At 31.1% G+C, this 72,089-nt stretch overlaps 4 protein-coding genes and 1 long non-coding RNA gene across 13 annotated transcripts in view; 3 read left to right on the forward strand and 2 right to left on the reverse strand.

Moving 5' to 3' along the window:
• LOC148234022 (uncharacterized) overlaps positions 1 to 3,387 on the forward strand; it is an 8,519-nt gene extending 5,132 nt beyond the window's left edge. For all 7 annotated transcript variants that reach the window (XM_088188215.1, XM_088188216.1, XM_088188211.1 and 4 more), the window contains one exon: positions 1 to 3,387. This exon is cut by the window's left edge and continues 483 nt beyond it. In XM_088188215.1, coding sequence (XP_088044341.1) covers positions 275 to 1,159 — 885 coding nt within the window. In that variant the 5' untranslated portion in view covers positions 1 to 274 and the 3' untranslated portion in view covers positions 1,160 to 3,387.
• A 7,426-nt stretch (positions 3,388 to 10,813) lies between these two features.
• On the reverse strand, positions 10,814 to 13,194 carry LOC148234023 (uncharacterized). 2 transcript variants are annotated; one of them, XR_015809968.1, is made up of 4 exons: positions 13,097 to 13,194; positions 12,594 to 12,756; positions 12,395 to 12,518; positions 10,814 to 11,927 (listed from the first exon to the last, which is right to left on the reverse strand). It is a non-coding gene; the product is annotated as an uncharacterized LOC148234023 (long non-coding RNA). The 2 variants fall into 2 exon arrangements; XR_015809967.1 differs by lacking the exon at positions 13,097 to 13,194 and adding an exon at positions 12,915 to 13,025.
• Positions 13,195 to 14,710: 1,516 nt separating this feature from the next.
• Positions 14,711 to 19,457, reverse strand: scu (hydroxysteroid 17-beta dehydrogenase 10). 2 transcript variants are annotated; one of them, XM_088188505.1, is made up of 6 exons: positions 19,330 to 19,457; positions 18,833 to 18,886; positions 18,600 to 18,764; positions 16,644 to 16,808; positions 16,345 to 16,582; positions 14,711 to 14,997 (listed from the first exon to the last, which is right to left on the reverse strand). In XM_088188505.1, the coding sequence occupies exons 2-6, from the start codon at positions 18,839 to 18,841 to the stop codon at positions 14,807 to 14,809; spliced, it is 768 nt and encodes a 255-aa protein (XP_088044631.1). In that variant the 5' UTR covers positions 18,842 to 18,886; positions 19,330 to 19,457; the 3' UTR covers positions 14,711 to 14,806. The 2 variants fall into 2 exon arrangements, with proteins under 2 accessions (XP_088044631.1, XP_088044630.1); XM_088188504.1 differs by having other exon boundaries at positions 19,321 to 19,457.
• Positions 19,458 to 32,465: 13,008 nt separating this feature from the next.
• LOC148234025 (U-scoloptoxin(19)-Sm1a) lies at positions 32,466 to 39,505 on the forward strand. Its single transcript, XM_088187650.1, has 3 exons — positions 32,466 to 32,597; positions 33,976 to 34,128; positions 39,287 to 39,505. The coding sequence occupies exons 1-3, from the start codon at positions 32,516 to 32,518 to the stop codon at positions 39,415 to 39,417; spliced, it is 366 nt and encodes a 121-aa protein (XP_088043776.1). The 5' UTR covers positions 32,466 to 32,515; the 3' UTR covers positions 39,418 to 39,505.
• A 30,397-nt stretch (positions 39,506 to 69,902) lies between these two features.
• Positions 69,903 to 72,089, forward strand: part of LOC148234026 (forkhead box protein D5-A-like) — a 24,383-nt gene continuing 22,196 nt past the window's right edge. The window contains exon 1 of the mRNA XM_088187890.1: positions 69,903 to 70,249. Coding sequence (XP_088044016.1) covers positions 69,940 to 70,249 — 310 coding nt within the window. The 5' untranslated portion in view covers positions 69,903 to 69,939. The remainder of the gene's footprint in view (positions 70,250 to 72,089) is intronic.

Genomic DNA, 72,089 nt, shown 5'->3' on the forward strand with positions numbered 1-72,089 from the left:
ACATAAGAAGCATTCGGTACCTTTGCTTCACTAAGGTAAAGTATATGCTTAACACCGACAAATATATGCGTAGCACCGACATCGCTTCGCGGTGCAAGGCGTCCGACCGCTCAGGACTGCAGAAGCTGCTGGAAGACCAGGAACGCAAGAGCGGACCGAGATGCATTGTCTGCATCAGCGAGACCGGCAACTTAACCACAGCCGGGCACCGCTACGGAAGCAGCGACTGCCCAGCTTTTAGAGCGGAGCTAGCGCGCAGCAGAAAAGCATCCAAATGCCAGTCTGCGCAGGACCTGCTGCAGCAAACGATCGTAGACGAACGCGCAGACGTCGCAATCGTTTCAGAGCAGCACTGCAATCCACCGCGCCGCTGGCACTCGAGCTGGACGCGAGCTCCAAGGGTGCGCTACACTTGCCCTCTAGTAGCCGCCTGCTCCTGACCAACGCTGCCACTACCTCCAGCACTGCCGGCTGGACTTGGGTAGAGCTGGGCGATTTTTGCGTTTACAACTGCTACTTCTCACCCAACTCCACAATCGACGACTTCAACCGCGACATCGCCGGCCTGGAGGAGAGCGTCCGAACATCGACGCTCTCGGTCATCGTAGCCGGCGACTTCAACGCGAAAGCCGTCGAATGGGGCTCCGTTTCGACAGACGCAAGAGGAGCTCTTCTCTGCTACATGGCATCAAACCTACACCTACACGCTGCCAACACTGGAGGAGAGTTCACCTTCGTCCGGGGCAGCACCGGGTCGGTGATCGACGTGACCCTTGTCGACAAAGCCCTAGCAGGCAGAATCCGAGGCTGGCGCGTGCTAGATGTCCACTCGCAAAGCGACCATCGCTACGTCAGCTTTGAGCTCGACCACCGCGACCTCATGTCACCGCCGTACGCAGCGCGAGGCTGGTGCGTCCGAAAGCTCGACTGCGAAGCCCTCAACAAAAGCGCTGTGCGATCGGACGCCGCGGCTGAAAACATAGTACGCTCTCTAAACGAGCTCCTGCGCGACGCCTGCGACTCCTCAATGCCCAAGCGCAGCGCAAACCGACATCGGAAACCGGCCTACTGGTGGACGGACGAAATCGACGATCTACGACGCGCTTGCACAGTGTCTCGCAGACGCGCCCACAGGCACCACTTAGTCGTGGCAGAGTAACGACAGGACCACAAGGACGCGAAAAACGCGCTGCGCATAGCTATTAAGCAAAGCAAAGCGCGCTGTTGAGATGAACTCTGCAAGTCGGTCGACGAAGATCCTTGGGGGCTGCCGTACAGGATAGTGTGCAACAAACTGAGCGTCCGAAACGAAGACCACAACCATGAAAACATGGAGGCGGTGGTCGACGGACTGTTCCCGCGGCACCCCAAGACCTACCGACCCGCAATCAGCGAACCAGCCGCAGAGCCTGAAAATGAAGTCCTCCCGTTCTCTAAAGAAGAGCTTCAAGGAGCGGCTAGACGTATCAACTCCGCAAGGGCGCCTGGACCCGACGACGTCCCCAATGCCATTCTCAAGCGCATCGCAGATAAGGACCCAGAGCTGCTTCTTGCAGCCCTCAACGCTTGTCTCTCTGAGGGAGCCTTCGACTCGACTTGGAAACGCCAAAGACTCGTCTTAATCCTGAAGGGCACCAAGGCGACCCCTGGTCCCTCAGCATACCGCCCACTCTGCATGCTGGACGGCCTGGGAATGATTCTGAAGAGGCTGATTCTCGAACGGCTACAGACTGTCTTGGAGGAGGCCGACAAAGGGCTGTCATCCCAGCAGCACGGTGACCGCCGAGGGCGCTTGACGATAGGCGCCATCGAGCAGGTGATCGGAATCCTCCGCGAAGCCTGGCGGGGAACTGCCGGGGCCTGGCTAATATCGCCTTGATCGACATCCGAAACACATTCAACTCGGCGCGCTGGAGCTCCACCCTCGCCACTCTGGCAAAAATCGGCACTCCAGCATACCTGATCCGAATGATCGATAGTTACTTCTTGGACAGGGTGTTGCAGTACCAATGCATGGGCAAGAGCTCTCAACGAGCGGTCATGGCAACCGTTCCCCAGGGTTCGGTCTTAGGACACGCTCTCTGGAACGTCGAGTGCTGAGAGCGCCCACGCCTGACGAAGCCAGAATGGTCGCCTTCGCAGACGACGTCGCCATCCTCATCACCGGAAAGTCAACGACGTCAATCATAATTCTCGGCGAAGAGGCCCTGCGGAGCGTCAAGAGCTGGCTCGACGGCGCCAGTCTGGAGCTTGCGGTCCAGAAGACAGAAGCGGTGTTTTTCACCAGGCGGGGAAAACTAGAGCCGCCCAAGCTCGTTTTCGACGGCTTCAAGGTGCCTTTCAGCAGATCGATAAGGTACCTTGGAGTTCACCTCGACGACAAGCTTCGCTTCTCCGTTCACGCGGACAAGGCGGCGCGCGTCGCCGGAGAACTCGCCAGACTGATGTCGAACATCGGAGGACCAAAGTCGAAACGTCGACGCTTATATAATGAAGTGGTCCACTCCATCCTCCTCTACGGGGCCCCAGTGTGGGCCGACTCCAAGAGGGTGGAGAGAACTCGGCTGAAGCTGGCTCGAGTTCAGAAAACCAGCGCGCTAAGGGTCGCTTCGGCCTACCGCACGGTCTGAGGCAGTCACTCTCATTGTGTCCGGCATACCGCCGATCGACCTCCTCGCGTTCGAAAGGAAATGCATCTACAACGGGCAGTCGAAAGACGACGCCTTAAAAGCCACCTTCGAGCGCTGGAGGGAACGATGGAACACGTCACCGAAGGGTCGCTGGACTCACCGACCCATCCCGGACCCTAAGGTCTGGAGCGAGAGGGGCCGAGGTGAACTGAGCTTCCACCTGACCAGGTGCTAACTGGACACGGCTGCTTTGGCGCCTACCTGAAAAGGATAGGCAAAGAGGCCGCCGAGGAGTGCCACCACTGCGGAGACGCAAAGGACGACACCGACCACATGCTATTCAAGTGTACAGCATGGATGGAAGAAAGGACCCGGCTGAAGGAAGCCCTCGGGTATAATTTTTACAACCTGCCAACAACCTTTACCCTCACTTCTCAAAAGTGAGGAGGGCACTTCTATGGTGTGGAGAAAGAGCGTTAAATACCTTGGCATTAACCTGGACTCCAAGCTTAAATTTAGCAAACACGTAAAAGAACTTAGATCTAAAGGGCTAACCACTAGCGCTGCCAACCGCACACTAACAACTAAAAATAAAATTCTTTATACAGTTAACTAGATCGGTTTAACATATGCTTGCCTGGTATGGAGCAAAACGATTAAAACTAACTTTGATTAATTACAAGTAATTCAAAATAAAGCAATAAAAATAATATATGACATCTCATTTTATACGAATTTAAAAAAGCTACATAACAAATATAGAATTCCAACAATAAAAAAACAACGTTATTATCACACAGATAAATATTATAAAAATATTTCCCGAGGACATACTAACCCAATAATATCTAGTATTGGTAACTACGGCAAAAGAGTACTTAAATTTTAATATATACACAAAATGCCAAAGCACATCTTGGACATTCAAACAGTAATAACTTCAGTACGCTGATTAATTTGACCCTAGTATATTTGGTTATATATAGCTTTACCAACTAAAATTGTAATAATTAATATTTAATTTTGTATGTGCTATATTTTATTTATGTATATTTTAATATTATTTTCTCTTCTTTTTCTTTTTTAAATTTGTAAAAGATTTTATATATTTTTCCTTGAATTTTGCTATACAGATAACTTATTACTATTTTTTATTTTTTTGTTAACAATAGAAATGGTTATATACCAGTATAGTGCATTTAATATGTCTGTATGCTAATTATTGTACCTATGTATATTTTTGAAATAAACTTTTATAAAAAAAACATTGGGTTTTGAGCTACCGAGCCCGTGGTTGAACGAATACACGCGTAAAGCCAAATCAATTCACCTACGTTATCAGCTGTTATTTTTTCTATTTTAATTAATTTGTTGCTCTTTTTTCATATACCTTTTTGCGTATACATGTCGTTAAATAATGAATATCATAGATTGATCCATATCTGTTGAGGTAGTTCTCACGTTTGCCCACTAGACGGGACTGCAATATTTCTTTGAGGACGTCTGGTCACCTTACCTCCTAACGCAATATCCACCTCCTAACGCAATTGACGACATTGTGCGGATGCTATGGTAATGCGTTGGTCATTTTGTCTATTTATTTATTATCTACAGAGAATATATAATGGAACGGGCATTGGATATTGATTGAAGGAAAAAGACTGTCGAGCTTGAGATACGCCGAAGACACCACATTGATAACGAGAACTACCCATCGAAAAAAATTAGCACATATTCCTGAATGCACATATACATACGTTGATTAAAAAAGTCGAATTTATCTAAAATATTTGCTGTCCTTCTATGAGTATCTGAATGCATCGCGGCTTTCAATTTCTTGTTTGTGATGTTTACGATCTTGTAATTATCTAGAGTGTAGAAGCATAAATTACTTACCGGAAAAACTGAATTATCTCACTTCTCAAATTATATTAAAAACGTTGGATTACATCCAGTTATCTAATTTTTTGGAATATTTTATTTAGGTTTTAAATATTGTATAAAATAAAAGACAAATATTTTTTTTTTATTGAGTACTATATTCAATCAAACAAAATACAAAAGAAATAATATGAAATGAAAAGCAAAATTTCATATTAATAAAATAAAAAACTAGTATACATTCGGTCAATTTTCAAGGAGCATGACTATGTTCGTTTTTCATCATCAAGGTTTTCCCATTCTGTACATGGATATAAGCTCTGCATTTATACTTCTTCGCTTCGTTGCATTTCCACCTTTGACGATTTTTCACCAAATTTTTGTCCATCACATAAACATAATCTTGAAGTACAATATACTTGCTAGGTCCTATCTCCGGAATCGTTGTCTTTGGAATTTGATCGCCAGACACTCCAGCGTCTCTCAGTTCGTAATCAGATTGAGGTGATTTCAGCTCCCTCTTACAGACGTTTCCACGGTCGTTGTTAGTTACATTGTCATGTAAATCATCACAATTACGATTTGAGATTTCTATCTTTATAGTTTCGGGCGCCAAGTTGGATGGTCCAGGTTCCGTTGGGTTAAAGCTTGAAGCAACATTGTTAGACGGTTCTTGCCTTAGAGTTATAGTCGAATGATAAATCTCGGGTTGGAAGTTGGATAGTCCTTTAATCTGTAGTATTTTGGCAGAATAAATTAATGAGTTATACTCATCTTTTCTGACATCAACTACCCCCAGGTACATAAAATGTATTATTTTTTGTAGGTCGTCATATGTAACGTTATTTACAAATACTACAGGATATGGTGCATATCTGAACAATTCCATGAAATACTGCGAATGAATAGACAGTACCAATTTATGAGCGTACAGCATTCTCCCTTCTGCAACCAGAGTAACGTCGAATAGCTCTCCGCGACATAGAAGCCCGGAGATACCAGCAGACATGCAAGAAGGTAGGTTTTCACATCGTAAACGATCTGATGCGTTCGACGCCATCGTGACAAGCTGCGGCCACGCTGTTAAGTAAAGGCGTTGGTGATGGGGAGGAAATCTTGCTGTCATCCCCTGCAATTAACTGGCAAGACTCGTTGAAATTAAAATTGAAAAAAACATCGTAAATTGACATTTTCCCTTTACTTTGAAGCACGGAATTATGTGTTAAAATTATAAAATAATAAAAAGGGAAGTAAAATTACATTAAAAAAATGTAGTTTTAATGTGGGGCATACCCCACGGGCCGGCGGTGACTGCCTTCTCCTCATCGAAGTCCAGGCTCAAGTATCCAGGGCTGCAAAGCTTGCTGACCAATCACAATTATGCAGCGATCATCTAGTTAATCGATGCACTTACTTCTTAGAATCAACGAAATAAGTATACGCCTTTAGAAAGTGACATTTGCTTGATGGATATCTCCGAGGTGAATTGCGTATGTGTAACGGGAATTCTTGTGGCCTACGAGAGCCATTGTGTAATCGCACTATTGTCTTGTTTCCTTGTTGATGGATGATCATTTTGGTCACAGTAATAACGCAAGTTTCAAGATCAAATAAGAGAAGTTCGTTTAGCTTTTTCATGAAAATCTTCAGTCAACATATGACAAATACGTTCTTTTGAGATGTCCACGGCCTCTGCTATCTCTCTAACCTTGATTCGACGGTCATCTAGTACCATTTGGTGAACTTTTTCGACGTTATCGGTAGTGGTTGCAGATTTTGGCCGTCCTGAACGTTCATCTTCAATCCAGCTGGTACGACTACGTTTAAATACAACTGTCCAAAATTTCTTTGTGGCAAGTGATGGTGCAGAGTCCCCGTAAACAACGTCCATCTCGGCTTTAAATTGCGTAGGCGTATTGCCTTTCAAATTCAAGAATTTAATGACGGCTCGATATTCGATTTTTACAGGGACACTAACATCAACTGACAAAAACTACTGTTAAATAATAACTGAGCGTTTAACGCTGCTGAAATTTTCAAAAGTTTCTTTCAACACGTGCACAATTATATTACCATAATATTTATGGCGAGTGACGCCATTTTCATGTTGAGACTTGAAACTTTTCAGACTACTCTCGTACAGTTCGAGTTGAATGGATTTTGTGATTTCGCAGAGAACAATTAAAATAAAGTAGCTATCAATAGCTAGTTTATTTAACTAACTAATAATTAAAAGCTAGCTAACGAGTGTGCGAATACCGGACCCTCAACTTTTTTGGTATAAAATATTATTATCTTCGTTTTGATTTTTTTGAATTTATTTTTAAATTTAATGGTTGAAATTAGACATTAATATTTAGGATTTTCAATGCTAGTCAAAATGGTTCAATCTATAAAAAAACTACTTAAAATTTTCAATTTATTTAAAAATAGATTTACAACTTAGCTAAATATTTCCAGAAGAAAACATTTTATATTATTTAAAGTAAGAATTGAAACTTGATAAAAGTAAATATTGTGTATAATTTAAGATTAGGTTTAAAACGTAGCTAGATAATAATAATAAAAGTAAACATTGTACAGTGAAATCTCAGTATAGTTAATTTCAAATTATCTTAAAGTTGGATTCATCGGACCAAATGAATTTCGCTTAATCTTCAATTGTCCAATCTCTGTGTTTTCGTGCTCACTCAAACCTTCGAGTTTTATTTATTTCTGAAAGCCACGGTTTGTTAATAATTTAAAATTAAAAATTAATTTAACGTTGAAAATTTAAAGTAAATTTAAAAATAATTAAAATTAAATTAATATTTATTAAAATTAATTAAATTAAAAATTAATTAAAATTAATTTTATTATTTAAAATTAAACCTTTCTCATTTCAATTAAGACCAATTAAAAATTAAAATGAACAATTAGACATTTAAAAAAAAAAATATTGTACTCACGTGTACATAATCACAATTTCTAGTTTCTTTTCCAAGCAGCTGCAAGTTGTTTCATATACGTATTCATATAATATTTATTACAATTTGCAGAAGTAACAGTGGCAACAGACTCGTTTACATATACATAACGTTCACCAAATTTAATCGATTTGATGGATCTGCCAGCAAATTCTTAGCAGAAAATATAATTTTTGAAAAGACTTCTTCGATTGGTTTCATCATTGGCGAATACGATGATAGACAATTTTAAAGTGTTTGCGTGTTCAACGAGCTCATGCACTTCCTGGGTATGGTGAATACTTGCGTTGTAAAAACTAATCATAATTTTCCGAGATTTTTTTTCTGCTAATTTCTATTAAAATATTTCAAGAAAGTTGCAAAAAATATTTGAATTTACCGCGGAGTGCACAATTGTTTCGTGCCATACCATTCCTTCAATGTGAATAGCCGCAATCAGGGAAACATTTCGTTCTCTAGCTCAGTGAACGTCAGAGCTTCCACTTTTCATCCAAAACACACGCACATTAGACTAACACGATTACACAAGCGTAGCCATCCATTCATCATTCAACAAAGGCTCTATCTACTAGGTCAGATTTCCCCTCTCGTTTAGAAACTGTTTGACTTCTTCCCTCAGTTTGAACAGGCGTGTAAGAACTTTTCATCTTGATAACCATCTAGCTACCGCATGGAGTGAATAGCCTCAAGTTCATAGCTCAAATACGAATTTAGTTAATGATCTTCACCACATCATTCATCCCATCATTTAGTTCAGGAGAAAGCTTATTTGCAGCTAGATGCTCCCGGTGGATCATACAGTGATGAATAAAAGTTCTGGATGCGTGACTTTCTTTATTTTCGCAAATACTCCCGAATGACGACCACTCATGCTCGCAGCACTGTCCGTACACACACCAACGCATTTCTTCCAGAGTAAGCCCTGGGCTTGATAATACTTGTCAAGAGAATTAAATATCTCTGAACTAGTGGTTCGTCCAGGTAAATCAAAACAAACAAGCTCTTCCCTTAAGTCGTCATCTTCACTATACTTCACTAAGTAAAATATAATAGGATGGTTTCTTACGTCAGTTGATTTACCAAGTTGAATCGCGAAACAATTAGATTTTCAATATCGATGGCCATGTCAACAATTCTCCTCTGAATAGTGGTATCCGAAAGTGGTACAGTCTCTAGATTTTAGAGGCTTGTGCGCCCATAATTTCTTGTATGACATCTAATATACACGGACGTACTAACTCTTCACCAAGAGTAAACGTTTTTTTCGTTTTAGCTATTCGAAAAGCAACTAAATAAGACGTTTTCGCCATCGTTTTCCTCCGACTTTTCTGAAGTTTCATCTGGTCATGTAATCTGTTAAAAAAGTCCAATCACTTATCAGAGAAATCATTATTTTCATAGTGCCATTTGAAAGAATTTCAGAACATATTACACACAAAAGCCAGTTTACTGCCAGGGACTATAATGAAACCAAATTTTTAAATATTCATTATCGTAACGCCTAACAAAGTTTCCATTTCTCTTTTTGTTTTGTATTGCGCATTCCAAAGTATCAGGAGTTCTCTTTTTCTTAGCTTCTTCTAAACATGAAACACTAGTGCTGGGCATAGTTTCGGCATGATCATTAGTTTTCTTCTGAATATTGTCCTTGCCACTACTAAAAAATTTTAATAGGTTTTGCTGATTGTCTTTTTTTATCCATATTGTGGGGATTATAATTTTAATAAAAAAATCACTCACTCTTTAAAATTAGACAACACAATATTTAAAATAAAGCTTGTAAAAACACGAGCGCGATAAAATAAACGTCGTCGACAAGAAATTTTTCGCAATTCTAACATTCGGTTTTTGGTAGGGCTGTGTCGCACCAGTAGGAGATTTCCCGAATTTCGTATCCCCAAATCGGGCAATAATTTCTTGCGAACCGGTGGCGGTCCATGGACCACCAGGCTGAAGAACACCGATTTAAGCCACTACATCCCATAAAAAAGACAAGATTAAACTACAGCATTTTCATTATAAGGGCACCTAGAGGGTAAATTATTTTTTTTATAAATAATTTTACTTCCCAAATAATTGCTTTGGGAAATTTTATAATTCTAACATATAATTCCGTGCTTCAGAGTTAAGGAAAAATGTCAATATACGATGTTTTTTTCAATTTTAATTTCAACAAGTCTTGCCAGTTAATTGCTGGGGATAACAGCGATACTACCTCCTCATCACCACCGCCTCTACAACACGTGGAAACCACAGCCTGTCAGGATGGCGTCGAACGTATCATACCGTTTACGATGTGATAATTTCTCCCCATGCGTGTCTGCTGGTATCTCCGAGCTGCTATTTCGCGAGGAGTTATTCGACGTTACTTTGGTAGCAGAAGGAAGAATGCTGTTCGCTCACGTATTGGTACTGTCCATTCATTCGCAGTATTTCATGGATATGTTCAGATATCAAGCACCATATCCTGTAGTGTATTTGAATGGCGTTACTTACGACGTATTAAAAAAGTTAATACAATATATGTACCTGGGAGTAGTTGATGTCAAGGAAGACGAGTATGATTTATTTATGTATACCGCCAAAGAACTTTGGATTAAAGGTCTATTCAACCTCCAATTCAAGATTTATAATCTGACTACAACGCCAAGGCAAGAACCATCTCACGAGAACGTCCATTACAACATGAGGCTAGAAGCATATGAATATAATCACAAACTAATCAACGCTATTGTGCCTAAAGAGATCCTTCCAATAATTACAATTACGAATATCGAACATAGTCATGCTCCTTGAAAATTGACGAATTGTATTTTTATATACTAGTTTTGTATTTTATTAATGTTCATTTTTGCTTTTTCTTTCATATTATTTATACTGTATTTTGTTTGATTAAATATAGTATTCAGTAAAAAAAATAAAATATTTGTCTTTTATTTCATACGATATTTTAAACTTGAGTAAAGTATTCTTAAAATTTAGATAACTGGATATAACCTAACCTTTTTAATATATTTTGAGATATTAGTTAATATATATGTGGAAGCTTCTCGGGCCCACGCCCTCCTCCCACGGTCGCATTAGGCTCAAGAGTCTCAGCCCATGAGCGACCAGATTTACCTAGCCTGGCTTTCGCGCCTACATACTGCGCATACAGACGCTTGACCAGACCTCCTTCCTAGGTCGTCACGAGAGACAACCTGGGCGGGTAGACCGACGCAATTTAGCGACTGATGGTCTCCGGCATCATTATCCTTTTTGGAGAAGTAGGTTGGATAGGGGAAGTGGGGGGAGGGAAAGTATGCGGGCAGTCGCGCTCCGCATTCTGAAAAAATGTTTGTTTTATTTGTTTCAACAACTCTGCCTTTATTCTACCTTATGCCTTTTTAATTTATTGTTTCTACAGCATAGCTCTCTCCGATGAGAGGAGAGAGCTCCCAGGTGTCCCTTAAAGATATGTCAATTATTCCGGTAAGTCATTTATGCTCCTACACCGTAGATAATTACAAGATTGTAAACATCACAAACGAGAAATTGAAAGCAGCCATGCATTCAGATACTCGTAGAAGAGTAGACAGCAAATATTTTAGATAAATTTGACTTTTTTTAATCAATTTATGTGTGTGTGCATTCAGGAGTATGTGGTAATTTTTTTCGATGGGTAGATCTCGTTATTAATGTGGTGTCTTCGGCGTATCGCAAGTTCGACAGTCTTTTTCCTTCAATCAATATCCAATGCCCGTTCTATTATAAATTCTCTGTAGATAATAAATAGATTGACAAAATGACCAACGCATTACCATAGCATCCGCACATTGTCTTCAATTTTAGATATTGCGTTAGGAGGTAAGGTGACCAGACAACTTCTTCAAACAAAAATTTCCGAGATAACCGTTTTTTAGTGTTTTTTTGATATTTTTAAAATCTAGACACATTAGTTAAGGGTAGATCTCAGATATGCAATGCATCCAGGCTTTCCTCGGACCATCTTCCTGTGTTTTTTACACTGTAGGGCGAGGTCAGGGTTATCTTTAAGATTGTTTTTACTATAGCAATACTGATTAAAGGGTTTTGATAATATTGTAGTCCCATCTAGTGGTAAAACGTGAGAACTTCCTCAACGGATACTAAATCAATCTATGATGATATTCATTATTTAACGACATGTATGTATATGCAAAGAGGCATATGAAAAAAGGAGCATTAAAATATAAAAAATAACAACTGATAACAGAGGTGATTTAATTTAGCTTTACCCCTGTATTCGTTCAACCCCGGGCTCGGCGGTTGAAAACCTAATATTTTTCTATAATTGCAAAGTATGCATTTGTTTAGCTAAGTAAATTAGCATCATATTTTCTCAAGAGAAATAATCACTTTTCTTTCCAGAGTTCCATAGTAACATTCACACGTTTGCCAAATAAATTATCTCATCGTTCTCTCATTGCTTCTGAAAAAATAATTAAGAACAATAAGAACTAAGAACGTAAAAAGTTGTAAGCTGTGCACAATATTCTTACTTACAATAAGGGCTGTGGAGTCGGAGTTGGAGTCGTGGTGTTTTGGCCGGAGTTGGAGTCGGAGTCGTGAAAAATGAGCGACTCCGAGCATTTTTTTAAATTATGAAATTTATGAATTTTAATTGCGTAATAATGAATGTGTATAGCGTATGAATATTAAACGTGTAGAAAAACACCAAAAATACCTGGTAAAATTAAACTTTTTTGAGTCGGAGTCGGAGTGGAGTCGTGTTGGTAAATATCGGAATTGGAGTCGTGTTTTTTTTTAACGACTCCACAGCCCTGCTTACAATTAATAAATTCAATTTGAATGTTATAAGCGAACAAAAAAAAAATATACTTTTATATGATATTTTACATAAATAATAAGGTACAAACAAAGAAATGTAATACATACATGTGTTTGAATTTTAAGTTAACGTCAATTATTGCAACATATGTGATTCTTTAGCTGAACATGTTGGTATTCAGTTTGCTGGGGTAAAATAATCGCCGTATATGCGTCAATCAAGTCATTGCTTCTGAAAAATAATAGTAAACAGTAAGAACTATTGTATATACAATAGTTAAACATTAAACACTATGCATATACTTACATAATCCATAAACGTAATTTAAAAGTGACAATTGAAGAAAAAAAATACAATAAAAGTTACCTTAATTGAAAGGCAACTATTCTTCGACGGTTAGGTTGAGGCAATATGTCATATTAGTATTGTTTGTAATACATACATATCTCTCATTGCTTATGAAAATTAACTGTAAACGGTAAGGAAGCATTATATGTGTAATATACAAAACAACGTAACTTTCTAAAAAGTGATACTGATATTTTATGGAGGATAATCAAAAGTAATCTGTGAATATTGGCTTTTTATATTTCTAATGAATATTAGTTAATACTAGAGTAATCATACATTTGTGGTACTTTTAATGATAGCTTTTATTTGCTGTGTATACTTATAAATGTCAAATCACATATGTGATAACTATTTTGATGTATTGAGGTTAAGTGAAATTGTCAAGACGAAATAAATTACAAATAAACATGTGATCCTAGAACGTCAACAATAATTTTGTTAGAATAACCATACTATACTTTTTATTAAGCCTGATAAAAATCTGACAGTTAACAGCAACAAACTTCAGATTTCAAAAAAGTCCCGTGGATTTCATGACTAGTAATCCCATTCGGGCCCCACCAAAATCTTTATTTATTAGATTAAAACTATTAAATACCCAAATTGATTTTTTTTTAATTACGGCTCTACAAAAATATAAAAATGATTAAAAATATTTAATATATTTTAGAACAAAAAAAAACACGAAAAAACTCAAAATGATAATATTTTATAAAAGGCCGTGGGCTTATCAGGCATGGAAAAGCAAATAAATAGAAGGGGAGTACTTCAGAATGTTGGAAAATTCGTTCAATTTACTGTTAAGCAAATTGGAAGATCAAATCAATATATAAAAGAGTAAATCAATACCTTATAAAAACCACAGCGGCGATAACAAAAATATCGTCGAAAAATAATCCAAGACTTTACTCAAAAAGACTTTGAAAATAATGTTGATGATTTTGAAACGTGTTCAGCTAGATAATTTTGTGGAGGGGGAAATACTGGCCGGTTGTGATAACAAAAATGTCGTCGGAAAGTAATCTGATATTCACTATACGGTGACGGCGACAGCACCGATTGCACTGGCACGGTCGCGCGCAAGACAAGTATGAAGAAGCTTCTTTAAGTTCCTGTAAAGAATATTTTATCCTTGTCAGTTTAGTCTCGGTGCCAGTCGACCACACGCTGGAGTTCACCGATTATAGCTTGGAAGAGCGAGGCACTACTTATGACGAACAAAGCATAGCAGAGTAACGCAAGCAGGGCTCGGCCCTGAAGGGAACCGAGGGCCAAGGCTGCGAATGAGACAACATATACATCGCTCGAAAATCAAGGGGGTGATGTTGTGACAAGGATAATACGTAATGCATGCAGTGCAAAGCAAAGCAGGCCAGCCAATGAGAGCACCTCTCACCGAGAAAATACTAATGAAACTCCAATAAAATATGTAGTACTGCGGGGGATGGGTCTCACTCATCCATAATAATATTATACGATAATAATATGCTCACTAAATAAATGATTCTGACCATATGTTAAAATAATTCTTACCATTTATTATAAATTCTGACTAATTGGATTTAAATTCAAACCATTTAATATTAATTCTGACCCGAAAAATCAGGGCTGTGGAGTCGGAGTCGGAGTTGGAGTCGTGGAGTCGTGGTGTTTTGGCCGGAGTTGGAGTCGGAGTCGTGAAATATGAGCGACCCCGACCATTTTTTATATAAAATGCATTTTTTTAAATTATGAAATTTTAAATCCGTAATAATGAATGTGTATAGCGTATGCATATAAAACGTGTAGAAGAACACCAAAAATACCTGATAAAATTAAACTTTTTTGAGTCGGAGTCGGAGTTGGAGTCGGAGTCGGAGTGGAGTCGTGTTATTGGTGAAAATCGGAATCGGAGTCGTGTTTTTTTTTAACGACTCCACAGCCCTGCGAAAAATACAAGTCTTAAACAGTTAACTAAATTAACCTAACCGGTGAATATCAATAAAATATGTAGAAAAAAATGTAAAAATACCTTTTATCTCAATTATAATTCACCATTTTGAGAATAATTATAAAAAAATAAAGAAAGAAGATATAAACAAAAACATTTATTTTATAAAATCTACAAAAATAGTAACACCTATTTAACGGAATGAGCAAGTTGAAAGAGGTATGAGACATCACAGCTTTCAGGGTTGCATCCTGAGCGCTCCGTCGAGCCTGATAGTTTCACCGTTGAGCAGCGGGTTGCTAATGATGCTGGTGACCAGTTGAGCGTACTCTTCAGGATTTCCCAGTCGGTGCGGGAAAGGAACAGTAGCAGCCAGCTCTTTTCTTGCTTTCTCGGGCAGCTTCTTCATCATTGGTGTGTCGAACAAACCTTAAAATAATTGAATATAAAATATATATTAAAGTATTTTTTTTATAGATCCTGGTTTGTTTTAAGCTATTTTAGTTTTACTTGGCATGTAAAATGTTATAAACGTAATTATTCTTTATTTTAGGTTGAAACTAAATTTAATTCATATTATTATCAACATTATTTGTTAGTTTTGAACTTGGATTAAAAAATAATAACATCGATCTCCTTGTTTGAAACTTATTTCTTAAACATACATTTCTTACACCGATAACCTTTGGTTTCAACTTATAAAAAGAATGTAATGATTTTTTGTGTTCATTAAATTGGGAATATAGTTAATACACTAGAGCAGTGGTTTCTAACTTTTTTGCTAACCATTAACATATATTCCACCCCTCATAGTATAACAATAATAGTACAAAATGTGCGAAAAACGGTATTTTAACAATAGTAATCTGAGATAAAATATTTTATTAATTGTTTGCCACGTGAAACCAGAAAAAAATGCGAAGATTTGCATTGAGATAGAAAAGTATATAATAAATATGAAACTGCCTGGTCAATTAACCCTTTCTACACCATGCCTTTGTCAAAACCTGTTTTTAACGAAAATGAAGGGTAAAGGTCGGCAATATGTTTTAAAAATTAGTTTGAATTCCTAGTAAACGATTTCAGTGATTATATTGTATTTATAGAATTTTGTTAATAGAATGGTATATATCAGTACTCTTCAACCTTTTTACATCCGCGGCCCGGCGAAAATGGGAAAAATATTTCGCGGACCGGTATCAACCCAAAATAAAAATCAATGTTAGATAGAATTTTATTTAAATGCTATAAAATTAAAATTTTTTGTTAGTGCGACATCTACTACTGCTTTTTTGTAAGCAAATTTGGTATACATGGTTGCAGCGTTGTTTCTGAGAGACGAAGCGCTGAACTAACACCCAATCGATTCCTCTGGTGACATTATTGACACAGATGAAAAAGTCTTTTCACACAAATATGAAGTTGAAAAAACTACCAAGAATTTGATAGCTTTATAACTCATAGCTAGATATTCTTAATCGAGAGATATCTAGAATTGTGAAGAGCAGAATGAACACTTATCAGTCTTTCACCCAGAGCTATATTCTCGAATTGTGGACATTTAGAAATTTGACAGATTCATCAGAAATGAGATTTATTTTGGGAATGAACTTAGATTCTATTCTTTATATGTAAATATTTCCAATACTTTGATATAATAATTAGCAACGTTTGTGCTTTCATTATCCTTTTTGTTTATTCTGTATGATGGTTGGGAATTACTGCACTATTAGATATTTAAAGCTTTATATCTATAGCATTAATTTGGATACGCACCGGGGGCGATAGTGACAACCCTTATTCCGTGGGTGCTGAGGTCCCTGGCAAGCGGCAAAGTCATTCCAACGATAGCCGCCTTGGATGCGGCATAAGCACACTGTCCGATTTGACCATCATATGCGGCCACGCTGGCCGTGTTGACCACCACTCCTCGTTGTCCATCAGCATCTGGTGCGTTCTCCCCCATTAGCCCAACAGCTAGGCGGACCACGTTAAAGGTGCCCACTACGTTCACCTGGAATGCAAACGGTAGATGGTAATGCCATTGTATAAGATTTACGGTAATAAAATAATACCTTGATGACTTTGCTGTATTCTTCCAAACTGTGAGGTTTGCTCCTGCCGAAGTGGTACACCCTTTGAGCTGTTGCGATACCTGCGCAATTCACAGCCACGTCTAGTCGGCCATACTTCTCTCGAATTGAAGCGATCACACCTTCCATGTCTTTTTCTGACGAAACCTGGGATATGATATATTTTAATTCTCCATTGAACATCTTTAGTCAACTAAAAGGCTGTTCATATTGGAAAAATGATTGCAAATAAACTGTGGAGACAAACAAATTAATTAGCTTCCTGTGTAAAACTTATTACTATTGTTTTAATATATCTATCGCAGGGATTAGCAACCCTGTGCCGAGACCGATTTCTATGAAAAAAATCATTTAATTTGTTAAGTTTTAAAAATTGTTTGGGTAGGTTTATATTCGTTCGTATGTTTGCGAACCCTGTTGGTTGCCTCCTTAGCTTATTGTTTTCGATCGTAGAGGAAAATTCTACCAAATGTAGAAAGTGATTTTTTTGGATTCTATCGATCCTGAAACAAGTGAAATATCTTAACTACGTGAGCTAATGTTGATAGAGAAAATATTGAGAAGTGATTGAAATATGATTCATGTGATCCAGGTTTTCAAATAATGAGTGATGCGGATATTATTTTCAATCTCATTCAACTAGTAATGAAAGAGAATAATGAAGAAGATATTATCAGTCCCATTAGACACTGATGACACTTTGTTGGAGTGCATCGATAAATGGGATTTCGAATATAACGATATAATTCGACTTTCGAACGTTCATCTTTCGCACAATTCGCACATTTAAAAAAAAACATTTTCTTTAATTTAAATTTTTTTTAAAAAAAAATATAAACATGAGCTAGAATCGGAAAAACATCAGTGTTGATACGAACAAATAGAAATCAAGGACTCCTAAGCTTCACACGATTCGAGACAAAGATGGAAATTATTAGACGTTCTGATAGCGGTGAATCTTTTGCTTCAATCGGACGTTCGTATGATACAAACAGGTCTATATGTTCAATTTTCCAAAATAAAAATATAATTAAGGAATACGTTCAAAACTGTTAATATTAAAGATATATTTCCACAATTTTTAAAGATATGTTGCAAAAAAAAACACGGCAAAAAAAACATGGATGAAATGGAAAAATCTTTGTCATCATGGATCGATGACCAACATCAAAAAGATGTCCCTCTGAGTATTTCAATTATTCAAGCAAAAGCTCTTAGTTTGCACAAAGATTGGAAGTAAAGATTAAAAGAAAGATTTTAACATGGTTTTTCAAGCAAGTAATGGTTGGTTTTACAATTTTAAAATGAGGTATTCTTTTCATAATGTTAAATTTACTGGAGAATCGGCTGATGCGGATAAAGATGCTGCAAAAGAATTTATTTCCTAATTATCCAAAATTATTGAAGATGGAGAATATTCCTCTAGCCAAATATTTAATGTAGATGAGACAGGTTTATTTTGGGAAATAACAATGAAAAATATGAATGAAGTCTTCACGCATCTTGACAATTTTTTTAATATTATGGAAGATTGTGAGCCCAATGGAGAACGCATATCTCAAGTGCTTAGGGCGATCAATAAAGACATAGCATATTATAAAATAATATATGAAGATAAGAAAAAGAATAGTGAAAAACAGTTAACTCTTGATAACTTTTCAAAGAAAACACCCGCAAACCCCACTTAAACATGTCTCTTAAACATCTTATATTTACATGATAAATAAATATTTTAAAATACACGCAATTTCAATTTTTTTTTACTTCCCTCACTTTCGAACATTCAACATTCGCACACATTTTCAGGAACCAATTATGTGCGAAAGTCGAAGGCCGCCTGTATAAGGAATTAAGTTTATCCAATCAAGACAGAAATTCAGCCTGTAATTCAACATACATTGACAGCCCTTCAGGTGTGCAATAGAATGAAATACTTACATCGGCTGGAGCGAAGAGAACAGCATCACCAAACTCTTTCTGAATATCATCGATGTTGGATGCTGGCAGATCGCAGATGACAACTTTGCTGCCGTCCTTGAGCAATCTAGCAGCGGTTGCTCTCCCCAAGCCAGACGCTCCTCCCGTTACTAATGTGACTATACCCTGGAATTCGACAGCAAAGTTATTGAATAAAGTAGGCAATTAACATTCAATACCGAGGCAATATTTACTTTGAACATGTTGAGTACTTTTCTTATTTGTTCTAGTTAAGCGATGATCATCGACTAAAGAAACAATACGTAAACAGATAAGTCATTTTGATAAAAACACATAATTTATACAAAAATAGTCAAACACAATAGTCGATAATTAACGGTTTATCATGACATTGGTGACCTTTGGTTATTTTCCACTGATAATTACGCGTTTGGCGCATTTTGTTATGAGAGATTGCAATTTTAATGGATATAAAGATTTTTTGTCAGCTTTCAGAGGGTTTAACGAAATCTGATAATATTTAAAACACGAATCAATTATGTTTTATACTATTAATAGATTTCAATTAAACATTGTAGTCGAATTTTTAATACTTTGGAATTTTATATATACCGGGAAAATATAGCCATAATTTAAAAATTCTAAAAATATATTCAGAAAAATCAACAGATGGATTTGAGGTTATGTTATTTAAATTCGATTTAAATCGGAATTAACGTACGTAAATCACCTAATATAGTTCAAAATGCGTATTTTTCGTAATTATAGTATGATTTAAGAGTAATTTTGTTACTAAAACGGTACAAAACGAAATTTGAGAGATACAACTTGACTTGACACGCTGATTTTGGTTTAAGCACTTTTTTTTTAGGCCATTGATAAATATTTATGTTAAAATTTCAATTATTGTTAAATATAACATATTGAATATTAAATATATAATAAAAAATAAAATAAACGTTTAAATTAAAACAATTGCTTTTAATTTTTTTTAAGAAATTGCATATAAAAATTTTGTTGGAACCAATAAATTGCATATTCTTTTTAGCAACAATGAATTTATTTTGAATAGACAAACGTTAGAAATTTATTAAATTATATATAATTAATATTTACCCGTGTTGCTCATTAATAAGTGATTGTAATTAATACACGTGTATCGTATTAAATATTTAGTATAAATATGGAGCGATTAAAATAAATATATGTTATTAACGAGTCATCACAACGACACATCGTCGTATTATTTCTGGAGCATCTACGCCTCACTTATTCCTGGCTTCCGCCACAATAGCGCACCCCGGGAGGACAGGCGCTAAAATTGTAACTGTCAATTTTTATCTGGTTATAACATATTTATAATACAGATTATTATTATTAATATTTCATAAGAAAATCTGTGATTCTTGTTTGCTTTTGAAAATCTCTCAATAGTTAACGAATATCAGTACGAATTTTTATAAGATATATATACCTCTTTGGTCAATGTAGTCGTGTATCTCGTGATAAAATGCACTAATTTATAACATTTCAACATAAGTTAGTGCATTATTATTTATAAAAATAAAATTAATTAAAAAATACCAAATTTATTTTAAGTACGGATGATCCGTAAACTATATAATCCAAATCTTGATAAGCAAGAGTACACGGTATATGATAAAAATGCGGATGTTGGGTGGCGGTGTCTAACGAGGATTTGTCGTAGATGCCTTGCAATAGTATAAATTGAATCGTCTTTCAGTCCGAGGGTCTTGATTATTTCATTCGAGGCCATGAGTATTTTTTAAATTATTAAATTAAGTGTTTTAACTTGTTTACTTTTTTGTTGTTTCATACAGCGACTATTAATTATAATAGTTGTTGTATGATTAAATATGAGCGACATATTATAAAAAATAATTTATTTCTTCATAAAATGTAAAAAGGTAAATGTAAAAAGGTAAGTGTTTAAAATGTGATATATTGATAAATATATTTGGTATTAAAAAATATAATAAAAATAAAAATGTTTGCGTTAAAAATACATATTATTATAAATATAAAACATAGACATTTTTCACTATTCTAATAGAAAAACATAATTAATAGCGAGATTATATTTAATTATTGCATTTTTTCCATCTATCTTTCACGTATAATGGAGAGAGGAGCAAATTATGGTACATTGAAAAAATATTAAACAACACTGTATGGCAAATTGAAAACAGATTCATCATTATTTTGTGTAAGAAATCCTACAAAATTGGCATATATACATAATATAATTGTGCAATAAATCAAGCAAAAACATAAGTGAAATCGTCATATTTAGAACGCTAAGTAGCGGTTAAATCACCACAGGTAAAACTACGTAATCGTTTGCTAAATACTTATATAATATATTCATGATCTTCTACATGCGCCTAGAAAGCAATACGCATTGTTTTACATAACGAATATCGTTAATCGTATCACTTATAAACATCGGGAAGCGACCATAATAGTTTCGCTTATAATGGGTCACCCGGGAGACTGCTTCATCAGATTATTTTATTTCAAGATAAATTGTTATTTATCTATAAAAACATATATATTTCCGCATCTTCTTATTTTATTATAATGTGCAAGAGTTGATATTTTTGGGGATGATGCATCACATGACCTACGTAAGAGTTTTCTGCTTTATATTGTTTGTATTAACTCTCAATATTTTTTCATCCGCAGCATGACTTCACATTTTTTCATGCGTCAATAATTCCACAGTTTGAAGGCTTCTAAACGTTTGATTTTCTTATCTTGAGCGTCCACGCTTCTACTCCATAAAGAAGGACAGATAACATTAATTATAATGCTCATTCTTAAAACTTAGCTAGTCGTGTTGTGTATATTATTTTTTATTTTTATACCCATATTTACCAAACATTGCTCGGAAATGTTCTAGAAAACTGAAGCTGAATGGTCGGTGATATTTCACACTTCAATGCCAAATAATAATTAGCAGAGTACGGATTAAACTTGGTTACAAATTCATCTGCACAACACACTTGACCTAATTGCTGCTGCGACACACTCGCCGCTTAATTAATTAATTATTTTTCTAGTTCTAGTCATAAAAGAAATTATCGTAATATGAGTTTTTTAATTTATTCAGTCGATAAGACGTTTTAGACTAAGGTAGCGATCTGTTTATATCTTATCTATTTTATCAGCTTTGCCATGAAACAGTATACATAGTAATTTTACCTAACACTATTTTTATAAATAGGTAAACAAGCAAAAACCTTACAAAAAATCATTTTGTTTAACTTTTCTTTAAAATAAAACTTATTAATCGTGTTTTATTTCAGGTAAAGGTACACGTAAAAAATTTAAAGCATGCGCCAAATTAATATGAAAAGATTTTTTAGGTACAAAATTTGCAGCAGTATTAAAATTTAAGTAAAAATTGTGATATAATGAGTATATTTTGATATTTTATCTACTCGGTCGTAAACGGACATTATAGGGAACAAGATTTTACTCTGTAGATCAAATTGATTATGGACTGGTCTGACGTGAAGTGGTTCTCGGTCGATATTCGATGTATTATAGTTCGGAGGAATTATTTGGAACGTATGTTCCAAGTCGGAAACGAAGTGTTGACTATGCTATGTTCGCTTTTATATATTATTATAGTCAAGGAAAGACCTTCGCTCTACTAATCTTGATCGTTTGGCCAATGCCATGATTAGGGGTGGAAACAGACTATTTGCTGTATTTTTTTACCAATATAGTAAGAAACAGATAAAGGTTTGCCAATGCAGTAACTTTTTAATATGCATATTCCACTGTATTGGCACCGATTGCATCGAACCATTTTGGCAAACGATATTTTTGCAAGTGCTTCTACTGTGTGTGACAAGAAATGTCCACTAAAAGTTAACTACTATATATATTTTGAGTCCCTTTGTACAATTGCTGAAGACATTCATAACCATCCTGAAATTTCATTCGTACATGGATTTTAAGCCTAGATCTTTTTTAAGATCTTTATTGTATGATATATACATACAAACATATATTAATTTTAAATATTTATGGGTCGTCCGGTATGTTCTAGAAAGAATACGAACGATCGATACTAACTTATCGCTTAAAAGTAAAATTATTTCAGTTTCACTCAAATAGCGTGCAAATTAATTTTCGTCACAATTTAACAAAATACGGGCGTTAAGATAAGAGTAAAAATATGTGATAGTTTTCAGAATTTAGAAATAGATAACATAAAAGCTCGTTTCAATGTATTTTTAATGATGTTTCATATTTATACTATATTTAACGGATAATATTTAAAGCAAGCTTTCATTTTTCAAGAAAAGTAATGATAAAGTTATACTATAGTTATGTATTTTTTTATATACATTTTTTTGAAGGCATTAACTATTGTTAGATTATATTTAACTTTTTTTTCGATAAGCATTACTTAAAAAAATGTGATATATTGAGCAGAGCAATTACAATTCATTATCATTCCTAAATTCAGATTTTTGACTATATTTTATGTACTGAAAATAGTTTTTCACTTCTGCGCCATTAAAAAGTAATCTAAGGCGCGTGACTATGCTAGTAAACCGATCGTTTGCCATCGTTTAACCCCTTCGCAGTTTTTGAACTTTAAATTGAATTTTTATTTTATTACATATATTGAACGTGAATGGTTAGTAAAGGAGTCTGTGGGAAAACAGCGTATGTACAACATTTTTTATTGATTTTTTAAAATACTATATTATAATAAAATGCATCTCCTGCATCTCCTTTTATTTATTTTTCGGTTTTATTTTTTTCTAGACAATCTTTGCTGTAATTTGTTACTGAGTCGTGTGACTTTTTAGCAAGTTATATAGCGGAAGAGTTGTCTGATGTAAGGTATAGTAAACATGGTAGTGTCAGTATCGGGAGGAGGTGTTGATTGAGAAAGAGTTGTTGAGTATGGCGGCTATGAAAATAGTGGTCTGCCGAGAGTGAGTTAGTATCGTAAGTGATACTTGTTCATGAACCAAGTATCACAACTTTTATACTGGTCCTTTGACGAAGCTTTTACGAATGGGAGAGAATACTAATTTAGGACCAATTGTGTTATTGTTTAGCTCTGCTTCAACAACCTTTAAATGATTATATTTGAGATCTTCTCAAAATCCATATTCAATGATTCAAATAGACTATTCCTCTTATCTTGGATTAACATACAGCTTATTAGCATATCTTTAAAACATACAACAAGAGTTTTTCAGTCATTTAGATCGTGTTCCTTCCGAGGCGAGTTAGTTTTACAGAATAGCTGTTAAGGATTAAGTTTTATATTCTTTTTACTGTAGAGGTTGCAAGTTCCATTAATTTTGCGGTTATGATGCAATTGATTTTTGTGTATTAACGATTCTTTCACGAAGAAGACGAACGCTTAGAAATCATTTTTCGTTTATTAATATCAAATATAAAATATTTATGTATATATTAGAAATATGTATTTTGGTTTATTTATTTATTAAAATATTAACATTATGAGCTAAAAAGTAACCCCAAGGCGTCACAATTGTCGAAAATAAAAAAAACAAACACATAACATAAAACATTAAATTAGAAAAACTATAATAGAACAGAATAAACAAAATCAAAAGCAGTTTCCCCGACGAATGATTATACAATACAGAACGTATATATTGAAACAGGTCATTAAAGAATTACATTCCTTGCAATTGCCATTCAGTATGCAATTGAATGAATCTGCAGATAGTATCTGCATGTACATGCTGACGTCAAAGAAAAATTTAATGAGTCTTTCGAATATTACAAAGGCTATTGTCGTTTTATAAATGGTCAAATGTTTTTTACACTCGATGCTTGGTAATGAGTTAAGGCTGATTTACACGATGCCAGTCGAGGTTGCTAGTCACTGGATGCCAGCGACTAGCGCCGAGTAAACGCTTAACGCCAGTCACTGGAGAAGCCAGTGCGCCACTGGCATGCCAGCAGCTGGCAGCACCAGCAGAACAAGTATTTTTGTTTTGCTGGCACGCCAGCTCTCCCTTCCACCACACTACCGTACTGGCGCAAGGTGAGTAGCGCTTTATCGCAACAATAATTCTTTCAGTTGCTGGCACTGTGTAAACGGTAATGCGCCAGTGGACTGGAATACCAGTGACCCGTCAACTTCCAGCTGGCATGCCAGCAACTGGCAGCGTGTAAATCAGCTCTTATTGCCACTAGAAGATTTTAACTCAACAGCCGTAAAAGTTCAGAAGCAGTTTTCTTAATCATCTTGTTAAAGAAACTTTTGTTAAGAAATGGGAGGAGAAAACGCTAGCTTTCAAGGCGATAAGGACTTATTAAAACTAAGGTAATAGCTTAATTGTTTCTTGAAACCGATTTTTGGAACATTTGCTAGAAAGGATTTGAACTATGGGTCGGCTTACTTAGCAAATACTTTTCACCATATGCATAAGAAACATATTTTCATTAAATTAGCTTTCTCGAAGATGCCCGCAATGTTTTTTTTAATTCCTTAAAAGTTATTTTTATCTTGCTGAGATAAAATCAAAACTATTGATCCGCAATGGATATAAACTGTATTGAAGATACCTAACCAACGTTGAAATTATTAATCTTAAGACAAAAATCTTACTACAATAGAAGTTTAACTTAAAAACTCCATGAGTTTTGCCTATCCTAAAGTTTTGTGCTAAAGAAGAGTGCCAATAAAATGAATGGGTAATCAATAATCAATAATTGATAACAACAATTCAAAAGATTCCACAAACGCATTCAAACTTCATATTCAAGGCTTACGTTTCTAGCACAATATGTTGATTCCACAATGGCACCATTCATTCATTAAAATTATATTATCCATATTATACGAGATGTTTTGCTACTTTACAACCCATAATTATGTCGTGCTACAAAAACAAATCATTTACAACAATAAAAGACGGTCTGCACAATGGTTGGACCATAATTAAGCTTAAAATAAATATATGAAAAATTTGCGCTCGGTATTTATTTATTAAGATTATGACTATCGTGACCTAACAGGTTAACCTAATGCGTCACGATTGCCAAAAGTATAAAATATATTACAAATTTAAAATGCATACAAATATATGCATACATACAAATTCATATAAACAAGATTTTTTTAATCCTATCGAAACCATCGCGAGAGTTATTGGCAAACAATTGGCAATATACACAAAGAACTGCGATTGCACTGGTGAAGCGAGAGGTTCAATTCTCTTGAACGACAGTGCTCGAACAGAAATCATAAAGAAATCATCCACCATTCTTACCAAATATTCCATTTGCTTAAGTATTTCGACAACTTCTCATCGAGTAAAGTCTTTAACAAGCTTTTAAAGTCATTAATGTATAATTAATTATTAGCAAAGAAAAATATATTTGTATTTGAAGGTCATGAACATGTGTGTATTTTATTTATACAATGTTGAGATTAATCGTTTTTAACAATTGTTATTCTTATTTATAATGATATTTTATTTAGAAAAAATGGAGTACCATTGTGGAAAGATATGTATCAATTCTGGTTACTGCAATAATCAAAACATGTTTACTTCGGACGATTCTAGAAAAGAGTAATTGAATAAAAGCAAATTATTGAAACCAATATCGACATTGGTTATTATTGTATTGACTTTATATAGATTTTTTGCTGATTATTTTGACATTGGCATAAATAGATTTGGATTTGATCGATTGCCGAGTATATAGGGCAATAGTTTTGATTGCTTACGAATCGTCATTAATTATATTATATACGTAAAAGCGCATTGTCCAACCGTTGAATAATTTAGAACAGAATTTAATAAAACGACCCGCAGTCGATTATGCTGCATATATAGTCCAAACAAACAGTAACGATTGTGTCACGTGTAACACGATCATTCTACACGCCGTGAATATCAATCAGCAGAAACCAAAGCAGAGTGATCTTAATTTGTCGGCGGGCGCACAGTGGGTCGGAAAGTGAGGCGAGGGCTTTTATATGAGTTGGGTGCCATTAACACTAAATATAAAATTGTATCCTACTTTTCAATCGTTATTAGTAATTATCGCCTGACTCAGGTATAATAAAATCACAAAAGGATAGGCCAGGTGTGATCCCCAAATGTACAATTGAAGAAAAGAAATAGCGTTCCAGAAAGCCGAAGTCAAGCTGCCCCTGAATAAATGCGTTAAAGCGGATACCACCGGGGCAGTTGTAACGGAGGTAAAAATTTTGCTTGCATTGACTGGATTCAAGGAGTAATTTTACTACTATTAGCATCGCAGAGAATGATGATCGATGAATTCTAGTCGTAACTGAGACATACGTATATACACTGATTTGTAGCAGAAAATATGTAGCAGGATCTAACCAGAAACATGACCGGTCTCGGAATCTTACAATCTTAATCGTTTTAATTTCATAGACATTGCACAAACATTTTTAATTTTGTATTTCGAGTCAAGAAAAATATTTAAAAATACAGATATCTAAATAATAAAGAAAAAGGCATCTTTAAAAATATTGTTCTGATTTGATTGGGACATGCTCGGTAAATTTTTTGTTATGGTCAATATGCACGGACAAAGCCAAACTGTAGTTTTACGATTCTTCTTAGGAAACAGGATTGCATAATGCTATTTAAATATTTATATTTATTTTATATGTAAAATTGGATGTATGACTATGAATAATTGCTTAAATATATTTCTGAGTAAAGCTCAATATTGTATAATAATTAAAACCACTTACTAGAAAATATAAATATGTGAAGTCGTGTATATATTTATTTTTTGTTATATGAAATTGGTTAAAAGTCACTATACTATTTAAAACATAAAATTCTAATAATAAGCTTGAATAATATTGAAAAAATTACGACAATACAACGCATAAAGCTTTTAACACTAGAGTTTTTACCCAGAAATTGTCATTTTCTTCGAATATTTTTTTCTTTTCATTTGAAGATCTTCTACGATGACGTTCAAGTTGTATATTGGAAAAATATTCATCTTGTAGAGCATCGAGTTGTTGAATAACCAGATAAATCCACATTTTTTGCTTCTGGCTCTAAAGAATCCAAATTAATCAATTAAAAGAGCGAGTGTTTGTCAATAACTTGATTTCCATAGAGTATTAAGCTGAAAAACAATACTCGTGAAGAAATTCAAATATCATTGCAAGAGTTAGCATTAGTGAAGATTAAAATGGCTATTTACAAGATAATATATTTTTATTTTATTAAAAAAAAACATCTTCATGATATATTTATTAATATTTAAAAGATAAATTAAAAATAATGTAAATAAGTGAAAAGTTATTACTTTTTAAATAGCTATATATATTTAAGCACACTTTTTTGTTTTTAATAATGGTTGAAACCAATAAGTTAACTGCATATTATTTTTATTAAAAATAAATTCGCATAGCAACAACGAATTTATTTTTATACACGTGTTACAAATTAATTCAATTGTATAAAATTAATTATTTAAACTTGTATCGTATTAAATATTTAATATAAATATAGAGCGCTTACACACCATCATATTATTGCTAGAGCATATACACTTTTTCACTACCATAGCCCAGGGGCGCGCTAAATTGGTGACCTCTCGACGTGATGACGGCGTTTAAAAATTACCAGTATATTAAAAATCTTTGATTTTTAGTATAATCATATACTATATAATTATATAATTAAAATAATGAAAAATAAAAATTAACCAAAATAAAACCACATCATTTTTTCTAGCTCTTTATTGCTATCGCCGAAAACATTAATGTGTTTGGAAAGCTTGTTGAGAAGCTGAATGGGTCGAGCAAGAAGAGCGTTCTCAAGCGTTTACGTTCTGATAAAGAATATGGGACGCGATTGCGACTCTTTGGGGCACTTAGGGCGCATAAGCAATTTTAAAAGGTGCTTCATTAAGTAGACGTTACGCTGAGAATGCAATGAATTGTATCCCAACACTCATAGTAAAAAATGCACTAGGATACAAATTCGGATAGGAGGAGTAGAGTTATATCAGAAATTTTCTTTGAATTTCCTCTTACAACAGGAAGTATTCCGCTTCATTTGGATTTCAGACAATGGAGCCATATTCGAGGACGCTACGAACTAGCGTATCGCCAATAAATTATTAAAGAGACACGCGCTCCGCATAACGAAACCGAGCATACTCGACACCTCATCGCAAATTTTGGCGATGTGTATTAAAAGAAATCTGGAAAATGTTATAACATATATAACACTATCTCCATGTGTTATAATGTTATAACACATGGAGATAGTGAAAGGTAGTCAATTGTTGATCGAACACTTCCACAGCGACATATATTATTTATTTAAATCCTTTATTTCATATTTAATTTTTGGGTAAATTTATTACGTTTGATTTATTTTCTATTTAAACCAGATTCATAATAATTAAAAAAATTATTGGAAAATTGTATGTAACTTAATTATCTAAATGCGTTGAATAATAATTTAGTCACACGCTAATACGCTACATTAGTTTGCCATTTTATTTTTAAATAAGTACGGTGCTAAGTAATTAGTAAGTTATAATCATGTTTTTATAATTATTGTAGTGAAAAAAATCAGCTGTAAATAAATTAATAATATAATTAAAAAGTATTTTTTAATATAAAATATAATAGTAATTTTGAGCAAAATTGAAAAATATTTAATCATACAAATAGTTTTCTCAATCCATTGATTTATCAACGTATGATACGAATTGTAAATAATTAATAAATAATTAATGAATAAAAATACTATTAGTAAATATATGAAACACTTACTATTGGATTTTTTTTATGTTTTTTTAGATTTTGTACACATTGTATATTATATCTTGTACTTAGGAAATGTCAATATTTTTTTACTGTCATCAGTTGTTTAACAAGATATTTTAAAAGATAATTCTACTGTGTAAGGTTTTTGTTTATTAATTCGTTACGTTATCATTGTTATTTTGTCTTAGTCTTGAACATATACACAATTTTGCTGATTACGTTATATACGTTATACGTTAATTTATTTGAATAAACTCTAAAAAATATTATTAAGCAATGAAATATATTGAATTAAATGCGTTTTTTTAAATTCACGTTATTTTATAATACAAAGTAGCGCAAAAGTCACAATATTATTAAAAAATCAAATATTTTTTTAAGTTACGTATAATTTTATTTTTATATCAGATTTGTGTGTTATAATTATTATTCATTTATTTATTTTTATTAAATCTTCAGTTGTAACCTGATTGGCATAAGCCAAATGCGTTACAACGGTGTAAATCTGTACCAACTGAGTAAGTCAATCAGATATAATGAATATCTACAAATAAGTATTAACCACCATATTGCTTGAAGCTGTATTAATAATTATAAATTATAAAGTGTAATAAAATTTAGAACTAATATATGTCACTGCAGCTGGGACCTTTTTTTATAGCGCATTTTTTTTTATAAATAAAAATTCGAATGGTGCAGCCGAGACTTGAACCCGCAACCTAAGAGTTACTAGTCTGAGACATTACTGACTACGCTAATCCATCCGTATTATATATATATTGCGTATTATATATATTTAATTAATATTTTGACTCAGTCTTTAACGTAAACACAGTTTCGCATAAATTAGTTTAGTTTGTATGACAACCACTAGTTAGTATTTTAATAACTAAGTCACGAAATTGTTACCAGCATTTTGCTTTTATGTGAATGAAATGTTCTTTTAAAAGACAATAAGAGTTGAGTAATGGCTTTTGTGCCATTTTAAAAATAGATATAAAAAGGTTTATAGGATATAAACATATTTAATATTCCCAATATTTGAACTAATATATTATATATAATAACATTTTCTAAGGTTATATATAATAGGAAGTAAAAATATATTTACAAAATTACATTTCATTCACTTCATATGATTTTTTTGATGATTTAAAATGTTTCCCTAATACGTCATGATGTTCTTTATACATAATAAATTATATGTATAAAGAACATCATCTCATAACATCAGAAACTGATTTAGATTCTCTATGGAGATGGGCTTTAGTCAACCTTTATTTGCATAAATATAAATTCACTGGTAAAATTATATATCTGTGTTCCGATATGATTTCACTGAAACGACACTTTTGGGATAGATTCTAAACTGTATTATTTCGATTTTCTTTGATATATAACCCTAGAGATTCTGGTTTAATATCATAGATTTCATTTTAGCTTTCTCCAGGTGGGGGGGGGGAGGGCAAAGTTGCACAGTCAGTAGTTGTTTTTTTAATATTTTATTTTTCATTAAGATTCATAGTATTTCATTAAATGATATGCATTTTTGGCCAAATTCAAAGGGGGGGAAATGCCTCTACTTGCCCTCTCTAAACGTACATACCTGCGTTTTGCGAATTAAGGTAAATAAATCTACCGCTCTAATTATAAGGTGAGTAGTTTTAGATCGGTAACCTCCACAGTGACACCAGGTATATTTGTAAGTAAATAAGTAAATCTACTTGGAGAATACAATACAAATATAATTCGTACTTTTTCTTGTAGAAATATATCAGAAATTTCCCTTGAATTCTCTCTAACAAGACTTGAGAACACTACGAACTAACGTGTCGTACAGAACATGAATATCACACAAAGTGACACGCGTTCCTTATAACAAAATCGAGCATCTTCGACGTCTTATCATAGACTGTGTGTACTAAGTCTCTAGTCCTGCTCTATTAAAGTATTTCTAGATAAAACACTCTTACTTAAACTGAGAATATCGCGGTTCTTTTTGTGAAGATAGCGAATTTATATTTATGCAAATAAAGGTGTTTTTTAGAGATTTAAAATGAAATAAAACCTAAAATAATCTTACATAAAGCGGATGGACACAGCTCTGACTGCTATGCACAGTGGCGAATCGATTCATTTGGGTCCTTGTCAATACTACGCTCCACAGCAGAAACATCTTCGGTGTTCACTGTACGACGTCTCTGCGGATGCGTATTATCAATTAGAGTATGGGTGGTGCGAAATCGATCCATGATTTTTACCGTAAAATGGACGTAGCGCATGATAAGTTTCGCGAACTGAACCATGATTTTCGAAATAAATTTGCACAATTTACAAGCGTTGTTCTGGCGTTAGTCTATCCATGAAATGGCAAACGAAACTGAGCATAAATCAGCTGTCAGCTGTCAAATTGGCTGTTGCTGAAAAAAGTGTTGCCAATTCGAAAAAAATGCTTTGAAATGCTTTCGGGTTATTAACATTGTACATATTCTAAGCTCACAGTGACTGAATGTATGTCAATAATAAAAATTAATATGGGTAGAAGACCTAAATTTGATTCTTATGGTAGCCCAGAATAAGTGAAATACTCATCGGAGCGACGAGTATTATATTTCACACATGTAATTCAAGAAAAATCTAGCAATACAAATTAATTTCTAAAGAAGAGGACTACGTCTATCTAGATTTTAGTTTCTATGAACCATAAGAGTGACCGTGGAGCCACGCGAACGAAAACAGTGTTAATAGTGATTTTAGATATACTTTTTAAAAAGTATAGCAAACAATTAAGCAGGTGCAAAATGAACAATTACGATTGCTATTTAAAAGTCTGTATTATCATTTGAAAATATCTTTTCTTAAAAAAGTAACATTGCTTTGTTCAAGTCAATATAAACAATTGCCTTTTATAACGGATTAGGGATACGGCTTAAGATTTACAAAATTTGATTATAATAACTAAGTCTCATCGACCGACGGTTGTCAACCAATGCAGCGCGCGCAGTCCATTAGTATAAATAGTATGCACAAATGTAACGACTGCTCATTGAACGCGTCACATCAGAAGATTCCGCACGAACGAGAAGTTTCTCCAGCCATGGCTAAGCTCGCAGCATTTTTGTTTGTCGTCTTCCTGAGCTTTACTCGCGCAGACACCAACTCTATAGAGCCGCTGAACTGTGAGTATACAGCTTCTCTAAGAAAAAAGATTTTTTCTCTTTTTTCCTCAGAGAAAGAGCCCTTCTTCATCAAATGGCATAGTTTAAAATTATTAAAATTGAAATTAAAGTAATACAATTTTACTCCATAGTATGATTATATTTTATATCAAGAACTTAATACATATAATTTTATTATTTTATGTTATGAATACTTTACTTGTATTAAAAAATATATAAAAAATCTTATTGATGTATTTTTGTTTGCATAAAGCGTATTATCAATTAACTTTAAAATGTAAATATATGTATGTGAACATTACTAGCAATATATGAAATCTCAATGATGTAGAAAACTTCAAAAACTACAAATTATCTAGATTCGTTTTAAAGTTGATATGCATAATATTATACATGTCTTGATGAGTATCATTTACAATACAAATAAACGTAAGTAGTTTTTTGTTCATCTAAATATGTTGTTAAAAACATAAAGAAAAACAAATTTATTTTTCGTTCAAAGTTGCGTATAACATATTTTTTTGCGAGCTCGTACAGTTTTCTGATCTTAGTTTGTGTTTGAAAATGTTAAGTGGACATCTTATATTTGATTAAAGAGTCTATTTAGTATATTAAAAAAGGTAATAAAACGCGATATTATATGTGTATATTAATTTATATTGCATGTAAATATATTACACAATATTTTATACGAGATAGTTTTCGGCAATCTAAAAACACTTTTGAGTGAAATGATTATCAAGAAAATTATATATTAATATACACTATTATCCTTTTTTTATAAATTTAATTTCAATATAATATATATTACTAGAAAAAAAATATTTTAGAGAGCATTGTATTAGAGTCAAATATGCATTTATCACAATTATGTTTTTATATTATAATTATTTAAATATTATTGCAAATTAAAAAGTAAAATTTTCCCTTAACATTATTAAATTGATTAATATAAAATTATTATAAAATCGAATAGGTATAGAAGTTATCATCAGATTTTTATTTATTTATTTTATATTTACAAAAGATCTTAGAGCTAAGATTTGTCTTAGTAAGTATCATTATGATGTTGTGCAGATTTCATACATTTCTATAATTTTTGCGAACACAACATATGTATATGTAAGAACAATAAGCGTTAACCGTGTTACATTATTTACCTAATTATGTAACAGTCAAGTGCAATCGCATACTTTCACTTATTTCAAGCGAACTTTTTGCCAAAAAATCACAAACGAGCGTGAGATTACTTCTAGATTAGCTCAGCGCTTGTACGATGCGCGGAACAAACATGCGTAGTCACTTCATTATTACTTACCTCAGCGATGTGGCACGTTTCTATGCTCGTTGAAAAAATGTTTTATGATCTTTGTCCTAGCCGTCGAAGAATTCGGACTGCACACTGAGCAGAACTGCGCCCTCCAAGGCGGATACTGCCTGTACGAGAGCGATTGTCCCAAAGAATCTCAAACTGTCGTCAAAGGGCTGTGCCCCATGCAGCAGAGCAAAGGAGTGGAGTGCTGCTATGAAAGTACTTATTTTATACATATATTCTATATATGCATGAGTATATTGCCTATTACATAAAACAGGCAATGTATTTGAATAGTATAAGATTGATTAAATTGTGAAAAATATTTTATTTCGCAACTATTTTACATTTTGCATTTTTTATGTGATATGAAACATTCAATTTTTCACTGTTTATTTTTAAAAATATTTTTCTAAAATAAATCGTATAATCAATATTTCTTCACTGTAAACATTAATTATAGCAAATATTGTTTTCATGGAAATTAAAATAAAAGTCCTATTCAAAACCGTTCCATTACTGCTTCATTTTAGGTTATAGCGTTCTAAGACAGTGGTTTAAATGTATGTTTAACAAACTATGCATTTAATTTTATTAATATAGAAAAAATATCATAAAAGTACTTTTTTAATATATAAGTAAAACTGGCAATTTTTCTCTAACTGGAAAAATTAGATTTTTTATTTAGGTTTTAATTGAATTGACTTTCTAAAAGAAATATGAATTATTATTTTATCATCGTTTTCATAGAAATTTAGAATTATGAAATTTATCCCTTAATTTTTGATAATATTTTTTAAAATCTTATATTACACGTAATAAAAATTATAAAAATTGAATAATAAATAAATAAATAAAATTTTTTGCTGCTCGGCGCAATTAAAAAAAAAAACATTCTTAGAAAATTCATAAAATTTTTCACTAGGTGGTATTAATTTATATCTATTATTGTTTTCAATATATATTAAAATAAAACTCTCTTTAAACTAGTTCTATTACTGCTTAATTTGAGGTTATAATGATACTCCTTAACAGCTCCTTATTTAAAAATTAATTTTATTTTTATAAAAAAAAATTTCAAATAAAAAAACACGTACTATTAATTTTGCTTTTGAGGATTAGAAATTAATAAGGCCTCTTAGCGCGAAATTTATATAATTTGCCTCAATAAACTTTACAATTTTACACAATAAAAATTTATAACAAAATTTATGTTAAAATATGTAAATTTCGCGCTAAAATGCTTTATTAGTTTCTAATCCTCAAAAGCAAAATTAATAGTACGTGTTTTTTTATTTGAGATATTTTTTAAACTAAATTTCTAATAGAGATCATAGTAATTTTCAACCATCTTACATTATATAAATAAGCAGTTAATCTAGGGATTTATTTTTATTTTTACTCGTTTTAATAAAAAAATATTATCTTGAATTGTGGTATTATAGTTTTTTATGTTTTTTTTTATTAAAAGCTCTATCCGAACTAATTATAATACTGTTTGATTTTTGGTTATAGCGCTATTGTAATGGACACAACAGCTCTTTTTTAATGTGCATGTAAAAACAACAATTTAAAAAAAATATTTAATTTTCTAATGTATACTTTTTATTCGATAAAAATCTCTTAATTTCTTAAGTGGCTAAACAAGACGACAATAGCAAAGAATTTGTAAGCAGTTTCAATTAAAATTTAATATTTTGATGTTCTAATATTTTTTTTTACATATTTGTAATAAATAAAATCTTGCATTATTTAATTTTTAACACAAATAGACAGTAAATGTATAAAGAAAATTATACTTTATTATAGCACTATTGAAATGGGCACAACAGGACCTTGAATATAAAAATATATACTTTTTTAATAATAATGAACCATTCAAGCTACAGAATATAAATTATTAATAATTATTTTTATTTTATTAAAATACACTATGTTTTTCAAGGTGAAAATTTTAAAATATAAATATATGTATGTCATTTTAGTTACAGATAATTTATTCATTTGAGAAAAATACGTATTTTAAACACTAAAAATTTGTCTTGAAAAAGTATAAAAATTTCTTGAAACACTGATTTGTTTCTTAAGAAATGTTTTCAGAATCTAATTCCCAAGTACACTATAAATTTTAAAGTGCAAAAGTTTTAAAATTACCTGATAAATTTTAATGCAATTGTTATATGTTTTAATTAAATATCATTAATTATTGACATTATTTTTATATTAACGATTTTTCTACAAGAACGCGATTTTGACTTCAACTTTTAATTTCGCATACATAATTGCAACAGCTTTTTATAAACTACAATGTGATGTTTTTTTATATTTTAAAAAGTAGGTCGTGGATTTTGCACCTAATTCATAATGTTGGTTATTATATATGGATTATAATTTTCCTCGAGATATTTGCAATCAAAAGCAAATCTAATGTATTGCTTTGATGTCCATGGTATAAAATAACATAATTGACGTGAGTCATGTAACGTTTTTCCCCATTGTGTCAACAGCTTTGTTGCATAACGGCCTGGTAATTATTATTAGTTTGGATTGATGAGTGAAGTATTCTTATTATTGACCATGAACCGATAGAACTTGACCCCCGTTGATTGCTCTTTAAGGACGAATCGCTTTACGTATCAAATTGTGCAATTTCAGATGACATACTGACATATTTTCTCACACGAATTCGAAGAGAAATGATGTGACGAAGAAACGTTTTAATCTCTCAACAAATGTTCAGCTATACCTAGAGTATCCTAGAGACCCATCTGATCAAAGTATGTAACTATATAGCACAAGTAAATAAAACGAAAAACTATGAACTGTAAGTATTCGGACGAGAAAGGATCAATACAGTCTGATACTATCTAATTCTACCGTAACTTACTTTTTTAATAATACTTATATGAACATAGGTTCTTCCACAATTTTATAGGTTAAGGCGATACTTTCTCAAGTATAGGCAATAGGAACCCTATATCATATACATTGAAAGTAGTATTAATTTTCATTAGTTATATGTGAATATCTAATGATTTTTTTCTAATAGAATCATTAAGAAATTTTACTGCATACCTTTTGTAATGTGAAAGTATTTACTACTTTATACTTTTTCGAATAACATATTAGTATATATTAAAATATATTATTTCTAATTTATACAATATTTGCCAAATAATTTATCGATTTTAGATTTCGATTTGGGCGCTTGAAAGGTTATGAGCAGGGATGAAAGTGAAAAAAATACCTTTCAGAAACGCAATTATAAAACAAATTTAGTTCAGTTTTAATGAACAAATTGAATAAAAATACGATTGAATGTCTTCACGCCTGCACCACCTCGCGTGTTAAAAGGCAATACATTTTAATGAATTTTGTAAGCGTTGAACAGAGCGTAAAAGGCTTTCAAGAAAGTGCCCTTTTAAAAATACTCAAGCAGAAATGGTCCGTTCCGTTCTCAACTCACGCAGAATTCACAAATTTATTTTTTGGTAGAAATGTCGCTATTTTAATAATAAAAAAAACTTTTTTGTAATCGGAATGACGATTCGTTTACAATTTGTTTACCGGAACAGTATTATGGAGAGTTCCGACTTACTTTCATGTCTCTCGACTGATTGTTCTGTAGAATTTTTTTTTATAGTGCTACGATTTTTTAGTTTTATGGCGACACGATTAAAACTTCGACAATACACGTTCTCAAAAACTACTGCATCCCACATAAATGAAAAAAAAGTTTTAAAACATTTTTTAAATTGTTTTAAACTTACTTTAGATTATTAAACATTTTTGCCCTCCTTATTATTTTTTTAACGGTGTCATGATTATTTAATTATGAAATAAGATGATGAACCTGATTGGCTAACGAACCAATATATATATTGTTTAAATTTGTAACGGAACTTAGCTTTTTGAGATGTGGGGGCTTGCGTATCGAATCTTTTCTTTTTCATATTTTTGTTTTCAAGGTTTTGACCTCCGTAGTCTGAACCTTTCAGGGTGTCTCAGACTTTTCAGTTGCATCATCTTTAATTCGATTTTGTCACTTATTTTCTTTTTTAATAATAATTTATTAGCAAATAATTTAACTTAAATTACTGTTTTCAAGAACATATTTAAGAACATACTAATTTAATTGTGTCCATTTGTACTTGTAACTAAAACTAAAGGTTGACGACCGCTGATATAGATCATAACGATAAATTTTAACTATCAAAAGCGTTTAGAACGATAAAATTAGACTATGTGCATTGTGCAGCTAGAGATTTACGAGCAAATTGCGACATAAATAAAGATAAATATTCTCTTATCTGATCGTGTGATCGCATAAATTCTAAATGCACAATGCCTTTTTTTATTACGTACACAACTAAAGGTGAGATACCATTTTTTATGCAAATACTTAACGCAGAATGCGGCTACAGGGCTACTAGTTCACATCATTAGATTTCGGTGAATGAATATAAAACAAAAATTGCAACCGATTCAAAACAATTTTCAGTGGTCCTCTATCTTTTTATTTTAAAAATCGAACTATAATTTGTTGTACCGTTACTAATACATAAGCACAGGATCTAAATCAAGGATATGACATAAATTTGTAAACAAAATTTACTTGTTTACATATAAAAACTATTTTTTACACTGTTCTTAATATGTTAAGCATTACATTAAATAAATATTTTATTGATAATTGCAAAATATATGTTTTGTGAAAGCTAAAAAGTAGCTTAAAATTTTAACTGTGACTGTAACTCTAATTTAATTAAATAAAATGTAAAAAAACTACTAATTTTAGTAACTCAATTTAATTACAAAAAGTTTTCGATGGACGGAATACATTTAATTTGGTTTTACGATAAAAATAGATAAACGATTATATAATTCAATGGAAAAAGTATTTTAAAAATATAATTTTATAGCTTTTTACGAATAAGATATATTCTTAAAAGTAACATAGACAGTGAACTATTAAAATTTCGTAGAAAATTTTCGCTACGCTGTTTATTTTCGATTAATCTCTAAAAAAATATTTATACAATGGAACCTTGCTTAACGAGCATAATTCGTTTCAGAATCTTACTCGTAACGCGAAACATTTTTTCCTACATGAAGCAATATAAAATACGATAATGCCTAGCAAAAAGTATAGTTTGCCAGCTAGGTTAGCAACGACAGATAAATATCTTTACAAGACTTATTATATAACTTGATTGAATTACCCTCTTATGTTATTAAAAGTTTCGTTAAAACAATTTGAGGCCATTTTAATCCTTGTTTTCCAAGATATCTCCCCAACGATTCCCGTATAGTAATACGATTTTATTTTGTTTAAAGTTACCAAGTACTACTTAATTATGTTAACTTTTGGTTTCAGTGCCTCCGGATATCTTAAATTGTAAAGGTCGCGGTGGAGAGTGCGTCTCTGATTCGGAATGTATGGGCATCAGAGAAATACGCGGCAGGTGTCCTAATAACCAGCACATATGCTGTATCTACGTCAGATGAACTATTATATGAACTATTACCAACATTTTTATTTTTAATTATATGTCATTTTATTATTACTATGCGTGTAAATAAATAATACATTTTATAACAATCTTTTATTCTTAGCTTAGGGATCACATTACACTTAATCTTATTTATATCTACAGATGCCTCGGTCACCTAAAATCCTTTGTGAAAGTCAACGTTTCGTCCTGATCAAGTATGGATCATCACCAGGACTTCAATACAATGTGTGATTTTCTCGTTCGGAATTTAAAAATAGTAGCCCTGTATAACAGCGTTTTTAGACATCAAATTAAAAAAGCAAAATTATTGATTTTAAATCTGTTATAATAGATTGGAGGTAGTCCGGTAAATTTACCGCCCGCAATTGATGGCTAGCATATTTTACCATTTAGAAGCAATGAGATGCGTTTGGTCAAAGCAAAAAAAAAAAATTTAAGTTTCTGCCTTAACCCTTTGATTAGTGAAATATTTTTAAAGCATATTTATACATCATGGAAGTGAGTATGTTTACATTTGCTAATTTTTTTCAAATATTTTAATATATTTTTTTTGTATTTATTTATTCTATTAAATTTACTGATAAAGCAAATTTAGTGGTTCTCAATTTTACGTTATAATATTTTATCAACTTATGCCTATTTTATTTGCATCTCATATTTGTCGTTATTTTTATTTATTATATTATATTTATCGATGAGGTTCAGTGGTTCTTAACAATTTCTTATAAGCTTTTTTCATTTACGTTTCACTTCTTTTAACTTATATATTACAGTAAATTTTATTTTATTGACGTACATTTAGTGGTTCTCAACATTTATCATTTTATGATTATTCTATTTACGTATTATTAGAGTAAATGTTGTTTTATTGATAAATTAATTTATTGGTACTCAATATTTTATTTTTTATTTAATATGTTGCCTTAAACTATGATTAGATTCTTTTTTGAATTATATGAACTATTCAGGAATAGTATTACAATAAATAGGTATTAAATGATACAATATATACAAAAATACAATAAATCAAAGAGCCAATAAAGTCCAGTATAGTGGAGCAGGGTCGGCCCTATGTTATTTGGCGCCCCAGGCAAAAACTTAATTTGCACTATTAATATTTTAATAACTCATTACATGAGCTCAGAATATATTTAAAAAAAAAGTCTAAAATTATTTTTGACACGATACTTTTTTTGCGATTATGAGTATTTGAGAATTTGTAGTTTTTTCGGCGATATTTATTACGTGTGAACTAATCTAAGGAGTACACAGTAAAGTGTACCAAAAAATGAATCTCCTTGGTAAAAGACAATGAGAAACGTCAAATGCCAAGTGAGAGTACAAAATGATCTATCAAAACCTTTGCGAACACTCAACAGCCTACGACAGGGCGATGCACTAGCGTGCAATCTGTTCAACATTGCCCTAGAAAAAGTAATCTAAGATGCAAAACTGGATATAGCTAGCAGTGTGTAATCAGTGCCGCAGCTATGGGGGGGCGGTCCGCCCCGAGAGGCACTTGCTTAAAGGCGGCATATTTTATAAATTTATTATAAAATTAATTAATTGTGAAGTATTTAAATTTATTATTTGACAGATCATGGTAGAAATACATCATTATTGTTATTATAAAAATTATACACATGTATTTGTAATTTCTAGTTTCGTTTATTTAAGGAGAAATTACAAATACTTAAGTATATTTTTATTATAATATTTACATAATTTGTTGGGTAATTCTATAATTAATAAATTTTTGTGTTTTTTTTACTCTGTAATGATATGTTAATTTTATCATGTTTTGCATTTTATTGTATTATTTAAAATTAATTATAATGATAATTTGACAATTCATTATTTTATTACATTTTTTATTGTATTATAAAATTTGAAAACATATATTACATACAAAAATAAATAATATGCATATTTAATATAATATGTGAAGGGTATGTAGCGTAAATGGGAAGTGAGGCAAAAGAGGCCGTATGTTCTGGATTTTTTAGATTATAGATTTTTAGGAAGGTCAGATTTTCTTTTAAAAAATGTATAAGGGGGAGAAGGGCGGCAATTTTAAGGATCGCCGCGGACAGCACATACCCTAGCAACGCCACAGATGTGTATAATAAATATGCGATCGTAGACCTGCGTTGTGCTTCTGTGCAACTGGCCGAGGCGCTCACGACCGATTCAAGCGGAATTTTTAAAACGTTAAAATGTCACAACACGTTGTCCGATCGAGTGTCGAAACTAGTGTCAAACTTCGAGCGCTGCTTTGCTCAAAATTAATTAATTACTAACAAATGAATGTAGTTTAAAAAAAAAACATCGGTTCATAATAAAGTAGCACAAAACGCAATCATTTACATCGAGAAAAAATCACAAGGTAAGGAATCAAATAATTGACTTAATTTTATCAAATGAGAAATTTAATTTTATAATTATTTTAAATTAAATTAACAATGAATTTATTAATTATTTTAAATAATTTATTTATTTAAATTGATTTATTAAATTGAATATATATTTAAATTAATTTAATAATAATTTAAATAAATAATTCGAAAATTTAATTTAAATAATTAATTTTTTAAATATTTCAAAAATTTATTTTAAATATTCAATTAAATTTATTGATCAATTTAAATAATTACTGCTTCAAATGTTTATTTTAATTTATTTAATACCTTAAAAATGACTGAATATTTAATTTAATAATCAATTTAAATAATAAATTTAAGCTAATAATTCATTTATTTATAAATAATTTAAAAATTATTTTAATATTTTTTTTAATAAATATTTTTATTAATTCATTTAAATATTTAATTTAATTCAGTTTATTCAAATAATAAACAAAGCAGCGCTCAAAGTTTGCTACCGGTTTTTAAAAGACAGGACCATGGGTAGTGATTTTATCGATCCAGTTAAAACCTCATAGGCAAAAATTAACGTCTTAAATAACTTCCATAACATTAAATTAGGATAAACTCTTTCTTTAAACTTTTTATAGAACTCAATGTAAGACACAACTTTGCGTTCAAACATTTGCCATTTTATACAAATTGCAAATTTTATCGATCCAGTTAAAACCTCCTAGGCAAAAGTTAACGTCTCTAATAACGTCCGAAATATTGAATTGAGATAAGCACTTTCCTTAAACTTTTTATAGAACTCAATGTAAGACACAACTTTGCATTAAAACATTTGCCATTTTATACAAATTGCAACTTTTATCGATCCAGTTAAAACCTCCTAGGCAAAAGTTAACGTCTCAAATAACTTCCAAAATATTGAATTGAGATAAACACTTTCTTTAAACTTTTTATAGAACTCAATCTAATACACAACTTTGCATTAAAACATTTGCCATTTTTTACAAACTGCAAATTTTATCAATCCAGTTAAAAACTCCTAGGCAAAAGTTAACGTGTCAAATAACTTCTGAAATATTAAATTTAAACAAACACTTTCTTTAAACTTTTTATAGAACTCAATGTAATACACGACTTTGCATTAAAACATTTGCCATTTTATACAAATTGCAATTTTTATCGATCCAGTTAAAACCTCCTAGGCAAAAGTTAACGTCTCAAATAACTTCCAAAATATTGAATTAAGATAAACACTTTCCTTACACTTTTTATAGAACTCAATGTAAGACACAACTTTGCGTTAAAACATTTGCCATTTTATACAAATTGCAAATTTTATCGATCCAGTTAAAACCTCCTAGGCAAAAGTTAACGTCTCAAATAACTTCTGAAATATTAAATTGAGACAAACACTTTCTTGAAACTTTTTATAGAACTCAATGTAATACACGACTTTGCATTAAAACATTTGCCATTTTATACAAATTGCAATTTTTATAGATCCAGTTAAACCTTCCTAGGTAAAAGTTAACGTCTCAAATAACTTCCGAAATATTAAATTGAGACAAACACTTTCATTTAACTTTTTATAGAACTCAATCTAATACACAACTTTGCATTAAAACATTTGCCATTTTATACAAATTGCAACTTTTATCGATCCAGTTAAAACCTCCTAGGCAAAAGTTAACGTCTCAAATAACTTCCAAAATATTGAATTGAGATAAACACTTTCTTTAAACTTTTTATAGAACTCAATCTAATACACAACTTTGCATTAAAACATTTGCCATTTTTTACAAACTGCAAATTTTATCAATCCAGTTAAAAACTCCTAGGCAAAAGTTAACGTCTCAAATAACTTCTGAAATATTAAATTTAAACAAACACTTTCTTTAAACTTTTTATAGAACTCAATGTAATACACGACTTTGCATTAAAACATTTGCCATTTTATACAAATTGCAATTTTTATCGATCCAGTTAAAACCTCCTAGGCAAAAGTTAACGTCTCAAATAACTTCCAAAATATTGAATTAAGATAAACACTTTCCTTACACTTTTTATAGAACTCAATGTAAGACACAACTTTGCGTTAAAACATTTGCCATTTTATACAAATTGCAAATTTTATCGATCCAGTTAAAACCTCCTAGGCAAAAGTTAACGTCTCAAATAACTTCTGAAATATTAAATTGAGACAAACACTTTCTTGAAACTTTTTATAGAACTCAATGTAATACACGACTTTGCATTAAAACATTTGCCATTTTATACAAATTGCAATTTTTATAGATCCAGTTAAAACCTCTTAGGCAAAAGTTAACGTCTCAAATAACTTCCAAAATATTGAATTGAAATAAATACTTTCTTTTAACTTTTTATAGAACTCAATCTAATACACAACTTTGCATTAAAACATTTGCCATTTTATACAAATTGCAACTTTTATCGATCCAGTTAAAACCTCCTAGGCAAAAGTTAACGTCTCAAATAACTTCCAAAATATTGAATTGAGATAAACACTTTCTTTAAACTTTTTATAGAACTCAATCTAATACACAACTTTGCATTAAAACATTTGCCATTTTTTACAAACTGCAAATTTTATCAATCCAGTTAAAAACTCCTAGGCAAAAGTTAACGTCTAAAATAACTTCTGAAATATTAAATTGAGACAAACACTTTCTTGAAACTTTTTATAGAACTCAATGTAATACACGACTTTGCATTAAAACATTTGCCATTTTATACAAATTGCAATTTTTATCGATCCAGTTAAAACCTCCTAGGCAAAAGTTAACGTCTCAAATAACTTCCAAAATATTGAATTAAGATAAACACTTTCCTTACACTTTTTATAGAACTCAATGTAAGACACAACTTTGCGTTAAAACATTTGCCATTTTATACAAATTGCAAATTTTATCGATCCAGTTAAAACCTCCTAGGCAAAAGTTAACGTCTCAAATAACTTCCAAAATATTAAATTGAGATAAAAACTTCTTTTAAACTTTTTATAGAGTTCAATGTAAGACACAACTTTGCATTAAAACATTTGTCATTTTATACAAATTGCAATTTTTATCGATCCAGTTAAAACCTCCTAGGCAAAAGTTAACGTCTCAAATAACTTCCAAAATATTGAATTGAGATAAACACTTTCCTTAAACTTTTTATAGAGCTCAATGTAAGACACAACTCTGCATTAAAACATTTGCCATTTTATATAAATTGCAACTTTTATCGATCCAGTTAAAACTTCCTAGGCAAAAGTTAACGTCTCAAATAACTTCCAAAATATTAAATTGAGATAAAAACTTCTTTTAAACTTTTTATAGAGTTCAATGTAAGACACAACTTTGCATTAAAACATTTGCCATTTTTTACAAATTGCGAATTTTATTGATCCAGTTAAACCTTCCTAGGTAAAAGTTAACGTCTCAAATAACTTCCAAAATATTGAATTGAGATAAACACTTTCTTTAAACTTTTTATAGAACTCAATCTAATACACAACTTTGCATTAAAACATTTGCCATTTTTTACAAACTGCAAATTTTATCAATCCAGTTAAAACCTCCTAGGCAAAAGTTAACGTCTCAAATAACTTCTGAAATATTAAATTGAGACAAACACTTTCTTGAAACTTTTTATAGAACTCAATGTAATACACGACTTTGCATTAAAACATTTGCCATTTTATACAAATTGCAATTTTTATCGATCCAGTTAAAACCTCCTAGGCAAAAGTTAACGTCTCAAATAACTTCCAAAATATTGAATTGAGATAAATACTTTCTTTTAACTTTTTATAGAACTCAATGCAAGACACAACTTTGCATTAAAACATTTGCCATTTTATACAAATTGCAATTTTTATCGATCCAGTTAAAACCTCCTAGGCAAAAGTTAACGTCTCAAATAACTTCCAAAATATTGAATTGAGATAAATACTTTCTTTAATCTTTTTATAGAACTCAATGTAAGACACAACTTTGCATTAAAACATTTGCCATTTTTTACAAATTGCGAATTTTATTGATCCAGTTAAACCTTCCTAGGTAAAAGTTAACGTCTCAAATAACTTCCGAAATATTAAATTGAGACAAACACTTTCATTAATCTTTTTATAGAACTCAATGTAAGACACAACTTTGCATTAAAACATTTGCCATTTTTTACAAACTGCAAATTTTATCAATCCAGTTAAAACCTCCTAGGCAAAAGTTAGCGTCTCAAATAACTTCTGAAATATTGAATTGAGATAAACACTTTCTTTAAACTTTTTATAGAGCTCAATGTAAGACACAACTTTGCATTAAAACATTTGCCATCATATACAAATTGCAAATTTTATCGATCTAGTTAAAACTTCATAGGCAAAAGTTAACGTCTCAAATAACTTTCGAAATATTAAATTGAGATAAACACTTTTTTTAAACTTTTTATAGAACTTAATCTAATACACAACTTTGCATTAAAACATTTGCTATTTTTTACAAACTGCAAATTTTATCGATCCAGTTAAAACCTCCTAGGCAAAAGTTAACGTCTCAAATAACTGCCTGCCCTTCAGGCCGGCCCTGTTGTGGAGTAACAAAGCCGTATTTTATTTATGGCTAATGGACGACCAATTGGATCATGAGGTTTGTCTACCTTCATGGATGCTGAAGAAGATTCGACTTAGACAAAATAAAAATACTCATGCATCAAGATGCGATGCGTGCATCACTTTCAGTGCAGGTTTTGTGTATAGCTTACCGATGAATATCTAAAATATAAGAAGATTTTCACATTCTTGGAATTCTCTTATGTAGTGTCCTATGTAAGCCATCCTAGCAACCTTGATCGCATGGCAGTGCGACATGGCTACACTGTCCTTCATGCGCATGATGCTCGCATTCTTCCTTAGACATCTTGTCACCGATCTCATGTTCTGCCCAACCCATTCGACATAGCACATTGGTCATGAACGGAAGGAAGGGATTTTAAATGGAAACTCGTATCTTAAATATAAAATGATGAAGAAATATCTATAGCAAAGAAGTGAAACTAATATTTTATATTTAGAAAGGCTTATTTATGGATAATTTCACAATTTCACAATTTTCCGGAAAGAATAACGACTAAAAGGGTCGCTAAAGATAACCATAACAATCGACTATCTCAGGCAATAATGGTGGTAGAATGTTCTTTTGTTTTATAATCTCTAAATTCAGAATTCTCTATAAACGTATCAAAACCAATGTAAAAACTGCAGTACATCAACAAATGAGGCTGAAGTTATATCTTTACGGGATACATACAGAAATATTTCAAGAACACCACAAGACAATTTATAAAGGAGGTTTAATGCATCATTACGAGCATCCGTGCAAGTGAGGGGAAATTTTAAATTGTATTTTGAACAACATCTTATACAAATAAAGTAAATTAATACGTAAATTGAAAATAAATGTGCTATATTTACTTACTTGTAAAATAGGGTTGCCAAAATTGTCTAAAAACTGACGGGGACGCCGCCCCCTCCCTCAAAAAAACACTTTTATCGACTTTCATAGCTTTATTATAAAAAATTGCACAACTTTTTAACTCAATTCATCGGAAATTATTTAAAAAAAAATTTGGTAGAAATAAAAAAATTTAATGAAGAGATTGATAATAGGTATTACAAGAGTAAAACTTTGGGATCAATGGTGGATCAATTTGTTCGACTTGCAAAATTGAATGTTTTAATATGAGTAAATTTTAAATCGACCGGGATAAATGACTCTCGGACAGGGACACTGAAACACAGACCTCAAAACCGGGAAAAGTCCCGGTGTACCGGAAGATATGGCAGCCAATTATTTTCGGCAACTGTCTCTCTGTGATAATTATTTCTCTTGGCCCAAAACTATAGGACGTTCATGGAAAGCACTGATTAAAATTTCTTCTTCCGACATTTTAAAATCACAAACGACACTGCGAACTACAATTTTTAATAAATATTTTTTTCTGAACTATTGTTTTTGTTATTCCTTGGTCCCAATTAAAGAAAAATTATATGTAAAGTTGTACCCCGACATACACATTTTCGTCGAGCATACATATCGCATAACTTTAGGGTAATACTGTATTTGTAAATCAATTTATACACGAACTTGAAGAAATGTCAATCTGACAGATTTGGTCATAGCAAAATAAAAATCGTCCATGTATGTTTGGTTTTTAAAGCGTTCGTTTAATTCAATATTAATAATATTAAAAGCTTGTACTACTTTTATTGGAACTAACAAGCTAACTGCATATAATTTTTATTAAAAATAAGTTCGCATAACAACAACGAATTTATTTTTATAGACACGTTACAAATTTATTAAATAGTATGTAATTAATATTTTATACGTGTTGCTCATAAATAAGTGATTATCATTAATTGTATAAATATGGAGCGGCTAAGATAAAGAAACTCATTAATCAGCTGTTTGAAAAATATACACTTGTATTATTTTTGTAGAGCCCGTCTACTATCTTGTCTCGACGCTAAACTTTACTTTAGAATATATTTGTATCATTTATATTAAAAATATACTATATAATATTTTTTTATTTCTTTAAATCGTATGATTAAATTAAAACAGATTAATTCATTAACCCTAGACTTCACGATTTTTTAAAAACATAAAATAAAATATGGTTTTTTGACCGTAAATAATTCATTTGATAAAGAAAAAAAATAATAAAAATCTAAAAATGTTTTTAATACATTTAATTAAAAATAGTAGAAGTTACCTGTAAGGGAAGAGGACGTTCACTGAACTTATAAAATTATATTACTACAATTTGTTTAAACCAGGGCTGTGGAGTCGGAGTTGGAGTCGAAGTCGGAGTCGTAAAAAATTGACCGACTTCGACTCCTTTTTAACCCTTTCCACCCCAACCAATATTTTTTTAATTGTTTGTCGTGTGCCATGGGTTTTAAGTCGGTAATATGAAGTAAACAAAAGTTATTATACACTTAATCAAATACCCAACCACAGCCAACCGGCCACCGGCCGTAGTCACACGTATACACATATCCTAATCCAAGCAAATGACACCCAGATACATATTTACATATAGAATATTATAAATAGTATGTATTTGCTAATTAATTTCACACCTAATTCGCTAACACATCATCTGACTCACGCCCTGTCATAAAAATGAGGAACTTGAATATATTTTAAATTCGGAGTCGGAGTCGGGGAAAATTTCCAACGACTCCACAGTCCTGGTTTAAGCATATCTATATATAAAAATGCTTGTTTTTGTATAATATTATTGAAAATGAATATTTTTAATATTATGGGAATAATAATTAATAATTAAAAAAACTTAAAATAATATCTAAATCTTCAATTTTAAGTAGTATGAAATTTCTAAAATCAATAGTATTTTTATTAGCACATAAATGTACATTCCACTTTAAACATTTAATAGACGTTTGCTGACGGGTGGCAACTAGACACATATTGAACCGTTGCAGTAGTATTTTTATTGAGATATAATAAGTTACATGTTCAGTGAACGGTGCATGAGGCACGCACCGGCCATGCGAGCTCACCGAAGTCGCTAAGAGAGTGCCTACGTCACGTCAATCTTGCCAGTTTAATTATTTCATGTTTTATAAATTAACAAAATTAAAAAAATTAAATTCACAAACTTAGAACGAAACGTTGCAATGTATCAAACAGATACATGGACCCCAAATATCGTATATCTGTTACCCTTTATTGTCTTATACATAAAGATGTTACATATTTTTCAAGTTGTTTCAGAGAGTTAAATATTAACATTATTATATATAAAATGAGTTTTGTATGTTACAGAATGCAGTGTAGGGTTAAAACAGTTACCTGCGTTACCGACAGACAGCAGTACTTCATGTTTTGGCCAATAGATGTCTGTGAATAAATAATTTTTGTTTAATTTAAATCGTGATGTATGCGACTACTATAAAATGTGTAGTATTAGAACAAAAGGGAAAACATGTAACTTGAAAGTAGTAGAGTATTCATTTTTTAAATTATGCTTTTTTATATTGAAATATATTCTATCGGTTTAGTTAACCATTTGAGTAGTGAGTTAATTTTAACACATTTCTTAGTATACACCTGAGAGTGAGTTTATTTTAAGTATTTTTTCCTAATTATTTTTGTTGTTATATATTTTTTATTATTTATATTGCATATAGTAAATTATAGAAAAAAATCAGCGTTTCTCAACGTTTAATTACTTTGATTTCTTTAACTACTTTTTTGTAAATTAATAATTTATTTTAACAGTTTTCTAATATTGAATTTACATTTTTTTTTAATATATTTTTCGGTTTTAGTGGAATTTTTTATATATCAATTCAGAGACTATCAATATTTTTATAAAATTAATATAACATATCTTTTGGTAAGTTAATTTACTCTTTTTTATTGATATTATTTTCTATAAAAATAAGTTACATTAAATCAAATTTAAAAATATATTTTATAATTATAATGTTTTTTAATAATTATTTATTCAGTTATATGTATATGTATGTAAATATATAGCTATCTAAGGTACCTCAAAACAGTGAAAGATCGACCGCCGTACATGTACGGCGATACTGCTCAAAGTGTTAAGGACTATTTGAGAACCAGTACAAGGATATATTTCTACAATTTTTGAAATATTGTAATGAAGTAATTGCTCATATCACAAATTGCTCTTATCGCTATTCTTAATAATTAAAAATAAAATTATTTATTTTATTTTTTAATTATTTCACAATTAAATTAAAAGTATTAATATGTTCCTTAAAATTTAGTTTATTGTCTACAATATACGTATATATGTATGTATATAAATACTATCAATTATTTAAATCAATTATGCATTGGTACTGAAAGCTTCATATCATCAATAGTCTGGACAAATTTGACAAAAATATAAATATCATGGAGTAGGAAAAGAAAACACGTCGAAAACAACTGTATGGTATCACAGAACAAATAATATAGCGATAGTTAATCGAAGTGTACATATTAAAGCGATGTGCAAAGAGTAAAATTTATATATACAGCTACCTTAAGACTATCATCGAGACGCTTTACTAATAGAGAAGCTAAATTGTTTTTGCTAGCATTAAAAAATATACTATTACATTTCAGCGCAATCCCTTTTTAATTATGTAAAATTATTATCTTCTTCTACTAGTTCTTCGAAATACTTAAGCTGACTCCCCAGGCCCGTTGTATGAATTAGACAAAATTTCATAATAATTATGATTTTTCTTGTAAAATTCACGTATGGGAGTTGCTTTCTGATTCATCCCGAGTAAAAACTAATCGACCATTTAGTATGAATAAAAATATTGCTAATACTATGGTAAAATATCGGTCTTTAATTGTCACTATAAAATATCGTACGCGTCGGAGGATGGTGAAAAAGATGGAAATTAAAAAAAGAGTCTGGCGAACCGTATGGTTAATCGTTTCTCAAAGGAAGCTTTGTTTACAACGCGGACTGGTGCAACGAGGTGATGATACCCGATTGCCGGGGAATGTTTATATTTGGACCACCGTGTATCTATCTGGCGAAACGAACCGACACAGGGTGATCCATACTTATTTTTATACATAAAGTTTTTCAATGCACTACCCCTCGACTGTGCAAAGTCTCTGATAACATAATATTCTACTAATTGCTTCTTAACTTTTTTATTATATTTAATTATAACCTTAAACTAGATTTTCTGTCAATTTTCTATAGCATATTTAATTAGTGAAACTTTGTCTATTACTGCAAATGATAATTAAATTCCATAAGCATGGATTAAGTTTAAAATAATCTAAACAAATTATCATAGCAAATCAATTGGTTAAGGCTTAGATGGAAAAATATGAGACTATAAAAATACAAGGAGTTCAAAGCCTCTGATTTTTTTTATAAAAAAATTATTCACCAGCAGGTATTTGTGGGAAATATTTCAATCTTTCTTGTGTTATTGAAGCAGTTGTGTCAGCGGTAATTGTTTCGCTTTCGTGGACTTAAACGTCATCAGTTCCGTTACTTTTTTATGAGAAAATGGAAGCCGAATATACTGACATGCTCTACTATACATAAATATATTTAGGTGGTGTTTTTTTTTCTTTCAAAATTTTAACAGCTTCTAGTATTGGAATATTTGTAAAAAGTTAAGTTACGTCAAAACTGACAAAAATTTATATATCGTCTAATGTTTTTTTTAAAAAATCAAAAAAAAATGTAATATATGATTTCATTTCCTCATTTACAGGTTGAAGTCGTTTTGAAGAAATGATAAGTAATAAAAGAAACTATTCGTAAAAACTGTAAAAAATTCTAACAAAATGATTTCAACCTCAAATTAAATTTATTATGGAAATTGAACAAAATAAATCTTTACCATTTTTAGAGTTATTGATACACACGGTTTATAAACAACTAAACATCATAGTAGCCTCGTTTTTTCATGGAGCAAACAAACTTTTGGATAGTGAACATAAAATTAAGGAATTCAAAAATGTCAAAGAAGCATTAAACTTAAATGGCTTCACTATATTCGCGATAGAAAGAAAAATAATAATAAAAAAGAGATATAAATGAAAAAATTAACGGTATTTCACATTTACAATATGTAAAATAGTACTAAATAAAAGAAACGACGCGAAAGAAATTTCGGATACTTGGTTACCAAGCTAAATTAAATTTTAACAACATTTATATAAATATAAATTCATTTGATTAAACCAATTCGAAAATGAATGCACTTGTTGTTTTCTTAGTAACAAACAAATGAAAAGATAATAAAACACAGAATTGTGTCAAGGACGACGCAGTTCAAGGGTCTGCGGCGGCAGAGATAAAATCAAATTACGTCTAAGATGATGACCCAACATCGGTGGTCAAAACGGCAGCAAACGAGATGCGAGTAAGAAAAAGCGCGATATGAAAGCCCTCACATCACAAAAGGGTAAGTAAAGTGTTGAATATATCCGGTAAAATTTAAAAAAAAATTTCGCATAACATTCTTTTTGCCCGTCGCCCTCCATGCTCTTCCATCGCCCATCAGTGGGAAATTTTTCTCACATCGAGAACATTGTTGTTTCAAAGGTGCATTGTTGGAATCAATTATGCGTACGTTTTAATGATAATTATGTTATAATCCGCATGTAATAAAATCATCAGCGATATTTATTTTGAATTAGTATTTAAGATGGTGACATATTGTAAATATGGTTAAACTAGTAATATAATATTTATTTTCAAGTACAACTTCATCTAGAACTATAGAAACATTTTTCGTCGTTCTTTATAATTAAAAAAAATATTTTAAGCATTGTTCTGTAAGATAAACATCTTTTTAAATATTTAGGTCTTCTATTTATAAAATATAAATATGATTTATATTCACTCTGTAGTTATGATATCTATAAATATCTATAGTATACGGCATATTAGACTACCAATATTTTAATAAACGCAAAATCTTATTAGTCACTATTCTAAATATTTTTTTAAGAAATTTCACAAATCGCTTCTACCTGTATTTTCAAGTATTTATGTTATGGAAAACCTTTTACGCATATTCAAATTTAATTTTAAATTGCTTTTATAGGAATTGGCTAATAATCTTTTAAGATTCGTTTAGTTAATATTATAAATAAATTGTCAATTTCTATTGAAAATAAATTATATTATGGCAAAGGGCTGTTGGAACACATGTCTGTGCCAGAGATTTGGGCTAACGCAACTTCAATAAACAAACGAGACCATAAAAATAAGGCGCAATCAAAAACAAAAACGAAACCCTAAAAACAGTTCTAGGAAAACCGACAAAAAATTAAGCGTACTAAAACATTACGCAGTTCATCGCCGGCAATCTGCTCTCTTCAGCTTTATGGAAATAATCGTGTATGATTTTAATTTGGACCATAATCTGATATTTTGGATTAAAGACAAATAATTTTGATTTGTAGCTCTACATAATAATTGTAAAAATAAATAATGCACACCTTATTGTTGCAATATAAATTTTATATTTCAGTTAAAATAGTTTGAATGTTACTAGTTTGCATTTCATGTTATTAGCCATATTTGCAAAGCCATTTGTATTTAGGTACGACAAGTACATACTTTGATTATATACAATTCGACAAATCTTATACCTTAATTTACAGTTTATAATGCAAAAAGCAAAAATCAGATACCTAAATGTTTTTGTGAAAATAAGTATGTAAGTTTCTATTGATTTATGTAATAAATTATGGTTATTGAAACATGACATGTTAGCTTAATGTGTAACAGTAGGTTAAAACAATCAACATACTAATTTATAAAATATTATGCTTTAAGTAATTTTTTCCTTTACGTTATTTAAAAATGGTTTCAAAGTATAAATTGAAGAGAGTAAGAGAAAGAACACATCCCTGTCTATCATTTCTCTATATTGAAATATTATAAGTTTGATCTGCCTCAATGCTTATTACTTCTGATTGATAGCAATACAAATTCTCAAAATATATGAAGCAAATTTAAACAGGTTTATGAATATCATATTTTCCCATTTCGATTATTTTTTCCCCTTATTTGCTTGTCAAAAAAAAATATAGTCCATGTTATTATCTGAGAAGAATATATACTATTTTCATGTTTATAATTGGCAATAAATGATAGGCTATTAAGATGTTTTTAGGAATGCGAAGTTGGAATGCAAAAAATATTTATTTTGTTACAATTAGATACAGGTAATACCGGTATTGGGACAAAAATAGATTTTCGGTACTACCGATATTCAAAAATGAAATACCAGTAGTATCAATTTTTTTCTCTAATCCATATATTTTATTTGCTAAAAAATATTTCTCCATGTCTTGTGATTACGAAAACGATGATTCCTATATTGCTTGAAAGCAGAGCAGAGAATAAAATAATGCTAAATTGTAAATGATCAACGGCGTAGGATATCAATGTAAAAAATATAATTAAAGAGTATTTATGCATTCGCGTATTTCAAGAGAGCTTTTGAAACAATAGATAGAATAATAATGTTTAAGAAATTAGAGAATATAGGCAGTGGCGTAGCTAGGGTTTGTGCCGCCCGGGTCAATCCTAATTAAATAATCCTGCCCCCCTTCATACATTTTTTTGCAGGGTCATAAAATCAGCATGTCTTTAAATAATAAATTTAGTATTTTTAAGCTCTTGCTATTCGTAGATTTACATAAATTTTAGTTTATTCAGGGTTAAGAACCTCACAATACGATTCCATCGCGAATATGCCGCCCGGGACGGCCCCCCCCCCCCATAGCTACGCCACTGAATATAGGTATAAGTGAAATAGTTTTAACCCTTTGAGTAGTGTGTTAATTTATACACATTTGTTAATTTGTTAGTATACACCTGGGAGTGAGTTAATCTTACATATTTTTCCATGATTATTTATTTATTATTATTTTATATTGCATTTATAGTAAATTATAGAAAAAAATCAATGATTTTCAACGTTTTATTGCTAGCTTTGTATTACTACTTTTTTATATTAGTATGTTTTAATAATTTATTTTGACGCTTTTATTAAATTTTTTATATAATATACAGCTTTTATGGATTTTTTTATATAAATTCAGAGGCTCTCAATATTTTTTATAAAATAATAGCAAATGTTTTTTTTATGCTCATTTATTTCGTACTTTTTAATTTACTGATATTATTTTCTATAAAAAAATATTTACATAAATTCATGTTTTTATTTATTATTTTTTCAGTTATATATGTAAATATATAACTATATATTGACCTCAAAACAGTGAAAGATCGATCGCCGTACATGTACGGCGATACCGCCTAAAGGGTTAAAACGGTTTAATAATTATTTAAAAAAAAGCAAAAAGTTAAAATAAATTATGCGCGTTCCAAAGAGAAAATAACATCTCACGGTATACCGCAGGGCTTTAAATTGGGATCATTACAGTTTATATCATATATTATTGACATAATTATTAATATAAAAAAATGTAAAATACATCTGTTTGCGGATGATATTTTAATATATTGCATAGGTGATAATATTAAAGAAGTTGTCTATAAGTTACATAGTGAATATAAATATGGTTAAAAATAATGTACTTGAGCTAAATATATGTTTATTAATTATAAAAATATGTTTGATAATAATATAAAAATAGTTGATACTATTAAATATTTAGGTATAATTGTAGATAAAAAAATAAATTTTGCGAAACATTGTAATTGCATATTAAAAAAATATTAGAAAAATATGTTTAGTATAAAAACAGAAAAAAATCTACAATAGTATTATATTGCCCCATTTCAAATATTGTTAGATATGTTTAATAAATTAGATAAAATGATGTTGTAAAATTACAAAATAGTGTAATGGGAGTAAATAAGTATTAACACAAAAAGAAAAATTTACAATAGTATCATATTGCCCCATTTTACTTATTGTGAAACAATATTAAATATGTTTAATAAATTAGATTACCAATGTTACAAAAATTACAAAATAGGGGAATGAGAGTAGTTTAAAATAAAAATATATTTACTAGTTGTAGAAGTATGATTGATAAATAAGAAAACGAGTAGAGCCAGGGGAATAATGTACGGAGGTGTGAATTTGTATAATAATATTCCTAGGTCAATTTGCAAAAATAAAAATGGAACGGTTTTCCTAAATGGAATTTTTAGAAATACCTGAATGTAAGGAAAATTGTTTAAAACCGTCTTATTGTATGAAACACAAATATGCATTAACAAACAGACGGATAATTTGCCATACGTGTCAGCAACTTGTTAATTATATTTACCATAAAAATAGTTACTATATATTTATTTAATACTTTTAAATAAAATGTTGACATACTTGAACCCTTAGATTTTTTCTCAAAATTTGCAAGCGTAGATTCAACAATATATTACATATATAGCATGAACTTTCAGTTCGACATTGAATGAAAAGACATTATTTGTTGCTTTTTTGTATTACCAATTATAAATTAATTCTTAGATACAATACATATTATTTAAGTTTATAATATCTTATTAAATCATACTATTGCAAGTTTTTCAATAAATTTTCTAAAACAGTATCAAAGGTATTACATTTTTTTATATATCATTAGTTATTGATTTATATAGAAAACTCTCGTAAATTACAACACTAGCTAACGTTTTTCTTCCAGAAATATGATACAATTATACTGAATAGAGCTAATGATTTAGTTTACATATTAACTATATCCATATTAAGATCTTCTTTAGAGCTTGACTTTTAAATTGAATTCAGAAACTTATATTATCACACTATTGAATATGCTATCTTTTGCAAATAAAATATGAATAATAATTCTCGATAGTGATATGGGCGCATTGCCAAATTGGGTATTGTGATGTGACGAAAAACAGAGCTCACTTAGCCACCTCACTAAATTATCGCTAATGGTAGGTAGCTATTACTGTCAAGAGACGTTCTCGTCACTTCACCAAAAACACCACTTGAGCACTTCTGATTTCACTTCCTTCGCTCGTAGTATTATTTGTAAGCAATGTTACAGTTTAAATTAACGACCGAGTTCTTGACCTATTGTCCTGGTTGCGAAACAATAGAAAGTAATTAGTGTATTGTTTTTGTTAATTGCTTCATTATATTATAGAGATAATCTGACCGTAACTAACCAAAGTATCCTATTTGAAACCACGCATGGAAGTGATTAGACATACACGAATCGAAGAAAAGCTTAGAGATAAAAAGCTAAGAGTAATAGTAGACAGATTTCACACACTCTTTGTCTTCACTTCTCGGCGCTGCGTCTGGTTAACGTCGTCTTCGCCTTTGAACTTCTCATCGCTGCCAGCGAGAAATTATAACGGACAAGCGTAAACATTTTTACGTAGAAATATTTTTTTTCCATTCAGATCTGTTGAATACGGTAGAGCGTGTAAAACATACGTACTCAAACCCCTCGATCAACAGGAACGGTCAAATGATGCATCCATGTCACGTCCATAACTCACCTATATACGTTACTATTGATTTTATTCGATCGGTATATTTTCTTAGAGATTTTACTTTTTTATGTTGTTAGACAGACCTCATATACCAGATTTATAATTGCTTCTATAATTGCTCGTTTCAGAGACCTTGAAAGGAGGCCCGTAGTAAAGGTGTTTTTCATAACCTATGGTATGAAAAACATCCCCAGATCATCTGACCTTCAAGATAATTGACTGTCGGCTGAATACACTCGTCGTTCAAACGTTCACCTGACCTTCGCCAGACGTAGTGGATCTCATCTGACCCAAACAAGCTATATTTGCTTTCGTCTGAAAAGATTATACGCTTCCAGTCCGATTTAGTCCAGTTTTTTTGGCCCAATTTAATCATTGCAAAGGTATTTTCTTCGATGAAAACATTTCTTTCTTAGTAGGAAAGTCACAAGATCTTATATTTGTATTTAACAGACAAAGTCAAATAAATATATAAAATAATATTACTGATTTTTCGATAAATTTAGTGTAAAATTTGCCATCTTGAGAAATCAGAAACACTGCAATGGATGTGGTGCTTTTTTAATAGGTATCTTTTTCGAAGAAAGAAAAGTCTGGTACTTATGTTTGTTGTTCCTCGGGCGAACCATCCTGGCTTGCTTGTTTGTTTATCATCTATAAAAACCCAGATAAAGATGTTATCCCTCACGCAAGACTGTGTCGACGACTCCTTAAAAATCATGGGTTGGCAATCTGTGGCGCGCATGTAGATTTATCTTAAACATCTAATATTAAACTATTAAATTAGGTTGTTTTATATAGTGTGGCCAATCTTTTAGTTTTATTTAAATGCTATATTTTTAACTACAATTAAATTACTTTTTATTACAAATCTAACTATTATGACTTGCCAGGTTTTCTCAATGCGTCATGATGATAATTTAACAATATAAAAAATAAAAAATAGTCATAGTTCACACATTTTTTAAAATACGTATATTTCAATCATATAAATAATATTACTTTAGAAAAATATATTAAATACACTTAAAATATTTATTATTAAATTTTATTTTTAGTATTTTTTTATTTAAACGCATATTTTTATTTTTCAGATATAGTTCATATACAAGATAAAGAGGAACGGCCCGAGCAGACTTCCCTGAGGAGCTCCAACTGGAATTTTACGCGGGATCGAGTGTTCATTATTTAGTGAAACAACATAGCTTCTATTTTTCAGGTATGAGCGTATTAAGCGTAGCATATAGTCAGTGGTTTTGTTTTTGTATAATTTATGAGTCAAACTGGCATGTAATATTGTGTCGAAAGATTTTTATATATTTAACATTAAAAGTCTCATATTTTTTTTCATATAAAAATTAGCGCATATGTGCAAACTGTTTGTTAATAATTTTATTTTACAAAGATTCTTTAAAACGCATATGCATTATTTTTATAATATTTAACTAAATATCAGTAATAAATTGATGGGGCGTTAACTAATCGGATTTGTAGGATCCTTATCGGATGTATTTAAGCGGTTTTACCCAATAGATAGAAAGCGGAAATACTCAATAGATAGTAAGGCGTTAAAGATGTATGTTAAGTAATGAATGAAAATTCCAGGAAGGTGTTTAATCAACGTGTTATCTAATCGTAGGTAATGATTCCCATTAAGAATGTGCGGTACCCATTAGCTTATTTTTTTCACCTTTCTTGTGTCATTCAGATGCCGTAAAACGGCTTCAGTATGCTCGCTCATTTTTAAGGTTAATATCACCATTGAGATATTTATTGAGCCAACAGTAATTAACAGTACCTCTCGTGGCCTTTCGCACTGTTTGAGTTTGAACTCGAACAAAAAAATAATACATAATTTTTTGCGACCAATGCATAGGACTTAAAATTACAAGTAAGAAAAACAAATAAAAACATTTTTTGCTACTCGGTCAAATACAAATTCAGTATTTAATTATATTACAGTTAAATAATAAATTATACTGTGTAGAAAAATATACATATTTTATCAGAAAATAACAGGATGTTTCTTGCGAAGCGGTCAAATAAAGTTTATTGTATTTATTATCACTCAAAACTTGCCGATTCATATTGAAGTGTTAACAAGATAATATATGATATAACAATAAAAAAAATCAGCAGTAGCAATGTAAATAATGTTTATTTAAGACCGTGTAAATATCAATAACACCACTGTTGATATTTACACGGTATCAGTGAGATCCCATATCAGCGAGATCAGAAGTAAGCATTCATATAATTTTAATTATAATCACTCACAGCAGATTAGGTTTATGTATATATTTTATAAATTCTAATCTGTGCGCTATCAAGGATCAGCTTATACTTCACTATTACTAAACACAAGTAAGCCAATCAAATCAAATCCAAAGTATATCGAGTGTCAAATTCTTTAAATCAAAAAAGAACGTTTTAATTATACAAAAAACATATACACTGCTAAAAAGAATACATTTATCTATTTTAATTCATTAATTAGCATTTTTTCAGTGCGTTAATTACAAATGCTTTAGAAAGTCGCTAGAATTATATATGCTTGCAAAATATGTATCACATGATTATGATGTATTGATATATCTAATATACACAATTTTTGTATTGGGGGTTGCAATTGGGCTTTGAATATATAATTTAATTATAATTTAAATCTTGCGATTCATCGCGATTACTGTTCGATATTTCGACAGTGATACTCCTGTCATGGTCACGATTTTTAGCAATTGCCGCTCTCGTTCTTGATCTTGTCATATATTGACGCACTTGCGGTGGGTCAGGACTAACGACCTTCATTAATTGCCCATCTGTGTGGCCGCGTCATTTGTATAAGTGTGAATCTGTTTGTTTATTTGTATTGAGATTAAGTCGATGACAATTTTATGTGATTTTGTCGCTCTTATCGATTCCAACGTCGGTAGCCAGGACTTTGAGATAATTATGCTGTCACCAAGAATGCAAACAAGATTTGATACACAGCTACTGAATATAGCTTATAGAGTAAAATTATATGAAAAAATTAATGATGTTCTATAGAGAGGCAAACTAGGATGTTACACTATGTGTTGATTTTTATAAATTTTATCTAGGTATTTTCTTGATGTATATATAATTTATTCATTAAATAATGTATATAGTATCGTTAATATTTTTCAATAAAAAAATTGTTATTTTTTTTATGGATTAACATATTATTATACTGTTCAGGTTCTTTAATGTTTCAGATATTTGTTTTATTTTTTAAATTTAATTTCTTAATTTTTTAAATCAACCCACTCTCCTTAATTTAAAAAATAAAATAAGGGGGGCCTTTGCGGGGGGAGGGCCAAATATTATAAGCCGATAACATATATTGTATATAAAAGTATGTGTATAAAAGTTATTATTATATTTAATTAAACGCTGAATTTCAATTTAAAAAAAAAATATACAAAAAAACCGAACGAGGTGAGGCTTGAACCTGCATACCATCCATCCCGACGGTATCCGAGATATGTGCAGTATGGTACCACTAGGCCACTGCACATATCTAAAGAGCATGCAAAATAACCAGTTTGTTACGTTTGTATTAGTGACTGCTTTAATGCTTTCGAGCACATAACTGATACACATAGTTGACAGTTTTTCAGCAAATAATATATTATTTGCAGAAAAACATAATGTGCAAATAAAAGTTATTCGTTTACAAGGATTGGATGTCCTGTACCCCATCTCCCGACAAAATAATTGTCGGGCGCCGCATACTTTTCAAAGATAAGAGGAGTTAAATTACTAAGACGATCTTGTCACATTGAAGTTCGCAAATATATCTGTATAAGATTTATCTTTTTGAATGATTGCTCACAACTTGCAATCGATACTGCAACAGTTAAAAAATCAGCAGTGAAATGCGACGATTTTTTAATATATTTTTTTTAATACGAGTTTTCGGTAATACGCTGTGAATTTCAAATCCGCGAAGACTAGTTTAAGTTTTTAAGTTTTTATTGGGAAAAGTCCACAGCTGCACAATATACACTCCGAAATATTAGCAATTTCGGCAATTACAAAGTGTTTTTTTATTTGTCAGCTATTAATAGCTTTATGCTTCATGAGGCAGAGCCGCAGAGAGCGAACCCGGGCCCTAGGAAAGCAATAATTCCGGGAATCAAGACAGAAATGGCATTTTATATATTTTTAAAAATCGTAATATAATTTCTTCAATAAATAACAATAGGTACGACTTAACCCTTTCTATGCTACAAATAAATATTGCGTTGCGACATATTTTCTGAAAAATATTTAATGCAAAATATTTTAATTGGCCATTAAAAATTATTAAAAATATCTACTTATAATATTTACTTGATAATAAGTCGTATTTTATTTGCTGCTCAGTGTTGCCATGTAATTAATTTTCAGTATAGATCAAAAGAAATAAAATCGTGCCATTGAGGTGAAAACGCTCGATTATCAAAGGTTTATATTGAACTTTTACAGCAATATTAGGAGTGAAAATCGAATAAAGCACATCTAAGCCGAATTTTGCCCAAGAGAAGAGCACAAAAAACAATGATCTCTTCTCAGAAGTCAAAAATCCACGTCAAAAGCAATAAAATCGTGCCTTCGCCGACACGATTTTATTGCTTTTGACGTGGATTTTTGCCTTCTGAGAAGTGATAATTGTTTTTGCGCTCTCCTATTGACCAAAATTCGGTTTAAATATACTTTGATCAGCCTTTTTATATTAGAAATGCATAGTAATATCTGTATGGACATAAAACACAGTGTAATATTGAAATCCAGATAAACTGTGCTGCAATATGTGAGATGCGAGGTCTATCTGCACTTATTCTTCCACTTATTTCCCCTGAAAGATGAGCTGTCTTCATTTGTATTTTTGGACTTGACCTAATAAAAGATCTAAAATTATAATTAGTTTTAGAACTTTCATTAGGTTAGGTTTGGATTTGAACAGCAAATAGACTTTTCGCAACTGTCAAATTGAGTTTCATAGACATTTTAGAGCAGCATATTAGCGTCTATTAGTTAAATTATATTTTCGCTAGTAGAAATATATATCTACTGATTCGATCTGATTTTCTGAAATGCCATATTTTTAAAAATATTTTCGGAATAGATTCGATTCTAGATTTTTTAAGGAAGAAGCACATAAAACTGAATTTATTATTTATTTATTTTGCTGTAATAAATCTTGTTGTAAAATTATTGTAAAAGTAGTGTAAAACTATAAAAACATTAAATTTATATAATTCAGCTGGTGCTGTTGTTGATTTTTCGTTATTTGTTTGCTTCTTCTTTGGGTATTCGATCTAAATTTTCAGCTCCTCAATGAGAACGGGCTCCAGGAATTTGTCGCCTCTCCCTTGCCCTCTCGGCAGGCCTGATTTAAATTATATAATATTAGAATCACACTATTTTTTTTATATTTTTGCCACAAAATAAATAGTTTTAACATTAAAAAAATATAGCAAAATTCACTGTTTTTTCAGTCTTTCGGTCGGAACAATAAGTATTGTTTTGTTCTTTCAGATACGATAGAAATTGAAAAACATCAGGGTCATTTGGAATTTAAACCCAGCTCTTATTGGTATTTATTAGCTACTAATACCAGAAGTCTATCATGCTGTTATTATAAAAGGTACATATAAAATTCATAAGCCATTTCATTACGAGTAGTAAGCAGCATTTTACAGTAAAAAAATTCATTCCATCGACGTCCGTGTCATAGAAATTCCTAAAATTTGTGCATTTTTGACGTAGTTTATTATCATCTCTTTTAGAAGGAAGAGTTTCGTTGTCAAACAGAAATCTAATTTTTTTATTTTGATGTTTTAATCTTGAAAATTGTGTTGATATTTCTCGATACATTCAATACTTCTGGCATCCTTCTACGCCGCTTAATTTTTTTTAATTTATATTTTATTTTTGATATTTTAACAGAATTTTCGCATAAATTATCGCGGAGTTTGAACAATTCTATTTCCAGATATTCAAGATCAGATGCTGCTTCTGTGAAATTCATATTTGGATCTTGCAATCGCTTTTGATTCGATTTTTTTTAATAACGTATAGTAAATTAAGCAAAGCAGTGAAATTAAAACTCAAAATGTTTTATAACAATTGTGACGCATCGTCATATCTAGATATTTTGACAAATTTTATAAATTGTCCTCGATGTAGCTTCTATTATTGTGCTCCAACGTGTTTACAAATCGCGTTTTAACGACAGTTATAAAGCTTTTTTCAATTCTTTTCAACGAATAGTAGAACGAGAAAAGAACGCGTATATGCTTTCAATCTTATTTGGATAATTGTATTTCAGCAGAATTTAAAGTATGGTTAATACAGTTTACAAATAATGCCACGTGATTCCTGGAAAAATAAAATGTATTGATTATTACCTACTTAGTTTTAGTGCCTAGGGGCAAATCCCATGGTATCATACGGCCCTGTTTATCAGCTAGACTCGCACAAACAATAGGAAAAAACAATTACAGGTTAAGAATTACACTACACAAACGTATTTTTTTATAAGGCACATTTCTTGCAGCTTATTAAATTTTAAAAGAAATTGATTATAATGCTAAAAAAAATTAAGTTATTATGCATTGCAAAAAAAATTGTTGTCAGATTTTTTTTATGAAACGTTGTTTTATCGTTTCGTTCCTTTTCCATTTCACCAGTTTTATTAAGAGATAATGTAAAAGCCATGATAAAAATAGTATTCTTATTACAACACCCATGATTTACAACAGAAAGTAGTATGCACAATGGTTGGATAAAAATGAAGCTAGACTAATCGAGTACTACGCGAAACTTAATTTCAACGAGACCGTTTTAGTACGAATTTTTTGCACGATAATTGGGCAATGTAATATTGCCTCATCCATCACATTCACTAAAAATCTCTCCAACAAATTATTACATGTTCAAGCGTTTCGAGGTGAGGTCTTGAACTTCTGTATTTTGTGGTATACCGTCTACAATATTGTCTGTCATAACATCACAATCGGTTTCTGTTTAAATTTAGAAATCATATTTAATACATAACCATACTCACAAGATTAGTTCAGAATTTGTTTTATTTCCAAATATCTCTTATTACAGTTTAAAAATTAAGATCTACGATGCGTAATGTTTATATTTAGCTTTGCGGTTAATAGTGGTACCATTGCACGTAGTATGGGAACGGGTTGCGGTGAAGCATTATTTATAATTCACCACACACACGTTTAGGCGTCATATGTTTCACTTGCGACATTGTAATTTTTTTCTTGTTTACTGGCCTTATCTCTGTGTGATTTCTTGGCTTTTTAACAAGATAGCTAAAGTGCAGACCTCCCGGGTGGCCGACGGAAAAGTATTTCCCGGGAAAAGAGTTATATTCCCGATTGATTCACCTTTTCTGCCATATCGTAATAATATAATATATACAGAAATTAAAGGAAAATAAATATTAATTACTAAAAAAGAAGCAAAGAAGTAACGATAAATCAACAACAGCACCAGCTGAATTACATATATAAATTTAATATTTTTATAGATTGCATTATCGATAATTTAACAACTGGAATTAATGCAGCAAAGTAAATAAATAATACATTCAGTTTCATGTAGTTATTCCAAAAAGATAATCTAGAAAAAACAGTGTCGAATCTATCCCGAAAATATTTTTTTAAATATGTCATTTCAGTAAAATCATATTGGAATACATTTTCACCAGTAGATATGTAACATACTTATCATTATTTATTTACATCCCGTGTATAAATATTTTTTTTGTATGTGTATATTTTTACTAGTTAAGTACAAATACATTTTCACCAGTAGATATATATTTCTAATTGCGAAAATATAATTTAAATAATAGGCGTTAGAATGCTGTTTTAAAATGCTATGAAGCACAATTTGATAGTTGCGAAACGTCCATTTGATGTTCAAAAACAAACCTAACCTAATAAAAGTAATTCTATTTTTAGAATTTTTAGTACAGACAGATCTCACATATTGCAGTACAGTTTATCTGGATTTCAATATTACAGAGTGTTTTATATCCATACGGATATTATTATGCATTTATAATATAAGAAGGCTGATCAAAGTATATTCAAATCGAATTTTGGTCAATAGGAGAGCGCAAAAAACAATTATCACTTCTCAGAAGGCAAAAATTCACGTCAAAAGCAATAAAATCGTGTCGGCGACGTTGCAGTGGGAACGCTCGGTAACGAGCGTTCCCACTGCGACGGCGACGGCACGATTTTATTGCTTTTGACGTGGATTTTTGACTTCTGAGAAGGGATAATTGTTTTTCGCGCTCTCCTATTGGTCAAAATTCGGTTTAGATGTGCTTTATTTGATTCTCTAAAAGTCTTAATATAAACGCTTGATAATCGAGCGTTTTCACCGCGATGGCATTATTTATTACTTTTGACCTGGACTTGAAATTCACTTTATGGCAACACTGAGCAGCAACGAAATCACGACACACGTAAATATTATGAGCAGATATTTTTAATAATTTGAATGCCTATTTAATATATTTCGCATTAAATATGATATCAACAGTGGCTAATTTTTATATTTATTTCTGCATAGTAAGGGTTAACTCGTACCTATTATTATTTATTCAAGAAATTATAATACGATGTTAAAAAAATATATAAAATGCCATTTTTGTCATGAGGCCCGGAATCATTGTTTTCTCAAGGCCCAGGTTCGCTATCGGCGGCCCTGCCTGTCATGAAGCATAAAGCTACGTATTAATAGCCGATAAATAAAAAAAATACTTTTTAATTGCCGAAATTTCTAACATTTCGGAGTGTATATTGTGCAGCTGTGGACTTTTCCCAATAGCTAGTTTTATATTTTTAAATAAAACAGTCTTCTCGGATTTAAAACAGACGGCGTATTACCGAAAACTCATTTGGATTTTCTCAACTTTATTATAAATTGATTTTTATTTAACATGTAAATTATATTTAAGATCCTTGTACCATTTCAAAAATAAAATCTAAATACATTTAGATCACTATATAAATCATTTGTTATAAGTCAAATCGAATATATAGTAGTCATCCCATCTGGGCATCAAATATGTCAATCACTAGAACGCGTACAAAATATATTAATTAGACACCTTATATTTCACTTTCATTAAGAAAATATGGAAGAGTTTAATTTGATTTAATAAATATAGATTAAATGTTTAATAACATATTGAACAGCCCTAAATTAATCGTTGTGATATGTTATGATATTATAAGGAAAATGTAATTTTTATTGGTAATAATAATTTCGTTGGCTATGGAATCAATTCGGCCAATTGGATGTTTTTATCAATAACTATATATCTAGTTTAAATAAAAAAAAAAATTCTTAGATTAATTTCTTCATTTTTTTTTTTAAATTTAATTGGTATTATAATATTTAATGTGCTTGTTCTCAGGTTTAATCATAGACAACTTGCGAATACATTTAATTCTTTAGAGAGAGTAAAATCATTATTATATATACTCTCAGATTATAAAATTGCTTAAATCTATCTATAATATTATACTCCTGCATGAAATTTGATAAACACTGTCATAATATTTTTTTTAATAACTTATTAAGCAGCTCTTAATTTATTTATATCGTACTGTGATTTCAACTTGTCAGTTTATTTTTTTCATTATGTATCTCATCAAATTGGAAATATTTAAAAATTCTCATTAAATAATGATAAGATCATTTGTAAAAATCATATGTATTTCTACATAGCTATAATTAAGTATTATTTTTACTAAATTTTATATCTGAATAGATTATTCGTAGTATTCGTGGTATAAATACTATCAGCTATTATCTAATCGTGTCATAAATGGTTTAGAAAGTTTGCGAATTTCACTTATTTACAATATTTTTTTTCTTGTTAGTGCTTTTCTGTCATTACCCACCGAAAAAGTTGTCCGACAGCTTTTTCGATACCTGTATCGAAGGTGTTGAAATGAATTTACCGAGAAATTTGTTTTTTGGTTAGAAGTATGATTCCTTAATCTAATGTCTTAGATTATTATTTAAAAATATATTTGCTTTCTCTGACATGCGACTTTATTTTTTCCATATCTGTAAAATATTATCAAGATCCATTATGTGGCTTCCTGAGCTGTTCTCAATTACTTGTGGTTTTGTGTGAGACTCGTGACTCTTTCTTCATTTTAATTAATTATTTTATTTGATTTGTATGTGCATTCGCTTCAATTTCGGACCAGATATCATTTATTGTTTAGTTTCTTCGAGCATATCTGTAAATTATTATCTAGTTAATATACTTGATTGAGTTGTTTTTTTTTTATCAGATTCCATGTTTTATCAGTGATCCAGATTTTTCGACGATCGCTCGTTACCGAGCGTTCCCACTGCGACAACGCTGACACAATTTTATTGTTTTTGCGCCCTCCTATTGCCCAAAATTCGGTTTTAATATATTTTGATCAGCCCTCTTATATTAAAAGTCTATAGTAATATCGGTAAGAAACATATTTTTAAAACATAGTGTAATATCGAATTGCAGACAAATTATGGAGCAATACTATCTGTACTTATTATCCAGCATATTTTCCCCTTCAGAGGTGAGTCTGGTTAGTTTGTATATGGACTTGATCTAATTTAGTTTCAAAGACTATAATTAGTTTTAGAAATTTCATTAGATTAGGTTTGGGTTTGAACAGAAAATAGACGTTTCACAACTGTCGAATTTATAGACATTTTAGAGCAGCATATTAGTGCCTATTTTTAAATTATATTTGCGCTTATAGAATGTGTATCTACTAGTGAAAATGTATGTGGATTTTACTATTAAAAATATAACTTTACTAAAAAATATACATTCACTGTAACATTTATACATTGGATGTAAGTAAATAATGATAAGTATGTAAATATATATATAGAAAAGTTGAAAGCATTTGCCAGATAGTTTATATTTTTACGGGTAAAATATATATCTACTGATGAAAATGTATTCCAATATGATTTTACTGAAATGACATATTTAAAAAAATATTTTCGTGATAGATTCGAGACTTTTTTTTCTAGCTTTTTGTTTTAGGAATAAGAAAATGAAACTGAATGTATTATTTATTTATTTTGCTGCATTAAAACTAGTTGGCAAATCATTGATAATGCGATCTATAAAAACATTAAATTGATATAATTGAGCTTGTGCTGTTTTTGATTTTCCGATATTTCTTTGCTTCTGAATTTTTAGGTCGAATACCTAAATTTACTGCTACTAATTTATATTCCTTGCTTATTTCCTCTCGTGTTTTATATTTTTATCAATAGTTAACAATAATTCGCAAATAAATTTTAACACAAACGGAGCCGCGGTAAAAACCACAATCTGTTCCTTTGAATAATAATGTTTATAGTGAAATTACTACCAAGAAAGTGGGTACCTTTGAAAGCAATGTTCCGCTCCTTTTATTTTTTGTATGTAAATATTAAAAGAACTGATGGAACTTATACCTGAAATACATGAATACATACATTTCACACAATTGTTGTTTAGTATTTGAAGTCGGTTTTTACTTTTTTATGCATATATTTTTGCTATGAACCTGAATACAGTATCATATGAATCCTGGCAAAACCATTACAGCTAAGGTATCGGCAAAATGTTCCTCTTGTTATATACCTATAATGAGTTGGGCTATTAAATATTGCCTCATCCACCATACTCATTAAACACCTCGCCAACAGATTATATCTGCAGTACTTGTAAATCATGAGAATAATTATTTGTTATTATTATTATTATTAATTGATATTTTTATAATTTCAACTGCAAATATGCAACATTTGATGGCTTACAATATGCAAGACGAGCATTTAATATACATATTAGTATAATTTCTCTAGAGTGCGTACGTTTATCAAGTCGCGTACTCCCTCCAATCGCCGCCGGGAGGCGTGCCCACTGTGGCTCCCACTCCCACTTCAAACTCCGCCTGTGCCGCTTCTTGGCGTTCAATTGTGTACGCGACGCGTATACAACCGGCCGCCGTTTACAAACAACCCATGCGACGATGAAGAGTGCGTCGGAGGCCGCGTTCGAGGAAGCTCCCTCGCTAGGAGGACTCAAGCCGGCGGACTCGAGCAAAAAGGCGAGCGGCTCCAGGAGACAGGAGAAACCTCCTTACTCCTACATTTCGCTCATAGTGATGGCCATCCAGCACTCTCCGTCCAAGAGGCTCACCCTTAGCGAGATCTACGCATTTCTTCAGCAGCGCTTCGCCTTCTTCAGAGGATCCTACCAAGGATGGAAGAACTCGGTGCGCCACAACTTATCATTGAACGACTGCTTCATCAAACTACCCAAAGGACTAGGACGCCCAGGTAAAGGACGTTTCTACTTAAGTGCTTAATAATCAATCGCGTATACATGCAGTGAAAATTCGTGTTATGTCTATTGATATTATTAGGGGTAAGCGTTTTTTTAATACGTTTATTTCAATAATATAAATAATTTTATAATATAAGTAAATGTTACTGGCTTATAAACATTCTCCTGATTACATTTTGGTATTAGCTAAATTTGATAAAAAATAAACATATACAATAAAACGTTGATGGTTTTAATTTAATGGAAAAAACTAAAAAAACAGGTTTTTTCTGATATTTAACTTTCAAGTCGAGTCACGTTTTTTTTCATGATAACTTTGAATGTTATCATGACTGTAAACTGATCACACTATATAATTATTCTATAATTATTACCGATATTAAAATTAATAATAGATAGGATACGAAAAATAACATAAGGAAGCTAAGCAAAAAAATTGAAATAAGCTTGTATCGAACGTTAATTAGACAATGTTAAAAAAGAAGTTGATTTGTACAGATGATCTAATTCGAGTTTCTATGTTGACAGCACTGTAAATCAGACAGATGTTGATAATCACGAATGTTCAAAGTGTCGAATGTTAATTTGCAACAACACATTTTTTTATAAAAGTATATTTCAAAAATATATACATAAGTACAATACAGACACATGCACAATACTGGTTCATAACTATTTTCATTGTTTAAAATCGGTAAAGTTATACAATTTTTTTTGCCCATAAATTTAATAAAATTTAAGGAAAAACAAATAAAACCTTTGCAATTTTAAAAATATGCAATTAGGGTTTCCCTATTCCCAGACATTTTTCATTCCCGCCATCTCGGGTTTCGTGATATGTTAATAAAAAAAATTTGAAATAAAAGATTTTATGTTTTATTTTTTATAAACATTATTAATTTTATTTCAATTAAATTGTTATTATAAATTACACAACTATTGACAAAAAATACTATTTCTAAATGAAAATACAGATATAATAAATTCTTAATACTAAAAAAAAACATTTAAAAAATCTAATTTGCATGAAATATATTGTATGTACATATTTACAATCAATATATTATATATATTAGCAAAAATAAAATATTGAAATTAAATACAAACATTAAAACAATTTTTCTAAAAATCATTTTAGAAATGTTCAAATTTACATATGACAGCCTGCTACTCGATTTTGTACATATTATATATTTCCAGCAATTGAAAAACCTCTCTCTGTAATTTTTGTAAAATAGATTCATAAGCTCTTATTTATTTTTAAAAACTACTCTGCAATATCAATATCATTATCTAAATCTACAATAATTTCGTTCATTGTGCTATCATTTGTAAATACAGTTAAAGGATATAATCTCTTCATCATTGTTTCTCCATATAATATACATTCACATTTGGTGCAACTTTTAAAACATAATGTATTATTTGATTTGAAATTTGAGTCATTTGAGTCATTAATTCGTGAAACATTATTTTTTCAGAAAAGAATTTATTGTAAATATATTTTACATTAAAACATGAATGATTACTTCAGCTTTAAAAATATTGGTATCTCTTCAACTTAGAGCTGCAATAGCAGATTTTATCGGCTTTAATACGTTCCTAAGAAATATAAATATTTTCATCGTTCCATAGTATATCAATTGATTAAAGCCTTTTTTGTGCACCTCTGTAGGGTTAAAAATCGCTCAATCACCTTGTAACCTTGTTTTAATGTCAAATAATAACATTAGTTCTTTTTGGCAGAATCTTCTCTAAATAATTTTATAATTTTTCGTGTCTCTCTAAGAACTTTTTAATACTTTAGTCTCATAAACAAATTCCTAAAGTTAT

Source organism: Plectrocnemia conspersa, unplaced genomic scaffold (assembly GCF_051122295.1).
Source record: "Plectrocnemia conspersa isolate PC_06_02 unplaced genomic scaffold, ASM5112229v1 ptg000006l, whole genome shotgun sequence".
In the NCBI taxonomy this organism is placed as follows: domain Eukaryota; kingdom Metazoa; phylum Arthropoda; class Insecta; order Trichoptera; family Polycentropodidae; genus Plectrocnemia; species Plectrocnemia conspersa.

What these genes read in the sequence shown, in the direction of transcription:
- scu (XM_088188505.1), bottom strand. An exon ending in TTCTCTTCGCTCCAGCCGAT is followed by an intron (nt 16,809 to 18,599) that starts GTAAGTATTTCA and finishes ATCATATCCCAG; the next exon opens with GTTTCGTCAGAAAAAGACAT. An exon ending in AATACAGCAAAGTCATCAAG is followed by an intron (nt 16,583 to 16,643) that starts GTATTATTTTAT and finishes TTTGCATTCCAG; the next exon opens with GTGAACGTAGTGGGCACCTT.
- LOC148234025 (XM_088187650.1), top strand. Translation starts at nt 32,516, where the DNA reads ATGGCTAAGCTCGCAGCATTTTTGTTTGTCGTCTTCCTGAGCTTTACT. An exon ending in CTCTATAGAGCCGCTGAACT is followed by an intron (nt 32,598 to 33,975) that starts GTGAGTATACAG and finishes TCTTTGTCCTAG; the next exon opens with CCGTCGAAGAATTCGGACTG. An exon ending in AGTGGAGTGCTGCTATGAAA is followed by an intron (nt 34,129 to 39,286) that starts GTACTTATTTTA and finishes TTTTGGTTTCAG; the next exon opens with TGCCTCCGGATATCTTAAAT.